The sequence below is a fragment of the Urocitellus parryii genome, chromosome 9, assembly GCF_045843805.1.
Source record: "Urocitellus parryii isolate mUroPar1 chromosome 9, mUroPar1.hap1, whole genome shotgun sequence".
In the NCBI taxonomy this organism is placed as follows: Eukaryota; Metazoa; Chordata; class Mammalia; order Rodentia; family Sciuridae; genus Urocitellus; species Urocitellus parryii.
In genome coordinates, this window is record NC_135539.1 from 109,008,896 (window position 1) to 109,080,984 (window position 72,089).

A 72,089-nucleotide genomic window follows, 5' to 3' on the forward strand; every position below is an offset into this window, starting at 1 on the left:
TTATCAGGTCACAGCAATGAAGATCTGACTAAAATACAGTATGAATTATATAACCACATCAAGAATAGGCAGGATTTGACACCCGACTGGGCAGTGTTTCTCAGTGTGGTCTGTGGAGCATTTGGCATCAGAATCACCCCAGAGCTAATGAGCCAAATCTCAGAGATGTCAACCAGGATTCTGCCCTTTGAGAAAACACATGAGGACAACAGATACTTATGCAATTATATACTAAAGATGGAGACTCACATGAGAAACTTTAACAGATACAGAAGCCTACCAAATTCATGCAAGCAGTAACTATTAGAACAAATAAGTGCCTCAACCCAGATATATCTTTTGTTTCACTGTGTTGAGCTGCTTTTGAAAAACAGGTAACAGGTGGAATTCATACTTGCAGTGCTCAGGCTGGGGTAACTGGAGAAAGACCATTCTGGAAGCAGGCACAGAGTATACAAAATCTCATAGGCTGAGTCAAGACCCAAACCTAAGAGGGAATAGATGGGAATGCTAATTAGTACCTTCACCTTTAAAGACCAGTAAGGAACCAGAAAGAAGGGCAGGGACACAGAAGCTGGCTCAGCAACACAAGATGGCGACCTAGTTCCAGGAACTCAAAAAGAGCCCAGACTTGGGAATCTGTAAAGAAATGCAGAGTGGATCCAGAAAAGAGACAGACCTGGAATTCCTAAAGTTCACTCTGGTTAGGGTCAGCCTTAGTTCAAATTCTAAAAAGTGGTTCTAGCTAAGTAGATATTCAATCTTGGGTTGGAAACTGTGCTACCCTGTATGATTATAGTTGTAGATGTTGCCTGCCCAATATTAGTTTGAGGGATACTGGGAAGGCTCCATGATTTTACTTACAGGCTGCAGGCTCCCACATAGAGTTCTAGATTCTACCACTATTGACCCAGTGATCCTAAAGAGATTGTCTTATTTAAAGGCTGGCTTTGAGTTTGCAGCTTGGTCCCCAACTCCTGGTATTATTCCTGTGACAAATGTTTATTTATTTGGCTGTTGTATTATTCAGTCTTTCATCACCATAATCAAAATACCTGACATAAACACCTTAATGGAAGAAAGATTTATTCTGACTCATTTTCAGAGATTTCAGTCCATGGTCAGCTGGCTCTATTACTTTGGGTTTGAGATGCAACAGAACATCATGGCAGAAGGATGCAGTAGAGGAGAAGTTCAGACAGAGAAGAGAAAGGGAGACAGAGAGAAAGAGGAGATGGAGGAGAGAAAAGGGGAGGTCCCCGGTGATTACGCCCAACCTGCCTGTAGTTTCCATCATCTCCAAGTAGTCCATTCAAATTATGAATCCATCATGTTGATCACTCACTCCACTGATGAGATTAGAACCCTCGTGATCCAATCATTTCCTGATACCTCCACCTCTGGACATGGCTACATTGGGGACCAAGTCTTCAACACATGAGTTTTTGGAGACCATTCCAGATTCAAACCATAACAATTGTCCTGAGTGTGTCTGATCTCCTTTCTGATGTTTGGAGGAGCCTTGACCCTAACATCTTACTAAGAAGTGGATCTTGGCTCTGCAATAAAAATCTGGTTCCCAATGTTCAGTCTTCTGAAATGAAAATGGGAGGAATGACAGAGATGCAGATTGTCAGAGGGAGCCGTCTGAATTTTATTTGGAAGCTGGTTTCTGAGGGATGTGTAGATTCAGTGTTTTGTGATTCTGGTGTTGGCATCATGGTCCTAATATTCAGTGTGTAGCATTTGTTCTTAGGATGTCCTCACAGTCATTTCTAAGGAGTGAGTTTGACTCTGCGTCATACTCCATAGCCCCTTGCATTTCTGTATATAATGCAGCATCCTTCTAATCAATTATTTTTCTACTCAACCCAATCAGACATTCATCAAAATTCAGTTAGGAAAACAAAACTACTTCATGTGGCTCAACTGAGGAAATTTAATACTGTGAATTGGATACACAAATGTCAGGAAAACTGAAAAGACAAACAAGGAATGGCAAGGCGACCCAAAGATCAGGAGCTGTAGAAGTTGTTACTGGCTCTTGCTCTGGGGTCACAGTGAGAGTTGGTGACATTTTCAGATTTCAGAGGTGGGAGCTAACCCATGTGAACTTGGAGCATGAGCCTGTCTGGTAAGAAGTGGAGCTAAGGAGATGTGACTCTAGTCAGGGGCATGGCCTGAACCAAAGTTAAAAAAGAAAAAAATTACGCTGTTTTGGTCAGCTCTGCATGGCTGTGACCAATATACCCCATAAGAAAAATTTAGAAGATGAAAATTTGATTTTGGCTCCTGGCTTCAGAGGTTCAGTCTGTGTTCAGCATACTCCACAGCTCTGGGCCCAAGGTGAGGCAGGACATCACAGTGGAAGGGTGTGGTAGAGGAAAGGAGCTCGGTTTATGACAGCCAGGAAGCAGAAATAGAGAGCTCTATTCATCTGAGATGACCCATAAACCTCAAAGGCCTGTCCACCGTCCCTTACTTACTGCCTGCCTATAGTCACAACCCAGTACAGTAGTAGTCCTTTCAAATTATTAACCCATCAAATGGATTAATCCACTGTTTAGGTTACAGCTCTCATAATCTCATCCTTTCACCTCTGAATGCAGGAGCATTGTCTCACACTTGAGCTTCCATGGGATGCCTCATTTTCAAACTGTAGCATACCCTGACTTCCCTTTGTCTCCTTCTGCAGGCTGCAGAACCTAACCAGAGCTGCTAGCAAAGGGATCTTGTCATTCCCTGCAACACCTGGCTGAGCAGAGGAAAGGCAGAGATGGATGTGAGACACAAACAACAAGCCCTCCGACTCCGAGGCTTACAAGTAAGAGCACTGCCACCGATCAAATGCTGGAAAATGTCACATGCTCGTGGGGGAGAGAACATTCACAGGATGGGTATTTCTTAGGTCAAGCCATATTCTAGCAGGAAAAATACAGACACATAGCATTGTCCCTGGCTGTACTTAGGACCACTTAACACCCATGTCTGCTTTGGCTTGTTTGCTTCATTCTGTTTCACGCTCTTAGGCTGTGTGGCCTTTCTCTTTTAAACCTGGAATCCTGGGGGCGGGGGAGGTCAGTAGCCTTTGTGACAGGGTACCAGAATAACCTTTTCTTTTTTGCAAATTTCAAAACTTTCAGTCTTTTTAGACTTCTCTTTTCTCTTAATGCCTTGATCTTGAGGCACTGTTGTCCTGCCAACTAGTTGAAGTGCCATAGTTCATTTTAAGAATGAACTAAGGGAGTCTCAAGTCAAAGATCATTAGGGGGATGCTGGACAATGGCAGAGGAAAGACCTCAAATTGGAAGAAGACCCAAATACTCCTTTGTGAGTCTACCTACAGCCATCAGCCCCGTGGGAGACTAGAAAGATCTATCCTTGGGTAGAAGAAACTCTAGAAGCCCTCAGTTCTTAGAGTTTCTTTTTCTCCTTTGCTTTTTATATTTGTTGGTTTATTTATTTATGGTACCAGGGATTGAATTCAAGGGCACTTAACCAATGAGCCACATCTCCAGCCCCCCCCCTTTTTTTGTATTTTATTTAAAGGGTCTTATTGATCTGATCTTGCTTAGGGACTTGGCAAGTTGCTGAGGTTGGCTTTGAACCTGCGATTCTCCTACCTCATCATTTTCCTTTTGCCCTGAATTAAAATTAGATAGTGAATTTCTTTCCATCTTCATACTTCCAGTATTTAACAAAGCTATTATTGTTTGGAATTGGAAGGTCCCCCAATGGCTTGGTCCCCAGTACAGCAATGCTCAGAGATGGGGCTATTGGGAAGTGATTGGATCATGAGGGCTCTAACCCTATCAGTGGATTAACCTGTTGATAGAGTCAGAGCTGAATGGACTATTGGGAAGTGGTAGAAACTGTAGGAGGTGGGACCTAGTTGAAGAAAGTGGATCGATCCTTGGAGGTGTATCCTTGGGAATTATATCTTGATCCTGTTGCCCTCTACAATCACCCTACACTTCCTGGCCAACACGAGGGGGAGCAACTTCACCATGAAAACACTCCCCACCATGATGTTCTGCCTCAAGCAAATGCCCAAAGCAACAGGACCAAGTGCCCATGGACTGAAACCTCTGAAACTGGGAGCTGAAATAAATCTTTCCTCTTCCAAGTTGATTTTTCTCAGGTAATTTGTCACAGCAACAAAAAGCTGACACAACAAAAAGCTAACACAATAGCTTGTTATAAGTATGATGAAGAAAAAAATGAATAAATAGGAAGATGAATGGGTTAATAAGAGGTCTATGACAACTAAGACATTTACTCTAATATGTGGCCATGGAAAGTAATTGTCTACTAACTCATTGCTCTTTACATAACTGTTCCTAGAGATGGATATGTGTACCTTACTGTCTTTCCTATTGTGCAAGGGAGGAAAACTGGGGAGTCCAGGAACCCAGAAACTTCAACCATGGGGAGATGTTTCTGTCAGTAGAGGACTCTTCCTCTTTACTACTCTGGAGATGGCCCAGGGGCTAAGCCAGCTTCTGCCTGTCCTTCTACTCTTTCACCTACATTTCCCCAGTCACACTAGGCCAAGTCAGGCTGCATGGAAAATTCTTCTGAAAAGACTTTCAAGCTATGGCTCTTTTCCCTCTCAATGATGTTTAGACAGGGAGAGAGTGGGGACTCTTATTCTAAATTCAAACTCATTAATTTTCAGTATGGCAAAAGAGAATAAAAGCAAGGGAGATCCAGTTCATAAATTCTGCCTGTTCTGTATGACATTCTGTTATGAATGAACAAGTGATTGTCTCAATGATGAAGATGGTTCTAGAACTCTATAACCTAGTAATGGCTGAGTTGATATTTATGGGCTTTCTTTTGCTTACTTCTCCACAAAAGCCTGCACACATGAGTGAGTGTGTGTGTGTGTGTGTGTGTGTGTACACACAGACATGCACCACTCCCCCCCCACACATTGGGGCCCTCTTGCCAGCTCCAAGGCTCCCTCCTGCTGTTAATTTATGACTCCTCTTGCCTGCTGTCTGTTTTAGCTGGTGTTAACGTGAGTCGTCTCCCTTTGGAGATCTTTGGAAAATTCCAGGAAGTTGAAAATATCAGGATATGGAATCTTAAAAATAACAATGGACGACATCTGGTTTGGTGAATAATGGGGGCGAACTGACCCCTTGCAGCTCACCTGAGTCTGGGGACATTTGCTCTTCAGGGGCGAGCTGTCAGCACATTTCCTAGGGGGCCCATTTTCTTCTTCAGAGGAGGTAAATGAACAGAGGACCACCCTGGAACAACCTTTTCAAAGAGGGATTTTTTTTCTTTTAATCATGATCCAGATTCTCAACTTCAAAATTGGAAGCCCCTGGATCCAGAGTCAGAGGAGGAGATGGGAATGTGAGAGTGGCTAGTCTTCCCAGAAGCCTCTGCTTGCTGGTCTTTCTTACTGACCATCTAGTAACCCCCAAGAGAGTATGAAAATCACTTTTGATGGCAAGGTTTAGATCCCAGTAATAGCTCTAGGTTGGCTTTGGGTGTCTAGTCAGAGGGAAGATGCACACATGGGGGAGTTCTTTAAACACCTGGCGTACAGAAGTCAGTGCGTGCATTTCCTGGTGTGATTGACACCTCTCTTCTTCTCTTTCTTGTTCTTTCCCTATCACCTCTCTGTCTCTTATTTCTGCCTTCTCACCATCTCTTCTTGTTTCTGTCTTTGTCTCTGGGTCTGTCTTTCCCTCTCACATGGTCTTTCTCTTCCTCTAGTTTTCTCTGCTTGAGTTTTCCAGTCTTGTTCTTCAGCCTGGCTCTCATTTCCTTTCGGTTGAATTGTGTCCCCTCAAAATTCATGTCCTACCTGGAACCACAGATGGAGATCTTATTTGGAAGTAGTGTGATTGTGGGTAAAATTCGCTAAGATAAAGTCATGCTGGAGAACAGTGGACCTTTAATCCAATAAGGTGGTATCCTGAAGGGGAGAGGGGAAGAGACAGAAACAGACATGTCCAGAGAGACCACCAAGCAATGATGGAGGCAGAAACTAGAGGAAGGTGTCTACAAGCCTAGGAATGCCAAGGACTGATGGTAATAACCAGAAGCCAAACAGAGGCAAGGAAGAATTCTTCCCTGAAGTGTTCAGAGAAAACACCATTATGCTGATATCATGATTTTGGATTTTCCAGAACTATCAGAGAACTTTTTTTTAAAGCCATCTACATGTGGTACTTTCTTGCATCAGCTCTAGGAAATGAACACGTTTGTCCTGAGGTTCCTGCATACTTTTTTCCATAGCCCAGTTTTTGCAGATTCAAACCCTTGACCTCATCATTGCAATTTTGGCATCAGGTATCAGCTGGCTATTTCTCATTGAGGGCAAAGCTCACATCCACTGGACTCAGAACCCAATTGCCATGCAGGCCTCCTCTCTGCTCAGTAGCACGGTTCAATAGCATAGGAATTTGTAATATATCAAGAAAGGTCTACCCTTTTTGAGTTGATCTTCCCAGGCAAGTTTGCCTTCTTCAAGAACTACAGAAAGATTCAAGGGCCAGGGTTTTTAATCTCCATGCAACCCTGGGCAAGTCTTTTAACCTCTGTGTGCTTCCAGGTTTTCATTGATAAAATAAGCAAACCACTTCTGTCTTGCCTGCCTCTGGAAAATGTTGTTAATGTCAAAGCCCCACCAAAAATCTCTCATAGAATGTTGTACACGTTTACAGCCCTTTGCTATCCAGATTAGGGAGCTGGAGTGAAATAAATATTTATTGAACTCTGGAAGATCCCTGGAACTTTTTCAATATTATTACATTGGATTTTCAAAGTAACCTCTCAAGTGGGTAATTCCCATTTTTAAGTGGGGGAAAAATTAACTGATTTGTAAAGAAGTGAAGAAATGCCTCTTGCATAAGAAGTAATGAAAGTTTTACTTAAATCCAGGTTTCCTATTTCCAATCTAGAGATTGTTCTAGTACATTACACTGTGAACCTCTTATTTGTTGATTTATTATTTTTTAATGATGTTCTTCTTTCCCACCTCGAAACTTTTCTCTGATTCCTCTGGAGATGCTACTAACTCGATAGAATCTGGTCCTTTGTGTAAGGAAACGTTCAATTTTCAAGTATGTATATTAACAAAATGTCCAGGAACACTTTGGTGGAATAATTGATGAGATCAGATGGGAGACCATCAAGGGTGAAGGATTTATAAAATTAAAGCTTAAGGCTGACCTTTGGTAGAGAGACAGGTAATTTATACATCATTTATACTGCTATGGTTTGAATGGGTCCCCCTCCAAATTCATGTGTTGGAAACTTAATGCCCAATGCAACAGTGTTGGGTAGTGGGGGCCTAATGAGAGGCAATGAGGGATCTGCCCTTATGAATGGATTAATGTAGTTATCATGGAAATGGGTTAGTTATTTTAAGAGTAGATTTGGTATAAAAGGGAGTATGGCCCTATCTTGCTTCCTTGCTCTCATCCTCTCTTGCCCTTCTTTCTTCTACCATGGGATGAGACAGCAGGAGGACTCTTGCCTGATGTGGATACCTCGATCTTGGACTTGCCAGCCTCCAGAACCATGATCCAAATAAATTTCCCTATAAACTAGCTAGTCTTCAGGTATTATGTTAGAGTAGCACAAAAGAGATGCAGAAACATTGCTCTCAGAAAAGAGGAGGGGCCAAATTCAGAAGCTACAGTAGGCTTAGAGAATGTACAACTAGGGGCCTGAGCTCTGCTGTGTGGGGGCAGTTTGGAGACGTAGAATTTTGTTTGCATAACATGTGTCCATATGTTTGTGATATACATGTGTCAGAGAAAGAAAAGAGAATTTCTTTTAGATTTTGGGCATCTTCTGGAGATGCACATGCTTGAGAAATGGCCACTTTCTATCCTCACTAAATTCTCACTTTCTGCACATCTTCCTTCTTGCTGAGCTTTTCTTCCATTCCAGAACGAGGGAAATGCCAGCCATTTACCTGCCTCCTGCCTCCCTGCAGAGGGACAGACCCTTTCCTTCCTGTCTTTAAGTCCCCATTGTGTCTTTCATCTTCCCACCCTGAGTGTGATTAGGGTGAAGAAAAGCTCATGAAAAAGAAAATCAAACTTCGGGTCATTACGGCCTGTAATTTGTTTATCTTTAAGAAGCCCATATTGGAGGAGCATTACTCACTCCGAGGATCCTGGCAAAGGCAGATGCATCATTTATACTGAAGTATATTATCTGCTGTGATATTTATGATGAAATGAGTTTGCCAGCCATCGTCTATCAGGTCATAAACATCTTACTCAGGCTTGAAAAATGGCTTTTAATACGATCTTGTTGCAAGATTGGGGTGGATATGCAATATGTGCCTTTCTTACCTCTGCTGCTCCCAGGGACAAGACGAGCAGGACTGTGTCCCCCGGTGGGAGCTGGGTTCCTTTGTCTCATTTATGCTCCATTCACCCCCAGGTCCTGTGAGACCACAGGTTCTTTAAGGTCAGAATCCATAGCTTACTCATTTTTTTGTATCCCTGTGTCTGACAGGGTGTGGCTCAGAGTTGCTTGTCAACAAACATACATTGAAAGAAAAAGAACCAAGTCACAAGTGAGAAAGTTTAGCTTTGAGAATCATAACCCTGTAAATCCCAGGAGGAAAATAAAAGAAATACTTATCATCCCCTGAGATAATTTGTTCATCTCCATCTTTAATCCATCAGGCATGTACTCATTTGTTCAACAAATACAAACACAGAACAGTTATGTGCAAGGTAATGAGAGCTGGGGGCCATGTGAGCTAAAACTGCAAGTCTACCTTCAAGGACTTTGGGGTCTGGTATGAAGGTAAGAGAGCAAGAAATGGTACAGAGAGAAGAAAACTAAACTATGAAAATCTGTGGATGTTTTACTGATGAACAGATCCCTTCTGGCTAGAGGCATCCTTAGGAGTGGCATTTGAATAGAATTAGAATAAGCTGTGTATTCGCCTTTTGTTTGCAAGTAAATTAAAATGAAAATCAACTACCTTTAGTAAGAGATGATGTTCATATGAAGTAGATTGTACTGTCTCACAAATCCACAGAAGAACTCAACAAGTGAGTCTATGGCAGGGTGGGAAACAGAGATCCCCAGAACCCTGTTGTGGGGCCCTTCCCTTGAGAGAACTCCCATTAGGGGAACTCAGTGTTCACGAGATTATTCTTTTTCCTGGTCAAATCTTTGATTTCTAGGATACAATATGATTCACGAAGCTGAGTGGCAGGAGTCCAGCCCCCACCACTTAGCTGCTGGCAGAGGACCTATCCCAGAAACCCCCTTGCTAAGTACCCCCTCTGGACAGTGGAAGCAGTTGCCAGAGGACAGGGCTGGGAAGCTTCTCCAGCCAGGGTCCCCTAGAGGGGCCACAATTGAAAGCATGTGGATGTGGCCTGGAAGGACAATTCAGATGTAGAGAAGCACAGGGCCAAAAGTCTCTCCACTAGGACTCTGCCTTGCCTTCCATCTCTTCTACCAGCTTCAGGTATGATCATTAATGTCTGGCTCCCTTCCAGATGGGCACATGTATCAGTGTAGGTGTGTTTGTCCCTGTAAGCATGTGTGTAAATGCAAGTGTGTGATTGTGTTGCATGTGTGATTATGTTGTGTATGAATGTATGTGCAAGTCTGAGCATGTGTGTGTACCTGAGTTCATGTGTTTGCCTGTGTGGGTGAAGGTGTGTGAGCAAGTGTGTCATGTGAGTGTGATTATGTGTGTGCTGTTCTGGATTCTGCTTTGGACAGGGGTGGGGAGAGCACAATAGCTGCATAGTCTGACCTTTGTCACTGCCAAAAGGGACTGCTTCTTAGCATACTATGTGAGATGAGTTTCTTGTCTTCCACCTGAGAAAATTACTAAAATTACTAAATGCGTTATCTTGTTAACCTACCTTCCATGTATGTCAGCCCAGACAGTGGAGCAGAGCAGGGGAGAAAAATATCTGTCCTGCAACACAACAATTTTTTTCATGTGTAAACCTAGTCATTTCTTTCCTGCAGCAGAAGTTCATTTCATCCTCTTGAACTTTCTGTGTTTCTTGTTATGCTAATTTCTCGGTTGAATATGATCATCTCTCTCTTTTTTCAGAGTAAATAATTTTGGTTTCATCCACTTGCTCTGGGCTCCCTTTCCCAGCTCCTAAATGCACGAGCTGCTCTTAGCCTCTGTTGTTCCTGCCTTTCTTTTCTCTCTCCTCTATATGTCCTCTGAAGTCTCACATATTCCCCACGTAGCTTGAGAAAGTAGACTTTGTGTTATTCTTTCTCCCGAGGATCCAATACAGGCACCTGTCTCTCCAGGGAAATCTACCTCTCAGTAGAGAATTTGCTTACCAGGGTTGGTGCAATAAGGTGGCCGATATGTGTAGCTGAATAAAATCCTTGGGTGTCCTTCCTGGCATGAAGAGTGGGCACTACTAAGGTGACACCACGGAGAGAGTCTTGCTTATCTATATCACTGAACTTCTATGGACCTAAGAAATATTAGGGATTCGATCAAACTCTCAAGCTCCCCACAACCCCCATTGCTATATGGGAGAGAACAGGTGTCTTTCCCCGCTGTGATGGCTTTTATAACAAAGCCACCTGGCTCTCTTGCTGCTTTGCTCCCCACTGGAAAGAGCAGCTGCATGCATATCACGCCCTCTCTATCCCAGCAGCAGAGGCCCTGACTTTTTATCAGCAGTAGTTCATTTGTAAATTATTAACCTTCCAAGAGCCAATATTTGCTCATGGGCTTCCAGTCCATCTGGAACATCACTGCTGTGCTTGGGAGATTGTGGGAGAGGAAGGTGCAGAGAGCTGGAGTTGGGGGAGGATGGCACTTGCCATTTTTTTGTGTGTGAGTTGGAATGTTTCCTGTTCAGTAGGAGAAAGAATCTGACCCCACAGAAACACAGCCCAGCCCTTTCTCACCCATGGAAGGGAGACCGGCCATGACAGAGTTTATGTAGGAGCGAGTAGCCTTCAGTGCATGACCACCCTGAAGGTCTGCTCTGCCTGTGTCTACTCCAACACTCCAGGCTGAGGATTTTCTGGCCAATGGATTTTTTTTTCCCCTACCTTTTTTGATTGGTGCACTATAGATGGGATTTGTTGTCAGATATTCATACATGCACACAGCACATAATATAACAATATGGCCAATGGATTTCTGAGGATAAAATGGAGCATGGAGTTCTGGACAGTGCACTAAGAACAATCCCAAGAAGCTGGAACTTCAGGTAGATGGGAACTTTACTTGTCACTCCATATGAAGTGATTTCCTTTGCAATTCTCCTCCACAAGGCTGTGGGCATCTTAGGGGTAGAAACTGTGACTTATATATATGAGTCCTCAGACTCACGCAGGGCCTGGGACTCATCAGGCATATGGTGAATTCTTGATAAAGGAACAACTAAGTCTAGTTCTTCAGAGTTCTCAGGACCAAAGAGTGAGCCCTTGTAAAAGTAAATCCATAATCCAATCTCCACATTTAAGTACAACACAGCACAGGAAGAATGTTACAAGCCAGTTATTGAATGTTACATGTCACCATAGTTTCCAGACAATGATCTGTCAGTAAAAGGGATAGGTGGGTCTTTGTGGAGACAGACTACAAACTATTCTGTCTTGCAGGTCACTGCCAGCAACTCCAGTTGTCTAATTGAGCATCTCAAGGCTGAAAATGATCCTGAGTTTTTTCTGTGCAATGCACTATTTGCTGATTGGGCAACATAAAGTTACCAAAGGGGAGGAGCATTACAAAAAAAAAAAAAAAAAACTTCAAACAAACAAAAACAGAGTCCTTGGTGTAAAATAATTTTATACCCGGCATTTCTTCATAAAATATAACTTGAACAAATTACTTAACAACTTTGAGACTCAGTTTCCTGAGTCTCATATGTAAAATGGGGATATACTATCTGTCCTGTAAGGTTCCTATGAGGGCTAAATGAGTCAATACTTGGAGGGGACTCAGAAAAGTTCTCAGCACATAGTAAGAACTCAGTAAAAACTATCATCATCTTCATCACTATCAGCATCAGCAGCATCACTGGCATTGCTACCACCATGAGGACTAAGGGGATCTTGAGGGTCTTGCATATACAAGACATTTAACAGGCACTTAATAGGTGAAAGCTAATTAGTAGCAGTAATTATAGGTAGACATGATAAATGAAAGCATTTCAAGGTATGTATAAAACAGGAAGATCTTGTGTTTCCGGTAATCAAAGTCAGTCTACTCCAGGGTACTGGGATCTTCTATTTCTCCAGAAAATAAAGAGATAACAAGAGAGAACTAACATTTATAGGTCACTTGTATTATACCAGTTTCTATGCTAGAGACTTTACAAACATTTTTTTTTCTATTTAATCAAATAATCCTAACTTTATAGACAAATATCCTAAAGAGCAAAGAGATTATGTATCTCTTGATGGTCACACCATCTGAGTGGTAGAGCTGAGATTTCAACCCAGATATGCTCAGACTCCAGAGTCGGTGTTCCTTCCACTTTTCAGAAACAAAAACAAAAACAAACAAAAATGAAAGCTCCCTAGAGCTCTCTGAAGCCCTTGGTTGTTTTCCTGACCTTTGCTTTCTGTGTGTGGGCACTGCACTTCTTGGTTTGGGCTAAGCCTTTTTTATTTGCCAAAAGTGTCATCTCTAAGAGTATTTCCTGGAGTGCAGCTCAGCTGACACATGGGTGACTGCAGAGAGCCAAGCACCATGTTATGATCTGGACTTCCATGATGGATAGGGCATGGTGGCGGCTGTCCTTGAGAAGAGCTCAGGTATCCTACAGAGACAGATCACACGTAGTCAGATGATGTCAGAATAACCACAAGAGGTAAAAGGCCGATCTGTGCACAGGAGCCGTAGGAACACAGAGGAATCTGGATCTGGAAGGAAGATTTTTTTTTTTTTTTTTAAAGAAAAGATGACAGAACTGTGAATGTTGAAAGGTTAGCAAGAGTCAGATAAAGGAAGATGGGAAGAGTTTTAGTAAAAAGGGGAGCAAGAGGAAAACCCCAGAGAGAAGGGATAGTATGGAATGTTGGGGGAACCCCCAGGCCATTTGGAGACCCCAAAGTGGTGAATGCAGTACAGAAGTGGGCAGATGTCCAGCAGAAGAGTCAGCAGGGCCAGGGGTCAGAAGTCCTTGTGTGCATATCTTGAGTCTGGACTTTATCTTGCACAGGCTGGCAGAAGAGTGATAGGTGGAGAGACCAGAGTGGAGGAGAGCCAGGCTGTATATAAGGGGATGGATGGGTGGTAATTGTGTAGGGGAAAGATGAGGACTTCAGCGATGGTGGGAGTGAGGAGGAAGCAGAGATTCTGAAAATGTCAGAAGGCTGAGTGTTCAGGACTTGCTGGTTGAGGATGGGAGAGGATCCAAGATGATTTATAAGACAGACAACTAGGAAAATGATGTGCATTGAACAGAATACTTAGAGGAAAAGTAGGCAGGTGTGGAAGAAGGCGAAGGGAGATTGTTGTGCAAGCAGAGTCTGGGATTCATGTGAGAGACCCAGGTGAAGAAGGAAGTGCAGCTGGCCATGTATTCCAAGACTGAGACCAGAGAGGAGGCCAGACCTGGGAGATGTCACTTCCTCTCAGTCATATCCAAGGCCAGAAATTAAAAGTGGTTATCAATATCTCCTCCTAACTCCATCAGTCTCACATCTTACTGGCTTTCTATTTGCACTTTGTCACAGAGTGCCATGACTATGAAGAAAACCAAATGGTGTCTGCTGAATTCTCTTTTCCATCATGACCTTCCCTCTTCCATCTTCCATTCTTGGCTATGAAGTGCCTTCTTTTTGCAAGAATTTTACACTTTCTTCATCCAGTGAATTCTTACTTGACTTTCAAGATATAGCTTACCGTTTGGGGATAAATATTTTGCAAATAGCCCCCAAGATTCCCATAGCCCTGATTTAAAAAAAAAAATCACCAGGAACTACACTAACAGACAGTATGTGCATCAAGTTTTCTTCTTACCTTCCTTTCCCCACTCCTGACCCAGGCTTTTAAAAAAATCTCTCAAGACCTTCAGTCTCATATTCTGCAGCCCCGAAGCTGTGGCTAAAAAAAAAAAATCAAGAATCTTCCTTTGCAATGGGGTTCTGCATGGAGGACCCCAGGCCCGCCCTGCAGTGGGGTTCTCAGTCATCCTACTGCAATTTGCATTGGCTGGTTAAAAAGAATCTTAAGTCAAAATATAAACTCAGATAGGAGAACTTGTGCCCAGCTGCTCTGAAATCTGATGGTAAAGTCTAAAAGTGAAGAAATAAATAAAAAAGAAGGAAGAAAAAGTAGAAAGGAAAGAATGGGAAAGAAGAAAAGAAAGAGAAAAAATGAAGGTAGGTAGGAAGAAAGAAAAGAAAGGAAGGAAGGAAAGAAAGAGGAATTTATTGAGTTCCTGCTACATATCAGACTTTGCACAAAAACTCTTGTGTACTCAACCCCCGCCTATCAAGCACCTACCCTGTTTCAGACATTCTAGGTACTGGGGATAGAGATGAACACTCACCTAACTAAATTTTGCAATGTTTATAATATGGGGGCTGGGGCGGATAGTTATCTACTGAATACACAATGGAATTACAAAAGGCTTATGGAGGCATAGAGTGGAGAACAGTTTTCTCTGCTCTAGGAGACAGGCAGGTGGGGGAACATCCTGGAGGGCTGATGGAGGAGCTTTTAAGCAGAGATGGTATGGAAGAACGTCTTAAACAGAGATTAGGGAGCACACACATGCCTGTATGTTTGGGGATTATTGAGTATGTTGGCACAAAGTGACTCCTATTTTCCAGAGCCCAGTAGACTAGCTCCCTGAATATTTACTTTCTTTATTTGCTTTTAATAATTAAGCGCTAAGAAAGTGGTTTTGATTGTCAGCTTCACTCTGGAGGTTAATTAGATATTTCCAAATAACTTGCCAAATGCTTGCTTTTGTCCCAAGCTCGGTTCCCGCTTTTCTTTTTCTTTCCCCAAACACTGATTTCTCCCAAGAGCTCTTGTGGGAGAATTGACTGGAGCTAATTATTCCAGATAATTAAGATCGCTAAGCAAAGCAATTTAATTCTTTCTATTTCTTTCTTTTTTTCTTTTCTTTTCTTTTCTTTTTTTTTTTAGAAATGTTAATGTCTGCATAACACACCATCAATAAAACTCCTTTTAAAAGGTTAAGGTGGCTGAATTCAATATTGAATTGAGAATGACTGGGATCAAATGAAATCCAGTAAAGATATTCAGCAAAGTAATGAAGTTTATTCAGGAACAAATGGCTTTTCCTTATCAGAGTTTGCTTTTACTTGACGCAGCGCTGAAATGAGGAAGCACAAGTCAGCCCAAGCTAACAGCATTAAAAGAAGTTTGTTTTTGGTGACCTCCCAATCCCTTCCCCACTTACCTTTCACCATCGGCCACCTCTTCCCATCTCCTTCCTAAGCATGTAAATGCTGTAACAGCCTCTTATCCTTTATTCTTCTCCAAGAATGGGTCCTTCCAAGCAAGCAATTCTCTCAAGTGTCTATAAGTGTGACACAAATGTGTGACACAGAGGTCAGAACCCAAGTATTACGGTTTGGATATGAGGTGTCCCCCCAGAGTTCCTGTGCTTGGAGGTGAATTGATTGGATTGTGAGAGTTGAAGCCTATCAGTCCATCCTAGTTTGAATGGACTGGGTGGTGACAGGAGGGAGGTGGGGTGTGGCTGGAGGAGGTCCATCACTGGGGATGTGCCCAGGAAGGGTGCATCTTTCCTGTGGACTTTCCCTCCTCCTCTACTTCCGGGCCACCATGCTGATTTCCTCCACCACACCCTTTGGAGGTGATGTGCTGCCTCATCTCAGGCTCAGAACAATGGACTCGGCCATCTATCGACCGTTACCTCTGAAACTGTGAGCCCTACACAAACTTTCCCTTCCCTAAGTTGTTCTTGTCAGGTGTTTTGGTCAGAGCAGGGCAAAGCTAACTAAAACACAGTCTGACCATTTTCAGGGGAAGTTGGAATACCTGGCGTTGACCTTGCAGACAACATTTGAACATGTGGAGACTTTTCGTAGGTTCAGATTTCAGCTTCTAGAAGCGTGTCCTTTCAGCATAGTACCCCCCGTCCACAGGAGCAGACAAGAACACTCCACTCAGCCTTTTTCCACTCATCGTCTTCCCTGCCTGGTCCTGTGGGATTATAGGTTTGAAAACCCTGATGGAAACTATTCTTTCTACTTTTTCCTTTTCTCATTACCCAAACTAGCATCGTCTCTTTTCTCAAACAGATTTTAATTTTGTGATAAGAAAACAATCTGATTAAACAAATCCATTTACTTAGGGTAATGATTGATAGTCTGCTTAATCCCACTAGGGGTATTGCTTTTTCAGATGATTCCACTTAGATCTCCAACTGTTAACATTTTGGGCCATGTGCCAGAGGAGAATGAAGAATATCAGTGGTCTTGAGGGAGTGTTGTTGGATAGCCATGTTTTCCCAGGCTGTAACTTTCATGGTTACAGTGTCCTTTGGTGGAAAGAACATGGGCTTTGTACTCAAGTAGATGTAACTTCACAGCTGGATCATCATTTATTATCTCTGGTGACCTTCATACTGTTTCTGAGCCTCAGTGTTCATATTTGAAAAATATACTTTGTTTCTAGGATTGTTGAGAGGCCCTGCTGAGTTGGCATGTTTGGAAAATAGTAGCTGCCAAGAAGTGCTACTGTCTCCACTGCCACCTTATTTCCACATGGCATCTGGGGGTGGGTATTCCCATTGCCTGCCTGACTTACAGAATCATTGCCTCACTTTTTTATGTCCAAAGTATTTATTTCAAAATAAATGTGGGGAAACACATTTACTCTTAAAAGAGCATATGCTTACATTAGTTGATTTGCTCATATATACACAGAAGCATAGTCCTGGCTGGGAATTGGACAAAACACAATTCACCCACTCAATTCATTGTTTTGATCAGTACGCCCACTGACCATCAAGCTTTTGTTGAGTGTGGTGTTCACCAGCTTTCACTAGGTTAAGTCCTGGTAAGAAACAACCCCCCAACCCCAGTGCCTTACAGTTGAATGCTTGTTTCTTGTTCATATAATGTGCTGGGTGCAGGTCAGCTATGGTTTCTGCTCCTGTTCCAAGCTGTGCTCTAGCTTCTGGGTTCCAGGATGAAGCAACCCCTGTCTGAGCCATGCTGTTCTCATGGCAGAGCAGGGAAGGTGCTGGTGAAATCATGCAATGCTTCTTGAAGCTTCTTTCTAGAACTGGATGACTGTCACTTCCTTTCAGATTTCATGGATCAACACAAGTCACATAACCATGCTTGATATCAATGTGCAGGGTCCCTATCCCTTAAGACGACACTGCAAAATCACAGCAAAGGGGAGCAAGGCTTAATTCTCTTACGGGCAAGAGGGAGGCCAGGTATGTGGGAACCCAGTGCTAAGTGCTGGATATAAAGAGTGGATGAGAGAAGAACTATACTCTCAAAGAAGTCAGACTTTAGAGAGAAAGATAGACGTGCAGCAGCTACAGTGAAATATAATTAATGGCTATAATAGCTCACAGTGAACATTGTTCTCAGTGATTTACATGCATTAAACAGTTTGATCCTTGTACAACTCTATGAAGCAGGAACTGTTATTATCTCCACCCCATTTCATAAGGGAAGAACAGAGATACCCAGCAGTGGAGAAAGATCAGAGCTTAGATCACAGCAGTAACAAGTAGCAGCGATCAGACTGGAACCTGAGTCAAGGACTCTGTCTTCCTGGTCAGGGGACTGCAATACCCCCTGGAGGGGGACAGTGGAGAGTGTCCCAGAGGGCTCTGGAGCCCAGGGTGGCCCTGGGGAAGTGGTCACAGGAGGTGGTCCTTAAGAACAGAGGAGGGGACTCCCAAAGAGTGGGTTGTGGGCAGTGTCAGGTGGAGGCAGGAGTGCGACTGAGGTGGCCTGAGGAGGCTGCAGAGCAGAGGGAGAGGGGACCAGAATACAGGGGACGGGGCTGGTGGGTGAAGGGGGCAAGGATGGTCTCTAAGTTTCTGCATGCACAACCTGGGAGAGACTAGCATAAAGCTATTGCCTTATGCCCTGCCCTCTTGCCCAAAAGGAGTTTCCATTAGGAAATGAATTTTCCTGTTTGCATGATCTGTTTTCCTAGAAGTCTGCTTCCGTCTTGTGGGTGCGTGGGGGGGCGTGGGGTGCGGTGAAGGCTGCTGAGCATGGGGCGGAGCCTGGGCCCTGAGTTGATCCAAGAGGCAGCAGGTCAGAACAGGTGGCAGGATTGTGTCCAGCTCACGCTGTATTCCACAGGTCTGCGGAAACACTGAGCGGTTTTGTTTTCCCTAAGAAGCAGAATGTCTGCAGCTTTATTTTTCTCAAGGGTATAGCACTGAATGTTATTTATTGTTCCGACTCTGAATTCAGAGGTGTCTTTTTTTTTTTTTTCTGTTTCCTGCTGACAGATGATTTACTCTGGAACAATTAACAGACTGAAGCCTGTGTTGCTTCTCCTCTCAGGCTCCGCCAGGCACCCTTGGGAGCGCAGGAGGAGAGAGGCTTTCTTCTTGATCCTATTACTGCTGGCCACCGTGGAGAAGGATTAATTAACCCACCAGGTTTTGCTTCATTACCAGGAAGAAAGGAAAATCAGCGATGGTGGATTTCAAACATCCAACAGGCAAAGGATCTGGTGCTTGAACACCTTAGCAGGATTTCTAAGACTTTGCCGGGCTGTTCAGGGGCAAGTCAGTGACCTGGTGCCAGTCGTAAACCCTCAGCCCCTGTTCTTTGTCCTCAGAGTTCACCCCTGAATTCCACAAACCAACCACCCATGCTGAGCTAAGCCCTGCAGGGGCCAGCAAGAGACAATCTCATGGGTCCTTTGGAAGCTCCCTGTCTAAGAGGAATTGGGGAGCAAAATCATACTTACTTCCCAGGGTTGCTTTGAGGATTAGTTAACTGTGGTACTTTGCGAAAGTAATATGTAACTAAGCATGTGTCAATGTTGGGTATTATCATTTTAATGTTGAGTATTCAGGCATTCAAATAATTATTGGGCACTTGTTTGGGCAAAGGACTATACTTGGAGCTAATGGTTTTGTGAAAGCGTCTGGATATATGGGGTTTGTTGCTCCGGAAGTTCCAATACGGTCTCCAGTGATGATGAACACATGAAACTGATGACAAAGTCACAGCCCCAAAGGCGTTCTATCTCTCATGCTACCCAGGTCGCTGTGGCCATCTGGAGTATTATGCTTGAAAAGGATACTGAAGCTCTTTCTGGGCTCTGCTTGAAAGGATGCTGTGGTGAATTGGCAATGAAAGCCAGGGTCACGGGCTGACAGTGGTGATACATGTGCTGGGTATCACAATGCTTGATACTCTGGAGCAAACTGAATGATAAAAACAACTAACGGTTACAGTAATTTAGCAAAGGTGGATATCAGTGTGAGCTTGTGTGGTCACCAACCAATGTAGAGGAATGAAAAGTTTGGTCTTAAATAAATGACTGGCAAAACTTCAGTGGGGAGAGAAGACATCGAATTCAGAATGTGGGTATGTGGTAGAAAGTATTGCATCATAAGGAACCCCGAACTTGATTCAAAGCTGAGGCATCCCAGAGGCATGTAGTATGGTGTGGCCCACTCTCTCCCTTAAGTTCTCTTAGTTTTCATACTTAAAATCATGAGCGTGTCTTAATGTTTTAAAATACTCTTTCTAATTTGGCAATACACTACATCTGTGGGCTAGATGAGCATTTACCAAATTGTGTTTCATGGAACAATGATTCTGGGAGCTGTTCTCTGAAAAATAAATTTCATTATCAAATAATTTTGGTAAAAATCTGAATTCGATGTACTTGTTGATTGCTATTCTCCTCCTTCCAGTCTTCCTTGAATGCGCTACCTAGGTCCTGGAAGGTGGTGTTTCTTCCTATTGTAATTGTTGTTGAGATGGTAGTAAAGACAGGAAATGTCAGATGGACTTTTCAAAATGAAAGTCACTATGACTTGGTGACTAATTGCCTGTAGGTAATGAAGGAAAGAGGCAAAGCAAAGATGTTTTCAATTAGAAAATGGAAAGACTAAGCCAGGGTTGTATTGATGGAGAAAGATAGATTGAGCCAGGTTGGGAAACAGGGAGGGAGATAGCCATCCTTCCTGCAAAGCAGGCATCCCATAGATGGCAGGGAGAGGACCATCTAATTACGCACAGCTGTAAAATTTGTTGTAAATATATAAGAAAACGTGAAGGAGGTGAGGTGATCAAAGCAGTAGCAGTGACACAATGTTAGGATCAAGAGAGACCAGCCACCTTGACTTGTCCAGGATTATGAGGTTTCTCAGGAATGAGGCTTTCTGTTTAAAAATGAGGTAATTCCTGGGCGAAAGAGTTGGTTATTCTAATAGTTTGTTTTCCCTTACCCTAGGATGGATAGCTAGATTTAAAATCAAAAGGACAATGTATTTGTTCCCAGAATTTTTTTTTTTTACAAAGTTCCAGTTTACCACCCAATAGATGGCTGGTCTCTCTTATGCCCAGCAAATACAAAGGCATCCTTAGTTTGTACACTGGGCTGCAGCTGGGTGATATTTGTGTCCACCTCTTAATAGAGTATGTTGAGCGCAGAGGAAAACGCAGGTGGGACCACTTTCATCAGGCAGTTTCCATATTCATTTGATGGAATTAGGCTAATGGATTCATCCCTCAGTCTAAGGGATACAGAGGGAAGATGCTTTTCTCAGGTCAACTTTAAGGGAGTTTTGGATGTTTAGGTGGAGGAATGTTTACAAAATTGGGAAGAGAATTTATGTTTGAGCCAACAAATTTCTGGATGTTCCTCCCTCCCCCCTTTTTAAAAAGTCTGGTCAAATTCTAAAGGAAGTTACTGAGGAACGACTCAAGGGAATGATGGAGAGGAAAGGGGAGGGTAAAGGTGATGGAGAAGATGTGGAGAAAGGAGAGAGAGGGATGGGGTGTTTGTCACAATCAGGCTTTTCCACATCTGGAATATTAGAAGCTCCACCCTTGCAACTAGAGGTAAAATGTGTGAACAGCTCAGATATTTACTTTAACACAAATGTCCAGGCTTCCAGAACAGGACTCTCCTAGAAGGTGCAGTAGAGTTAGAAACCTGTCACTTAAGACAACTCTTCACCTTCCAACCAAAGTGCATTTTGCAAAGTGAATGTCATTTCATAGGGAGGCATCTTCATCAGGTCCCTGAAGCCCAGGTCTGCCTGACCCCAGAAGGAGGTGTCAAGGCTGGGAATTGGGAGACCCAAGTCCTAGTGTTCTCGATCTCCACGGTAGAATCACAGGCAAGTGGCTTAACATCTCTGGACTTAGCTATTTCTGCCTTTAAAAGGAGACAATATCCATTCTCTTTTTGTTGGAAGAAGCTGAGGAGAGAAACTGCTGAGCCCAGGGAGAAGGGAGATTCCAGCCTGTCCTCATGGCTACAACTCCATGTGGTCTGGTTGACCACAGAGGCCCTTTCTTTCTTCTTGGTACTCTGAGTTTCCAATCTCCATGGGCTCTCAAAAGCCATCGGGAGTCATTCAGCTAACCTCAGGGGTTGTGAGGTATCATAACCGCTATATAACAAAGGCCACCAAGGCCTTTCCAGACTGGAACCTGGAGCCACAAAGCCAGGCTGCAACCTGGAACCTAAGGTGAAGATGGATGTGGCAGGCTGGCTCCAGGCAAATGAGATCTGTCATCAGTGCCTGATTCTACATCTGGGTAAGTGAGTGATGACAGCTGGAATTGGCAGACTTCAGGACCGTGTGGAAAAGGCGATAAAGAGGCTCTAGGACTTTGTGCTAAAGGTGATAAAGGGTCTCTAGAAAGCATGGGAAGAGCAGCTGGGAGCAGCCAAAGTTAGAGGAACCGGAAGAAGGGCTTTGAGAAAAGCAACAAGCACTGCACACACTCGGTACGGACCAACCACAAGCTGAAGCTGTAAATCTGAGATATACATTTGGAAGATGAAGTCCAAGTTTACATCTTTCACCACTAGTCTTACCCTCTGGATGCATTTACCTGTTGGACTGTAATGAGGTACAACTACCATTAGGTGGCGGTGCGTGAAAGCCCTTTTAAAAATTTTTCTGTCCTAAAAGAAGAGAACCATGGGTTTATCTCCAAACTGAGGCTTACAGGCAACTCATTCTGGCTCCTTGCATCTGTAGAACAGCTTCAGGATAGGAGTGCTAGCGGTGTACAGGGGTAGAGGGTGTGCGGGGGTAGTGTGCGTGTGCATGTGCGTGTGCATGTGTGTGGGTGTGCATGTGTGTGTGCATGTGCATGTGGATGTGCATGCTCTTGTGCCATTGAAGCTGTGCATGCACTCACATATACACATGCTAATGGATGTGTATTTTTATTTCAACATCACTGACCAGCAAATTAAGCATCAGGGACACACTGGCAGCAGCTGACCACTCAGACCACACTGTGAAAATGAATTGCCTCTGTCTTCTCCGCTTGATCTTCACGGGGGTAAAAGAATTGAATTAGATTGCAGGGAGCCCTCTGCAGCCTGCTTCACAACAAGCTCCCATTTCCATAGAAGATGCTGAGTCTCCCATCTGTAAGGGCCTCCTCGTCCCTCCACATTAGATAGATGGACTCCGCCCCCCTCCACTTCTTTACCTCTGTGATGCGGTTCCGTGCCTGGAGAAGCTCTCTCCCTTTTCTGCTCCTTCTCTGGGTGTTGCCCATCCTATTCACTAGTTTGGTGCCCAAGTACAGGACTTGTACCAGCCTCCTATATCCTCTGGGAGCTCGTGCATGCACGTGCACACACACACACACACACACACACACACACACGAACATCCCAGCCTTTCTCTGTTCATCCAGGACTCACTAGGGCTCACCCTGCAGGTAGCCAAAGAGAGGACAAATTTTGGTTTATAAGTAGAAACAAAAACAATGTGTTGTTCTAAAGGAAAGTACCTCCTACTCAAAGAAATACCTAACACTGCTGAAGAATTAATTCTGTCTGTCCCTGGGGGGCCACCTTGTCAGCAACTTCGCTTGATCTTCTTTTGGTTATAGAATCTCAAACTGAGCGCCAAAGGAAGAATTTCACACATATTTCTTGAATTCCTAGCTGAAGAAAGACCCAGACTGCAAAACTCAGCCATTGCTATGAGATAGATTTTTACCTCCTTAGAGATTTCCTAGCCTCCAACCACACACACTGTGACAATGACATTCATGCGTGCAACACTCTCGTGACTGGGCCCAGGTCAGGCCCGCTTCCTGTGTGGGCTGAAACAACATTCAGTTCTTCCCGGTGTGACAAAGGTATAACAGAACATCAGACTGAGTGTCTTCCAGGAATGCTATTGAGTCTGCTCTGTTACATACATTTACAAAATTTGAGGCTATTTAGTATAATAGATAAAAATGGCACACTTAACTAGCCTAGGAAGGAAAGTGAGAAAAGAAACAACACCTGCAGAATAATGGGGCTTTGAGAGAATTCAGGCAATTGTAGCTACTTGGGAGCCGGAAGGTGGACACTAGGAATAGTCCCTCAGTTATAAGCATGGAGGGGTGAGGGTTTTTTTTTTTTTTTTCTCCCCCAAGGTATTCTCTCTTTTTTTTTTTAAAAAAAAACACTTTTATTGAGATACACTTCAAATGTCATGAAATTCATCCATTTAAAGCATATTGTACAAAAGTTCTTAGTATTTTCACAGAGGTGTATGACCCCCCTACTATAATCTAAGTTTAGAACACTTTTGCCAACTCAAAAGTAACCTTGTGCTATAGGGCTGGGCCTTCTGGGAAACTGAGGCAGCACAGAGTCCCTCCCCCACCCTGCCCCAAATCCAGATTCTTGTGATCAAGTCAGAAAGATATCAGACACGTCACTCAGAGTAACAGGAATGAGTTTACTAGAAGAGATAGGAAAGGGGGTAAGGGGACACTCTCAAGGGAGAGTGTGGGTCTTCTCAGAGAGAAGAGGGACCGTGTACTTCTCTTACACTTCACTTTTATTGGATATTTCAGGGTAGTTTCCAGAGAGTTCTGTCCAAGTCCACTTTTGACTGACAGCAGAATGACATCAGACTTTGAAGTCCCCACTGCCATGACAACTCTAGGTCACTTTGGCCCATGCTGACTAGTTCATATTGGATTTTTAATGATAAATTCTTACAGATTTTATGGTTAGGAGGAAAATTATCCTTATCTCCTTGAATTTTGAGATCTGGTCTGTGAGATGGGTTATCAAAATATTCACCTTCAGTGTAACTTGGGCTCTGCTTATTGACATCGTTTCAGGCCTGTGTTTCTCTTGCAAATAACAGGTGATTTGTTGAGGAATGTGACATATCCTGTCCACTGAAGCCAGGCAGGGTTGCAGGTAAATTGCTTCCTGGAAAAGAAAACTTGTCGGGGGGGGGGGTCAGCAAAAACACGGTGGGCCCATTTTATGGAATTGTTCCCTTAACCTTGTGTTCCCACCATCCACATCTGTGTGTCCCCCTATCTCTTGCATTCATGAGCAGTCACTCCCGCTCCCACCCCACTCCCCGGCCCTAAGCAACCACTTATCTACTTTCTATGTACAAAGGTTTGCCTAATCTGGACATATCATATTAATGGAATTATACAATAAGTGGTCTTTTGTGATGGATTTCTTTCACTTAGCATGTTTTTAAGTTTCATCCATATTGTAGAAGGTATCAATATTTCATTTATTTTTATGAACAAAAATATTGTTATGGAGATATTCCACATTTGTTGACCCATTCATCTCTCGATGGACATTAGTGTTGTCATTTTGGGCTATGGAGAGCAATGGTGCAATGAATATTCACGTAGACATATTAGTGAGGACTGGAATTTCATTTCTCTTGGGTACAAACCTAGGTGGAATTGCTGGGTCATGTATTATCTCTCTGTTTAACTTTCTGAGGAACTGTCAAAATATTTTCCAAAGAGGCTGCATCTTCTCCCTCCAGCAATGAATGAAGCCTTCAGTTTTTGTCTATCATCTTTTTTGATGATAGACATCCTTAACCACTAGGCCACATCCCCAGCCCTTTTTATTTTTTATTTTAAACAGGGTTTTACTAAATTGCTTAGGGCCTCACTAAGTTGCTGAGGCTGGCTTTGAACTTGGGATCTTCATGCCTCAGCTTCCAAAGCTGCCGGGATTACAGGTGTGCACCACTATACCCGGCTGTAGGGACTATTTTATCCACATCTGAGTGTTCGTCTCAGAGTCTGCCAGGTGCAGAGTAGAAAAGATTTGAATTCTCCTTTCTTCCTGAGAGTACAGCAGGGACCACTCCCCTCCATCTTTCTTGTACAGTTAAAAACAAAACAAACTAAAAGTCAAAAACAAAGTCAAAATTTCTGGGGATGGTGAGTGTGGTGGGAGTCCAATGCCTGCTCGTAACCAACTGTCTGATCTTGGATGAGCCACTCAATCACGCTAAACCTCAATTTCCTTATCTGTTAAATCTGAATGTTGGACAAAGAGATTTCCTGGCTTAAGTTCTATGACCCTCTGCCTTTCACACTGTGTCTCCTTGCTGCCTGCTCAATTGCTGGGCAGGCTTGACTAAGTTCTGGGGGCTCTTGCTCCCAGGATGGTAATTTATGAAGCCATCATTCATCTGGACGTCATCCATCAGGTGGGGAAGGAGAGCCTGTGGTCCCGTCTGGCTGAGTAAAGGCGACACAGAAGGGCTCTATCAAACAAAATGGGACGGATGGATGGCAGGCTTCCTAGTGTCAGGGAAATATTGATTCAGGCAAATATATGATCTATCACATGAATATCTTGGAGGCTGTTGCAAATCGAGACACTGCAGTGTGGGGAATATTTTCTATATGATGAGGGATGGCTTTTTGGTGCTGCATCATTGCAAGGAGAAGTGGTGCGCGGAGCCCAGGCCCACTCCCTGAGTCATGCATTATGGAAACGCTGATGCTCTTTCATCACCACAGGTAAGCGGAGAAATGTACAATTATGGTCCTAATAAAATCAGAGGAAGAGAGATGATGGCAGCTTCTCCAGGGATCTAGGGTTGCCCAGGACCAGGCGGGGGGCAAGGCTGCTAATTGGGCTTTCTGGAAGCTTCCTGCTGGAGGAGTTTCAGGGTAGCTGTTGACTCCCTGCACTGTCTGTCTTGCCTGAGAATCAGCGAGCACCTGGAAGCCCTTTATCAGGCCTGAGATGTGTGAGTTATTGTGATCATTGATGGAATTATCTTTATCACAGTGTCAACTTTATACACTCTCTATTGGCATTTGAATCAACAATACACTAATTTGTTGACTTGGAAACTGAACTCAGAGAGCATATGTGACTCACTGAGGCTGTTCTGCTATCCTGTAAAAGAGCCAAGATCTGAGTTTGGGCTTCCCAAGTTGTCATGGATGATTCCTTTCAGAGGTCAGGTTTTGAGGCATGCTATAGAGAAGGCTCAACTCATAATTTGTGTACCCTATTTGGAAATCTCAAATGCTGTGCTTCATCTAGAGCCATGTGAAAGAGAGAGAGAGAGAGAGAGAGAGAGAGAGAGAGAGAGAGAGAGAGAGAGAGAGAAACCAAGCTGTTTGCCAGCATTCTTGCTACAGTTAAAGAAGGCTATGCCTGGATTCCAGATCCAGATGTGCTGCTTCCCTTGCCGTATATCCCAAATATGTGGTGTTGTATTTCCAAACCTCAGTTACGACACCTATAGAGTGGAGGTTAATTCATTCAATCTGTGTTAATTGAGCATCTATTATGTGTCAGGTGCCATGATAGATGCTGATAATAGCCGTGCCTGCCTTACAGGCATTTTGGCAAAAATGAAATACAAGGAAGGCAAGTAGAATGCTAAACAAAGGACCCAGTGAATGATCAGCATTCTGCGGGAGTTGGCAATTAACATGAATTACAATTAACATGAAAAGGAAGAGAAGGACTGCCATAGCAGAGAGAATAGAATTTGCAAAAGCTAGAATGTGAAAGAAGCGAGGACAGGTTCTGTCTGGCTGGAGGAAAGAAAGATTGGGTAGGGTGCAACAAGCTGAGCTGGAAAGATGGGCAATGTGCCAAAGACCCTAGAAGACACCAAAGAATGTGCCTTGTAGAACTTGGCTCTGGGGAGCCACTGTGGATTTAGAAGGGCATATTCTGGGATGGGAGACCAGGCTTTGATTACCTGCAGCAGGCTGCTCTCCCTGGGTCCTCCGTTCGCACTATAGAACACACAACTTTGCAAAAATGCCCAGCCAGTAGCTCTGAAACTGTCCCTGCTATTGGGGTGCCAAGCCCCGGACGAGCCATGCTCATCCTGCCTTGTCTTGCTGGGAACTCTGCTGCGCTTCTGAATGCACCTCTAAACACAGAAGAAAGGCCACCTGCCAGCCTCTTTGACTTCTGTTTAGCAGAGCTCAGTTCCTGAAGTGTCTGGGTTCCAGAGACTTCCAGGCTGAGATAGCGTCCCTGTGGTGGACTTGGAAAACTTTGCCATGGTGGATCCTACCAAGCAGGCTCCTGCAAAAACTCCCCCGCAGGCCGACAGAGTTAGAGAAGTCTCAGATCCGTCGCCGATCTTCTTGTTCTTCTTGTTTCTCTTTCATCTCCTTTGTATGTTGGGGCATTTCCCGAGGGCCACCTTTCTGTTCTATCGTAATGACGGACTGCTTGCCTGTTATCCCGTTGAGATTTTTGCACTGCTATTAACTTGTCAACAGGTTTTCCCTCCATTTTAATGACTCTTTTGCTCAGCAGCAGATGGTGGAACATGGGCACAGCTGATTTCTAAATTGGGTCTCCTGCTCGGGAGTGGTTGTTCCATCTTTCCTGGTGACCTCTGTCAGTGAAAGTCACAGAAGAAAGACGACCTGTTGTTGGTGTGGCGTCTATGCCAAGCCCAGTCCTCTGGCTCAGCATACAGAAGGGCCATCTTGTGGGGCAGGGAGTGCCAGTTCTTTGCTGCTTCCAGGAGGGAGTCGAGGTTCTCACCTCAAGGCGAGGGACCATACTTATGAAGCAGAGGATCCAGGCTGGGTCCTCGGCAGGACTTCTTCTTTTCCTCCTCTTGGGAACTAGGCTCTTTGGGGAAACTAAAATGGAGATGAAGTCTGCTCGCCTCAGCCTTCTGATATTCTCCTCAAGGTCCCAGGATTCCCCAGAGCTCCTCACAGTCCCGCCAGAGGCCTCCACAGGAGCAAGGCCTTTGCGGACCTTCCCCTGACCACAGAGAGGTAGATGTTGGTCGATGTGTCCAGCCCTCGGGAAACCCAGGAAGTTAGCTTTGTAAATGATCCTACGGGTCATTCTCACCTACTCAAGCTAGTATTTTTCCACCTTCAACAAAAGTTTTCAGGACACAACACTTGCACCTAGTTTGCCCTCGTGTGTGCAGCTAGAGCCTGCTTGGGCAGACAGGGCTTTGGAACTTTTGGGGGCACTTGCTGGGTAAGTGACTGTCTTGGTCCCTGCTGCTTCTCTCTGCATGTAATTTTTCCCCCGGATTTCTTGAGAAGGGTTACAGGGATAGCAGAGAATGATGTGTCCTAAGGTTATATGGCAGACATGGCTGGAGAGAGAAGTGGCCCCTCAGAGCTCCCAGGGTCCCCCTAGATAGGACCTCGGGTTAAATGTGACACGGGGCATGGTGTGGCCACTTCTTTCTCAGTGTGTGCTGTGCTGACGCCTCAAGGAAGTTCTGTGCTCTTGAAGTCAGGGACATGTGCTCCTGCTTTGTGCAGAAGATATTATAGGGAATCTCTGTACCAGAGAGATTCCAGATCAGAGAGTCATTGTTCTGATCGTCATTATTTTATTTAACAGTTTCAAAACCTGTAAGAATAAATACAATTATTATTTTATAGATGCAGAGGAAGGTTGAAGGGTGTTGGCCAGGGTCCCATGCTAATAAGTGGCCAAATGGGATTCAAACGTGACTTGACAAAGTCAGTGATTTTCCTCCCACGTCACAGCCTACAGCATAAGCACCTGGTCTCCTGACCTCTAGGCTGCATGATTACTAATTTGATTGCATATCACAAGATCTTGCCCCTGAACTTGATAGCTGCATTTGTTTCCTCATCCATCCTGATCCTGGTGAGGGGACAGACTGCTGGTGGCTGCAATTGTGTTTCTGTGTACAGAGTCTGATTTGCAATCTCAGAGTCTCCATTTACCTCCCTTAATTAATTTTGATTTTATTTTGTATCAAAGATACACATGTAGCAATCTTTTCCAAAAGGGATTTCTCCTTTGAACCACAAGATCACAGAAATTTGAGTGATAATTTGCTCAGATCTTCCTAAGGGGGTGGTAGACAACTGGTTTCCTTCCAGATGCATGGGGAGGAATTAATCCATCCTTTACAACAAATGCCTGGGGACAGTGGTTCTCAGAGTGTGGTACCCAGATCCCTGGATGTCCCTAAGACTCTTTCTTTCAAGAGGTCTGTGAGGTCAAAACACTTCATACTAATACTCAGACATTATTTTCCTTTATCACTGGGTTGACATTTGCATTGATGGTGTAAAAGTTGTGGTGTATAAAATCGCTGGTGCCTTAGTGTTAATCAAGCTGCACTGAATTGTTGTAGGAATCATATTTTTCACCACCTGACATTAAGGTTGGTTTCCCTTAAGAATTCCTTCATTAGATTTTAGAAAATACTGTGTGTGACAACATAAGAATTATTCACAAAGCACTTCTTCTGCATACCAAAGAGCCATGAGCATCTTGAGGAAAAGTAGTTACGAGACAGAGTGTGAACTGAACTAGACGCCTTTTCTAGAGAACATCATTTTTACTTAAAAGGATGACTGGAAGGCAAACTACCATTATTCAGACCTGGGTATTTGGCAGGTGTTTTTAAATAAATGCATTAAGTGGTCCAGTCAATTCAAGGGAAACAATTAGCAATATACTCGCCTGTGATAAAAGTAAGCTTTCAATGAAAATTAGAATTTTGGAAAGCTTTCATTTACTACTATGAGCCTGACATTCCCGAATTTTAAAAATGAAATATTTTATGAGATGGGTGGTGATATTAATGATCGTGATTAGTTTTGATGTTGTATGATGAAATGTGTCAATATTTGGAAAATCTATATTATTCCTTGGAATGCTATTTTCCAAATGACCAATGCACACTGTTATAAAATTGTGCATGGATAAAGGAACCATTCAAAATGCATGATAGCCTACTAGGTTTTAGTGTACCTGAAGTTCATTATACCATTTCTGATTCCATATTACAAGGACCTATTGTTTGCTGCATTTTGATAGAGAATCAAAGAATACCCACAATTATTAGAAAGGGCTATTGACATTCTTTTTCCTTTGTGTGGTTAGATTTTCTTTATTTACTTCACCAAAACAACAGACCCCAAAGATTGAATAAAGAAGCAGACAGACAAATCCAAGATGTTTCTAATAAGTCAGACATGTAGAAAATTTGTGAAAGATAAAATAATGCATTATTATGCTTTTTAAAAATGTATTTTTATAAAAATATGTTGTTTTATAACATACACTAGGCTTTTAACTTCTATTTAAAATGTATTTAAATTTTTTTTTGGTTTAATTTTTTACATGATAAATATCAATACATATAATCAATATACACCAAAGCACCTTTGGGAATCTCAATGATTTATAAGAATATAAGAGTCTTTTTGAGTCTTAAATTTCAGTCTTTCAGATTCCAGAATTGTAGATCAAAAATATTCTACAAGAATTGCAAGTAAAAAGGCAGCCAATGTCATCCTGAGAATGGATGAATAGGAAGTAAATTTCTTGAGATCTTGGTGGCTTCAAAGTTCATTATTGTATCCTCATATTTAATTCATATTTTTTATGGGCGTAGCATACGCCCATAAATTCTTCCCTTCAGAATTTTTTGATGGATTTCCCAGTCTTTTAGCTCCGGGTGTTGCCATTATGAAGTCCAGAGGCATTTTGATTAACCACCACTCCTTCATATATAATCTGTACCTTCCCATTCCCCACTATGTCAAAAGGATTCTAGGAGAGTTTCTTTATCTTGAGTGCTCTGAAATTTCATGTTTATAAGACATTAGCCTATTTCTATTTTGATGGGTAGTTAGTGGACTTTTTCAGTCTGGGAATTCATGTCTTTCAGGTCTGGGGAATTCTCTTAATCTGTTTTATGTATGCTTACATGTTGTTTGTTGACACTTGATAGAATTTCTCTTATTTGAAAATGGCATCTTCCAAACTGAGTCATTTTATCCTTTCTTGCAACTGATGGTATTAGGGAGGGGCCTTTTGAGTTGATTAAGTCATGAGGGTGGAAATCTCATGAATGGAATTGCTGATCTCAGAGAGCTCACCCCTGCTGCCAAGGGAGGTCACAGTGAAAATATTGGGGTGTATGAACCAGGAGGTGGGCATACAATCTTTCTGAAAATATTGATCAAAACATTGAAACTTTTTGTTTTCCTTGAATTGTTTCTATTTCCTGTAAGTTGTTATTTTCTCTTTGATTTTGGGTGTTTACCTATTTATTTGTCTTCATGTATTTAGGAATCCTTGGTCATTTGCTCTTATGTATGAATGGAGCCAAAAATCAGACAGAAATCTCTTAGCACATAGGCAAGGTGTGTTGACTATGAACCTTTTTCTGCAAGGTGATCAGGGTGGACTTTTTGTTGAGAAATCTCCTGTGTGAAAATCTTCAGCTTTCTCTTTTTGAGATGGTCAGATTTTCCAAGCAACATCTTTTACATATCTAACTTATAGACCTGGCTGCAAGCTTTGTAGAAATTGATTGGAGGGACAAAGTTGAAGGTCATAAATATTGAATGTGAATATTGATTTTATGTTATTTACGGTATGTCCCCTGTCTTCACCTCTGGTTGGTGTCTATCACTCCAATGATGCTCTGTTTTACTCTCTTTAAATATTAAATCTCTAGTCTTCTTCCTAGATGGGAAAGAAGAAGTTACCCAAGTATTTGCAATGGATGAAGAGGTCTGGTGATCTATTTATGTATGTTTTAATTATGCAATTATATTAATCAGCTTTCTGCTACCATAACAAAAGACTTGAGATAATAAACTTAAAAAGAAGAAAGGTTTATTTTGGCTTAGAGCTTTGCAGATTCACAGATTCATGGCTTCAGTCCATGGTCAGCTGGCTCTGCTGCTTTTAAACCTGGGTAAGACAGCACATCATTGCAGAGAACTCATAGTAGAACAAAGTAACTAACCTCACGGCCAGGATGTAAAAAGGAGAGGAACAGGAAAGGTCAGGGTCCCAATATCCTCCTGGGGGCATGTTTCCAGTGAGCAGACCTCCCATTAGGCCCCACCTCTTAGTTTTCACAGTCTCCCAATAGTGCCAAACTGGGGACTAAACTTTTAACACATAAGACTTTGGGGGATATTTTAGAGAGAAACTATAGCAGTGATAATCATACAAAATTCCATATGCAAATATTATATACAAAAATATATACGTAACAGATGTAAATTATGAAGCATATTAATAAAATGAACATTAATTAAGGACTAGGACATTTCAAATGGTTTTGCACCTATATCTCTTCGTCTCTTTTCCATCTCCTGCCTCCTTTACCATCCTAATTTATATCATCTGTTTTTTTTTTCTTTTCTTTTCTTTTCTTTTGCAAGGGGTACCTGGGATTGAACTCAGGGGCACTCAGCCTCTGAGCCACATCCCCAGCCCTCTTCTATATTTTATTTAGAAACAGGGTCTCTCTGAGTTGCTTAGAGCTTCGCTTTGGCTAAGGCTATCTTTGAACTCGAGATCCTCCTGCCTCAGTCTCCAAAGCTGCTGGGATTTATAGGCATGCGTCATCATGCCTGGTTTATCATGTTTTGTATTTATTATTTTCATGTTTAAAAATTGTTTATGCATTCTGCTGTCATTAATTTTTTAAAAAAATCAATTAAAAAATAAAACTATAAAAATTAATTAATTAATTAATTGAGATTTAAGAATGAATTCAATAAACAAAATATTAAATTTCAAAAAATAAAAATACTTTAATCATATATATATATATATATATATATATATATATATATATCTTGATAAACAATCTATGCTTTTTCTTTGTTTGTTTTGAGCTTTATACGAATGGTGTCCTACAGCATGTGTAGTTCTTTATGATTTGATTCATTCCAGGTATGTTTCTGAGAGTGGCTGCTTCTGGGCAGACATTAGACCATTCCTCCTATTCTTAGACCAGTTTTATCCTCACTTCTAGAATTGCTATGTGCTGCCAATCCTTGAGTGTGGGGACTTTCCTCAGTATACATTGCCATACTAGCTACATTTCTCCACTACCAGCTTATGGTTTAACTTTTTCATTTGTTGAATCACCAACTTACAACTCATATCTGTTTCTCAGCTTAATTTTTTTTTGCTTGTGCTTTTTGGGTTTTTTTAATAGTTTATACTTTAAAAATTTATTCAATAATATTAGTGAAGTTCTGGGAGAGAGCAAATGTAACTTCATGTTCAATCGATCACTTAGAAGTCCTCATTCCTTTCTTTGACTGGATTAAGATCACCCAGGTGGTCTATTCTTACCAGGTTTTGGTTGTCCTATGTACTATCCCCACTTTCAGTGCCTACTCGGTAGATAGGTGTGTGTGTGTGTGTGTGTGTGTGTGTGTGTGTTTGTGTGTGTGTACATATGTGTGCTTTTGTAAAAGAGTGCAATCATGCATTCTACAAGTGTGCAGGTAGATGCCAGTTCTACCACAGGCTCCATGATAATTTATTTGGGCATGTTGAATGTTTATGATATGTCATGCATTGTAATATTTGCACAAGAATATAAAAACTAGCTAAGGCTCTGAGCTCAAACCTATGCAATAGTACAGCATGATGTGTAACTACTTGGAAATTGCAAAGCATTAGGGTTAGGTCGTGTAGGATTGGACAAGAGACCCAAGAGAGGGTTGGAATAGCTCAGAGCTCATAGAGAAGGAAAACTTCAGCTGGACCCTAAGGGTACACATTTGAGGTGAAAAAGGAAGTGGAGAAGAAAGATCAGGAGTGGGGAGTTCATGCATCTCTCCTTGGCGCACTGAGCTCTCTCTACACTAGCCTTCAAGTCTCTGAATGTGCCAGGATCTTTTTCTGATAGCTTTAAATTCCCATTTCCTTGCTGGGATAGTCTTTCTCTCCTAATCACTCCTACTTGGCCTTGAGGACTTGATTTAAAAGTTTTCTTCCAAAAAAATTATGGCATTTGCTGGTAAATGGATGGAGCTGAAGAATATCACGTTAAGCAAAATAAGCCAATCCCAAAGAACTAAAGGCCCCAAATTTTCTCTGATATGTGGATGCTAATTCACAATAAGGCAGGGGGCTAGGGAAGAATAGAGGTACTTTGGATTAGACAGAGGGGAGTGAAGGGAGGGAAGGGGGTTTGGAGGTAGGAAGGATAGTAGAATGAATTGGACATTATCATCCTATGTGCATATATGATTCCACGACTTGTGTAAGTCTACATCATGTACAACCAGAAGAATTGTGCCCCATTTATGTAGGATGTTTCAAAATGCATTCTACTTTCATGTGTAACTAATTAGAACAAATAAAAAATAAAAATTAAAAAAAATTTCTTCTTCAGGAGAACATTTCTTAATTCCCTCAGTCCAAATCACACACCTTCCACCATGTTATATGCTCATATCAACATGATCTCCTTAGTTTCTTCACACCATTTTAATTACTTTCACTTGTGTGACTACCTGACTGACATATATTTCTTACATTACATAGAAAGTTCCAGGATGGTGGATGCTGGTGCTGTGCCCATGGCTGTCTTACCGGTGCTCAGTACAGTGCGTGGCCCATGGAGGAGGCGTTTGGTCCTGTGTGGACCAAGAAGGGAGGCAAAGGCAGGAAAAGGAGTTTAGTTTGCAGTAGTCAGCCTCAAGATGACTCCCATACAACACATGTAGTCCCCTTCCACATTGTTGTCCAACAGACTAGGCATGCCCCTCCTGGAATTAGGTTATAAACAAGTACAGCTTCCATTCTTTTTCTATCATTCATCAGGGGACATCATCTATGTTTTATCTTATGCATATATTTATTTATATTTTTAGTGCCAGGGATTGAACCCAGGGATTCCTGCATGTAAGTGCTCTACCACTGAGCCACATCCTGAGCAAAGCAGGAGGCACCATAATACCTGGTCTGAAATTATACTACAAAGCTCTAGTAACCAAAACAGCATGGTGTTGGCTTCAAAATAGACATGAAGACCAATGGAACAGAACAGAAGACACAGAGACAAATTCACGTAGTTACAGTCATCTGATATTTGTCAAAAGTGCCAAAAATATATTTTAGAGAAAAGACAGCTTTTTAAAACAAATAGTGCTTGGAAAACTGGATAGCTATATGCAAAAAAAAAAAAAAAAAAAAAGAAAGAAAGAATGAAAAAAAAAAAAAAGAAACTAGACCCCTACCTCTCACCCTGAACAAAATTCAAAATGAGGTGGATCAAAGACTTAGGAATTATATGAGAAAACTAGTAGTTGCTAGAAGAAAACAGGACCAACATTCTGTCATATAGATATAGGAACCAGCTTCCTTAATAAGACCCCCAAACTGCAAGAGATAAAACCAAGAATCAACAAGTAGGATGCCGTCAAACTAAAAAATCTTCTGCACAGCAAAAGAAACAGTTAAGAATGTGAAGAGGAGAGCCTATATAAAAGGAGAAAATCTTGGCCAGCTACCCTGATAGGGAATTAATATCCAGAATATACAAAGAACTCAAAAAACTTAACACCAAAAAAAAAACTTCAAATAACCCAATCAATAAATGGTCAAAAGAAGTAAATATAAACTTCTCACAAAAAGAAACACAAATGTCTAAAAAATTTATTTATGTTCAACATCTCTAGCAATCAGGGAAATGCAAATCAAAGCTATACTAAGATTTCATCTGTCTCCAGTCAGAATGGCAATGATCAAGAATACAAATAATAATAAATGCTGGTGAGGTTGTGGAGAAAAAGGGTTCATTTGTACATTGTTGGAGGGACTATAGACTAATAAAACCACTCTGGAAAGCAGTATGGAGGATGGAACCACCACATGACCCAGTTCTCTGACTTGTTGATATTTTCCCAAAAGATCTAAAATTGTCAGACTACAGTGATACAGTCACCTCAATATTTATAGCAGCACAATTCACAAGAGCTAAACTATGGAATCAACTCAGATGCCCATCAATAAATGAACGGATTAAGAAATTGTGATACACATATATAGACATATATTATATACACATAATATACTACAAAGTGGGGCGAATGTCCTCTTGGTGCTTACCGTAGAAAGAGGAGGCAGAGTGAATCTGTATCATATACAACTCAGTATATATATAACAATTAGGGTTCTACTCAGACATTAAAAGGAATATAGTTATGACATTTGCCAGTAAATGGATGGAAATGGAGACTTATCATCCTAAGTGAAATAAGCCAAACTCAGGAACTCAAAGATTGAGTGTTTTCTCTCATATGTGAAAGTTAGAGTAATATAAAGGAAAGGGGGAGGGAAGGATAAAACATCATAATGACAAAGGGAAAGTCAATAATGTAGAAGGATCTTGACAGGCAGGATGGAGGGATGGGTAAGAGGAATCAATTCAGAATGAATTCTTAAAAAATCATGTTAGGTGCATAGATAAATGTGCCATGGGGAATTATACCTTTATGCATAAGGAAACAGAACCAATCAAATATAAATAAATAGATGAGTGAAGTCTAATAGATTAGAGGAAGGTGAACAGGGGAGATGAGGGAGGCCAGGAGAGATAAAGTGAGGGGGATCATGAACTGAAATAGAATTCCATGCATGTATGAGTTTGTTGGGATGAACCCAGCTACTCTGTACAACTATAAAGCTCCAAAAAATTTGCTTAGTCCAATAATGCAAATTCCCAGGTCCACCCAACCCCCACAAAATCAGATTCTGTCTGAGAGTGGAACTCAAAAATCTGTATTTCAGTCGATTCTGCAGATAATTCCTGTTGTACCTGTTTGCTCTGCTACTGTGTGAATTTTAAAAATGGACTTAGGTACCAGTTAGATTGTGAGGAGGCACGTCCACCAGGGCCCGAGGGGTCCTAGGATGAGTGATGAAGTAGCATGTGGGATCTTATTTCACATGAATTTTCCATCAGGTACTTAAGATTTAAGTTCTTCCGTCGCCCACTGCAGGAAATTCAAGAGAACAAATGCACTTCTTTCTGATGCCCACAGGGGGTCAGTGGAACATTAGGCCTATCTTTCTTTAAATTTCAGAACAAAAGGATTTGGGGCAGTGTTGGAGTGGAAGTGGAATGCACGCTCATTACGAAAGATAAGCCTTATTTACCAACAGACATCCCAGCTGAGTGTCTCGCTTTCTATGCAGCAAAAATCCAGCAGTGCCCAGCTCTTTATGGAGGAAGGTACATTAGCTTTCAGGTTCATAAACTTTCAGTCCATCGGTAGGTTTTCTAAAATAACTGTCCTTGGAGCTCTGGGAGTCATTTTAAGACAGAGATAATTCTGCTTTGAATTTCTTTAGGACTCATCTCCAGAAGAGTTCAAAACGTCTGAGGTATATTGTTTCACATGCCCACTGGATGGACCTGGGGTGAAAGAATTATTAATCAAACTTCGAGATGGACCAACGGAGGCTCTGAGAGGTTAGGACACCTGACTGAAGATGTGCAATAGTGGAATAAAGATGAACCCTCAATTCTCAAATTCTCCTGGACTTCAGGAGGGGAATCTCACATCACCTATCATTTCTGTCCTAAATGTCTTTAGTCAGAGTGGAGGTTCTGAGTGAATCCTAAGCACTAATTCACCCTCATCACTTAGGGCCTTCTTTACAAGATAGGATTGATGCCACAAGGTGCTCAAGCCAAGTGTTCTTTTAGACGATTTATGCCACTCTATTTGTCTTTTATTGTGCATGTGTCTGGAGCTCAGTGGTTGGTTTTCTCCCTAGCACAATTTCATTTTCCTTCTTTTAGAGGTACACTAACCAGGTGAGAGTGGAAGGAGCTGGACCATCGGGAAGAGCCTGCTGTAATGAGCATCCCCTCCCCAAGCTTGTGTAGCTGTCCTGACATAAGCCCCTGGGCTTGCCTTTGAGCTGGCCACAGTGATTGCTCCTTCAGATGACTCTCCAAGGCTGCAGGGCTCTGAAGTGTTTTCCTCTTTTCTCTCTCTAACTGCCTGCAGGTGGCTTAATGACGGAGGTGTTACGAATCTAGAAAGTGCTGGGTCATAGGATTCAGCAATTGTTAGACACTTGACTCAGAGTGAAAGATCATGCTGATCAACGTTGATGAACTCATTAATTAATTAATCAACTTACTTGCCAGACACTCCATGAGAAACTCCCACATGCCTGGCATTTTCCTGGGCACTAGGGCTTAAGAGATAAGCCAGGTGTGGGCTCTGCTAGGAAGCAAATCAGTTCCAAGCACAGAAGGTCAAAAATAAGATCAATGTCCCTGATAAACTTGAAAAAGGCTATGATGGGTGTACACCCAGGAGGACATAGGGACAGCAATAGGAAACCTCTTACCTGGTGGGAACAATTGGTAAATGACATTTTCCATGCATCTTTCAGAGCTTTCTATGGGTGATTTGTGGCAGGGTCGGGTGGAAGACTGGAAAGCATCCCTGTAGACAGGGCCTTGGCCTCACTCTCTTGGAGGGCTCCCTGTGAGCCCATGATCTGGATTGATCTAGATTGGTCTAGATCTCTTTTGCAAACATCAGCTGGGGCCTCCTTATAACTTCTCCTACCATGCAAACCTTACTTCTTCTACTTTTCTCTTTTACTGTCATATTGGGTGACCAGTTCATCCTGGTTTTCCCAGGATTGTTTTAAAACTGGAACTTGTGTCCCAGAAAGGCCCTCAGTCCTGGGCCATCCGGGAGGTTTGAACACTCTGGACTCCCTCCCTTTCCTTCCATATTTCCTTTTATACATTTGCTTTTCTTTCTTCTCTCCTGGTCTGCAAGCCTTATAGTTTTGGTCACCATAAGGGTGATGCCTGGCCCCTGCAGCAGGTCTGATTCTCAGTGCCTGTCCACACCCTGACCCTCTGAGGGAATTCCTGCTTATACTGCTCTTCACTTTAAAATCTCTTTTGTATTGGATGCCTCTTCCTTCTGGCCACAGATGTGACTCAGATTGGATTCTGTGAGGCAAACATCATCTTGAGTGAGGCCATGTTTTCTCTCCCTCCCACTCTCCCTTTCTTTCTCTTCCAGCCGTGATTGTGTGGCTCAGAGAGAGGATGCGATTGGCTTGCTTTGCCTCAGCCATGTAGAAATGGCCCAAGTGGACAGAGAGTGCCAGGCTGGCTCAGGGATGCCAGGTCTCTATGCCCAGCTCTCTGTGTCTGTGCACTGGTCCTGCTGATCTGCTGAGTGGCAGGGATGATTTCTCTAGCAAAACCTACTGCTAGTACCATAGCAAATGTATTGGCTTCCTAGGGTTGCCATAACCAAGTACCCCAAAATGGATGACTTCAAACAATAGAAATTTATATTCTTGTGAGGGCTACAAATCTAAGCTCAGGTGTTAGCAGGGCCATGTTCCCTGAGTCTCTGGGACAGATTTTTTCTTGGTGTTCCTCTGCTGGTAGGTGCAGTGCCTCAGTCTCTGCCTCTACAACCACAGGGCCTTCTGCCTGTGCATTTCTGTCTCTGGGACTATTTTCTTTTAAAGACACCAGTGATTTTGGAGTAAGGGTCCACTCTACTCAAAGTAGTTGCATTTGCAGGGATCTTACTTCCAAATAAGGGTTCGCTCTACTCTAACTAGTTGCATGTGCAGGGATCTTACTTCCAAATTAGGTCATGTTCTGAGGTTCCATGAGCAGGACTCTAGCCTGTCTTTTGGTGGGGACACAATTCAACCTACAACATCAAGAACGTGAAAAAAAAAAAAAGATAAATGGGACCACTTTTTTTGTGGAGGGTGGCTGTGTATGCAGCAGGCATTAAGTTTTCCTTCAGGCTGAGAAGAAACGTTTTAGTTTGATTCATCCCATTTATTGATTCTTGATTTTAATTCTTGCACCTCAGGAGTCTTATTAAGGAAGTTGGGGCCTAATCCCACGTGATGGAGTTTAGGGCCTACTTCTCTTTCTGTTCTTGTCTCTGTTTTCCTTTTTGTTCGTGTGTTTGCCTTCTTACATCTGATCCCCTCGTTTCCCCCTTTTTTCATTTCCCGACTCCTTTCAAGTCACTTCTTCCCTGTGCTGCCTGCCTTTAAGGAGGCTCTTCCACAGCCTCAGGACTTGCTGCAGCCTTCGCCTCAGCTTGTGGCACTGCCCAGGTGTCATTCCTTTAGATGCTCCATCCAGGGGATCTGTGGAAGGGCTGGGTGGTGATGACAGGGGCCAGGGGACTCCACATAAAATAAAGTATTACCCGATGATGAAGATTTAACCTGCCCATGAATGGGTTCATTTTTGATCTTCACATTGTTTTTTTTCCTATATGGTTTAATTTAAGAAAGGAATTCCACTAAAACTCAGTATGAAAATTATAGCTCTAGGACCTATCGTGAGGGGGAATCTCTGGCCATTGGGTTGAAAGTCCAAGCTGGGCAGAGGGTAGTTACCCTGAAGTTACTGCTGAAGAACTAGTTCAGCATCCAGTGTCAGCACTGACCTGAGGTCTTAGAAGTCAGGGTACCCCCTTCTGTCATTTTCATACTTCAGGGAAGGAAGATAGCCAGGTTCCATAGCAAGGTCTACAAAGTACACTGACAACCTGCAGATCATCAGGGGAATAGCCATACAGATTTATTATTTTTAATATCACATGAATGGAATCATCTTGAGAGGAAAAAAAAAGTGAATACCTCAAAAAAGTGATATTTGAGAGTTATATATCATCTTAACAGGGGATAGAGAGGAGGATCGGTGAAGTGATTTTTTTTTTAGGAAAGATGAATGAGCCCCTAGAAGAACACAGGGAACCCGTGATCATTTGTGACAAAGTTTGGACGTGGTGTGTTGACTTCTAGTCTCCTGTCTTGGGGTAAGTCCACCTTGCCTGGTTGAAATTTCCAGAGGGATTGATGACAGTTGAGTTCCTTTGGGCATCTATGGGCATTTAAGTAGCGTTTAGAGAAAGCTTCTCCCTGACTTTGCTGTGTTTCAGGTGCCTTTGGTACAAAATCCTCAGTAGGCCAAAGTGGCATCATTTGGGGTGGTATATTCTGGTCTTCAACATAAATATGTGGAATTCTCTCCACTTCCTTTTCCTTTGCCTCCTTTTAGAGGTAAGCAAATTCCCAACACAGAAAATGGATGCACTTGGCAGTGTTCTAATGGCAGGACCCGGAGTGTGGCCTCTTTTAGGGAGGCCAACCTTTAGCAGAAGGCCAATGCTGAAGGTTGAAAGGACTCCATAGTTTGAAAATCTCCCAGTCCTGATCCACATTAGGCTTGCCTAAGGCCCCCGCACTTATTGTTGGCAGAGTGCCCAGTGGAGGAGAGCTTTCCCATGGTGAGGGCAGAGCTCAGGCCTCCAGCCAAGAGCAGAACAGGCCTCTTCTTGCTTTCATGTCCATCATTCGGCTCTTACTGCTCCACCCATCCCGCTCTTACTCATCTTTCAATGTAAGCCCAAGTATTGCTTCCTTTGTGGAGTCGGATTCAACTGCTCACGCTAACTTCACCCTTCCCATGTTCCCACAGTCCTTTGCCATCCATATTAGGACAGTTCCCACGTCCTACTGCATCGACTCACTGTGGGTCAGCCACCACCACCTCTCATCAGCCTATAACCTGCCTCGTTCCAACAAGATTTCAGACATTTCCCCCTGCTATTCTGGGGATTCAAGAGTATCACTTCTGCAGCCAGAACCCTGTGAACACATAGTAATCATTTTTTATATGAAAATAATAAAAGGAAATTATAAAATAATAGAAAATAATAAAATAATAGAAAATAATAAAAGTCACCTTATACTTTAGGCTAGTGTGTCCCGAACTCTAAGCACGCTGGATCATCTGGGAATGGCATTCACATTTAGATTCTGATTCCAGAGGTGAAGGTTAGGACCTATGTTTCTACATTTAATAAGCAACCTGTGGCTGTAGGTGCTGCTGGTTCTCAGACCACGTTTTTGAGTAAAGCAGGAGAGAAGACTACAGGATGCCTTGTAGAACATACTGATAAAGGACAGGAGAGCAAGGATAAGGTAGGGATAATTTTAAGGGGTTCAGGTCACATCCAGGAGTGTGGACAGCTGGAATTTAGAATGGGCTAGTGATTTCTGTCTTCCTGGGACTCAGCCTGAAATGGACTTTCATCCCTATTTACTTTGGTAAAACTCAAAGCCACCTGTAAGTTCTCTTTCCTTTCGTCATGATAGGATCTTCAGAAGGGAAGATAGACTGGGAATCTCTTAGCAATATTTTCTTACATTTGGGCTAGAATATACATTTTTATAAAAATGTTAGCATGAACTATTTCAACAGCTTCTTAGGAATGAGTTGTGATATCCCATTGTAAAGATGAAGAAACTGAAACTGTTTCTCACATACAAGGCTTGCCCAGGGTAATTCAAAACAGAAGACATTGATGAAAGAGAGAGGATGGGCTGGGGATGTGGCTCAAGCGGTAGCACACTCACCTGGCATGCGTGCCGCCCAGGTTCGATCCTCAGCACCACATACCAACAAAGATGTTGTGTCTGCCGAAAACTAAAAAAGATAAATAAATATTAAAAAATTCTCTCTCTCTCTCTCTCTAAAAAAAAATAAAATAAAAAAATATTTTAAAAATTCTCTCTCTTTAAAAAAAAAGAAAAAAGAAAGAGAGAGGACAATTAGATCTTCATTACTTCTGTATACTACTTTCCTTACTTCTATCATTAATTTTAACGATGAAAAGATTGGGACTTTAAATGGTTTGCCATCAAACCCTTAGCATGGTGTCTTATACCTGGAAGGAATACTCCTTGAATATTACTTCACTAAAGGAATACCAAGTCTTTCCATTGGAGGGCCTCCATTTATATATCCTGTTGAGATTATGTGCTACATTCAGCTGATTATAATATAGCACTAAGTCAAGGTTGTGGGTTTCTCTGAGTGGCACAGCTTTCCTCTGCTCCTCACTCCTGCTCAATAAGCTCAACAGCCTTCATAAACATGGGATCTATCCACAATTTAAGAGTTTTGGTGAGAATATGGCAACATGTATGGGAAATGGCACCAGGCAAGGGAAACTAGTCTACAAAGACATTAACTCGTGTCATGGGCATCTTGCTGTATAACCCCTCCCATTATCAGAGATGCTCTAGGGAACATTCTGGAGAATGCTAGAGAATGCCATTCTCTATTATCTGGCTTTCTATAGTAGAGATCTCTCTCATTTGTACAATGATCTGTAGAACACAGGGCCTTGCCCACAGGAGGAGTTAAGGGAGGGAACACAGGGCTTATTTCAATTAAAAGAGAAGTGTTGCACCAATTTGCAGTCCCACCAGCAATGTATGAGTGTGCCTTCCGCCCCCCCCATCTTCCCCAACATTTATTGTTGTCTGTATTCTTGATAACTGCCATTCTGACTGGCATGAGATGAAATCTTAATTTTGATTTGCATTTTTCTAATTACTAGAGATGATTTGATCAACATTTTTTGATCAAATGTGTATCTTCTTTTGAGAAGTGTCTGTTCAGCTCCTTAGCCCATTTATTGATTGGATTGTTTTTTTTTTTTTTTTTTGGTGTTAAGTATTTTGAGTTCTTTATATACTCTGGAGATTAATGATCTCTCTGATGTGCGTGTGGCAAAAGTTTGCTTCCCAAATGTACGTTTTCTCTTCATCTCATTCACCAATCTGGAAAGCAATATGGAGTAGATTCCTTAGAAAACTTGGAATGGAACCACCATTTGACCCACCTATTCCACTCCTTGGTCTATACCCAAAGGACTTAAAATCAGCATACTATAGTAATGCAGCCACATCAATGTTTATAGCAGCTCAATTCACAATTGCTAAACTGTAGAAGCAACCTAGATGCCCTTCAATAGATGAATGGATAAAGAAACTGTGGTATATATACACAATCAGCATTAAAAGAGAATAAAATTATGGCATTCACAGGTAAATGGGTAGAGTTAGAGAATAAATATCATGCCAAGCAAAGTTAGCTAATCCCAAGAAACCAAAGGCTGAATGTTCTCTCTCGTAAGTAGATGCTGATCCATAATTTTGGCGGAGCATGGGAAAATGGAGAAACTTTGATGGGGAAAGGGGGAGGGAGGGTTGGGGACAGGGCATGGTGGTAGGAAAGATGGTGGAATGAGATGGACATCATTATCCTAGGTACATGTAAGATTGTATATGGTGTGACGCTACATGGTATACAACCAGAGAAATGAAAACTTGTGTTGCAATTGTGTACATTAAATCAACATGCATTCTGCTGTCATATATACCTAATTAAAATAAATTAATTAATAAAAAAGAGAGAGAACTGGATTCTCTAATTGCATTGCTCAGCCCTTACACAACTTTTGTTTGCTTCCTTGTGTCTGGGATAGTTTCTTCAGAAAACTTCAAAGTTACTTCATAGAAAGGTCTTACTTCACAAAAGAGTCAATCAAACTGTAAAGGAGATTGAGAAATACAGTCTTCCTGTGTGTCCAGGGAGAGGAAATGGGATGTATGGGCATCTAATTAGTCTCTGCTAAAATTTCCAAGCAATTTTCTCTTGCATATTCACTTTTCCTAGATTATTTCATCTGTACATTAATTTTTAAAAATTGATATTAGTAATAATAATTGACATTTATTGAATATTTAATATGTATCAGGCACTGTGCCCATCACCAACATATATTTGTTCAAATCTTACAAAGTAGATATGCTTTTATGTCCATTTCACATACTGAGGTAAAGGGAGATAAGGAAAAGGAGGCAAAGGCAACTTACTTCATTAAGTTGTCCCAGTTTGCAGGACTAGAAATCAGCCAAGCCAGGCTAGAACCTGGTCGTCTGAGCCCTAAGCTAATGCACGACACTGTGTTAATTGATACCACTTGATAGGACTACCTCCCCCCCCCACCCCCAACAGTCTCCTTGGAAATTACTCATTTTTCTTGCTTCTCTTTCTACCCCTCCCCCAGCTCCAGCCTGGAGACCAGGTGCTCCTTTCTGATTTCCACCATCATTGTTCAGCATCGGTCCTTCACTAGCCCCTGACAACCACAGGTTGCTATGGTCTTCTCAACTGGTAGTCATGTCCACCCTTTCACTAAAATATGCAGTTTCTGGCTTCTTTGGGCAACCTCAGTGCTCATGTGGATGATATGTTCAACTCTATAGCCTCCATAGTCTTTGCTATCCACATGAAAGTCCTGTTCAATGAAAACACCTGGATCCTGCAGTCAACAGGGACTGTTGTGCCTTTCTAGTCTACTTCTCCCACAAACCTCACCATAGAACTTATACAGTATTCTCCACCTTTTTAGGCTATTGCTGCCTCCTGGCTTCATTTCTTTTCCTACATAACCTATTACCCATGAGCAACTATCTTACAGGGTGCTGGAGGAGAAAGGTTGGATGGTGTCACAGGCTGGAATGGAATCTGGAAGTGGAGTCAGAGGCAGGGAAGAGGGAGTCTCCTTTGCATTGTGTTGCTGAGGAACAGCTTTGCTCTGGGAACAGAGAGGTGAGTTATGGGAATCGGTGGGCTCTAAACCTTTCTCTAAGTGTTATGAGGAAGGGAAACTGGGAATCCTGGCTTTAGATCTGGGTCCAGGCAGCCAAGTTTTTCTCAAAACATCATCTTGTAGATCTTGTAGACCCCTTTATTAGAATGCTCTGTGTGTCCTTGTGAGAGGGCAGATCCTCATGCTCTACTCCAAGTTTCCTGAATCAAATCGAAACCTTTGGGGGATGTGCCTAGGAATCTGCATTCTAAACAAAATTCAATGTGATTTTTATCTACTTTAGGATTAGAAGACTTTTGATTTAAGCAGGTCAGACATCTCCAAAAGAAGGAGTTAAAAGTCTTAATCGCCTCCCACTCCATCCACCTCTCAATCCTATGATTCTCCCCAACTTGAATGAAATTCAGACTTGCCAATCAGTTGTGATTTTTCTTTGAAGCCCCTTAAATCTAGTTCCACTCCCTTCCCTGAAGGGCCTGGAGTGGGACAAGCATATTTGGCTCAGGAACAAACAGAAATTCCACCCCCAATCCCCATCTTCTTCCTTCTTGCCGCTCCCCACGCTGAGAAACAGCCCAAGTCCCCTCCATGCCATGTGCTGCTGGAGGGGGAATCAGTGAGATCGGGGAGCTGATTAATCTACGGGGTAGGCATCAAGAGATAAAAATGCAGTATTTTTTATAACTTTTTAAAACCTGCCTCAGGGAGGGCACAATAAACCAGGACTCCTTGTACTGTGAGGTTGGTAGTTCCTTATCCATGTTCAGATAAATCAGATCAATTAAGTTCCCTTAGAACACACTGTTTTCTTTTTCTGCATGGTGCCACCTAAATAGCTTCTTTGCCACCAGGTCTCCAGTCTCCTCTAAGAGCTGCAAAGAGGGGGACTTCTATTCACTTGGGCAAAAACTGATCACTGTCACTTGAAATAGCACAAGGTTGAACTTCGAGGACCTGATTCAAATCCCAGGTCTATGCCTTACTGCAAGGTGACCTCTTAAAAGTCACTAAACCTCTGCCTTTATTTTCTCATCTCCTAAAAGGAGAGGTTCCTAGTTCTCCTTATCTTCTTGGGGACTTTTAAAAAAAATATATTTTTTATTTGTTCCAATTAGTTATACATGACAGTAGATTGCAATTTGACACATCATACATAAATGGGGGAGAACTTCTCATTCGACTGGTTGTACATGATGTGGAGTTGTTGCACAGGTCATGTAATCACATATGCACATAGGGTAATAATGTCTGATTCATTATACTATCTTTCCTATCTCCATGCTCCCTCCCCTCCCTTTACTCCCCTCTGTCTAGTCCAAAATACCTCTATTCTCCACCCTGCCCCATTTATAGTCCAAAATACCTCTATTCTCCACCCTGCCCCACTTATTGTGAATTAGCGTCCGCATATCCGAGAAACATTCAGCCTTTGGTTCTTTAAGATTGGCTAATTTTGCTTAGCATAATATTCTTGGAGGGTTTGGTGGGCTTTTTTTTTTTTTTGACCAAGGATTGAACCCAGGAATGCTTAACCACTGAGCCACATCCCCATACCCCCAGTTCTATTTTTTAGTTTTTATTTTGAGACAGGATCTCTCTAAATTGTTGAGGCTGGCTTTGAACTTGTGATCCTCTTGCCTCAGCCTTCTGAGATGCTGGGATTACAGGCGTTTGCTACTGGGCCTGGCTTTGAGGGCTATTGAAGACAATGATTCTTATTCTTAAAAGGGTAGCACTGTGAACTGTGAGGAGCAGGTGACTTGCACAGTACCTGAAAGCACACTCCTCCAGGGGATCCACTTGCAGCCATAAAGAGACCTGTTGGGCTTCTATAGCCCTTGGATGCTGCTGAGCATCAGGGTGCTCTCCTGCTTGCCAGTGCATACTCTGTCCTATCACACAATCATTGATGCTCCTTGCAGTTTTACTGAGGATGCCCAGTGGTTCAGGTATCACTTCCAAGTAAACCTATAAGGAGAAGAAGGTGGTTGGATGTTCCATGAAACAGAAGGGGAGGTATGCCTTCTATCATCCTCCAGGGCCTGAATTGTGGACTTAGAATTTATGACTGTCAGTTTGTATTAAGAGAAAGGAAGTTACTTCCTCAGCCTCCTAACAGTTTCATGCACACTGGAGTAACAGTTGGCAGTTAGGCAGAGAGGCTGTCCATGCTACTGGATTTTGAGGGATTCTTGGCATAGCACGAGATCCGGGCCTGTCCTCCTTTGGTCCTTTCTCCAGGACATCCCTGACTTGGGACTTATTACCCACATCTATGAGATGGGAATGACTTATCTGGTCAACTGCTTCTGAGGTACCAGGGCCAATACAGGTTTATTGGGTTCTTACCCCTTTATGTTTTTTATTTTTAAAAGATTTAGTATTTTCTTTGCCTGAAGGAAAGCTTGCTAGCAAGAATTTCAAGGGCTCTGACTTAGATAACATCCTAGAGAAGCTGGCCCACTTGGCTATTTGAGGGGATTTCTCTCAAACTATTAACCAGGGAAGCAATCACAGCTCTCACTCCCCCAAGCTGTATGGGCCCGTGGCTCTTTTTCAATCAAATGGCTCATGTCAGTCTCACACTTAAAACCTTCCAGTGCTTTCTAACACTCTTGGAATAGAAGTTAAGCTCTTCACCCAATGGTTGCTTCCTGGCCTGCAATTACTTCAGGCTCCTCCAACCTCCCCCACCCCAGCCTTCTTCCTGTTGCTCAGATGTAGCCAGCCCTGACAGTCCCTGCCTTGGACTCTTTGCAGTGGCTGTTCTCCTTTGCTCTGTGTTTAAAAGGTCTGGCTCTTTCTTGCCCTGAGATGGCTCCTTAAATGCCACCTCTTCAGAGAGACCTTTCCACACTCCTCGGGACCCTATGTCCATTCTCCATGGAGTGGTCACTGTTCTGATATCTTTCTTTTTCTGTTTAATTCTTTATTTCTGTCTCTTCCCTTTAGAATGGAAGAAAGAGATCTCTTGTTCACTTCCTGTTCTTAGCATAACACCTGGCATGTAGCAGGCTCTTAGCAAATAAGTGTTGACCCTACATAAATTGCCTTTCGAGCCCCAAACTCTAATCCCAGGCCTGTTTGCTTCTTACCAGCTGCATGTCTGACCTTCACTTTCTTTGTTAGGTGGAGATAATAACCCTGGCCTTGCAGGTGGTGAGCAATTACTAGGACAGAGTTTGTAAAAATACCTTTAACACAGGAGAAGCTCCCTGAACACATACCTAATGCGTGCATACATACATACATTTCTCTTCCCTCTTTGTGGCCAGGCCTGGCTCTGTTACTTTTGAGCCCCATGTCCTTGGAGAGTCAGTTCATTCTCTGGGCTTCAGGAGATGCAGGGACTGTTACCAGGTGACCCTCCAGAGGGTCTCATTTCAGTCTGCTCTTCAGTAGGTGGAAGGAAATCAGGCCTCTTTTCCCCCAGTTACATGGCCAAAGGGGCTTCCCTGAGCCAGAGCACGAACACTCTGCCCCCACCTAAAAGGACATGGTGGGACACTTTGGAAAGGAAGCCAGTGAAAGGGACCACCTTTTGAATATTAAGCAGGATCTTAATGTCTCCCTGAATTGGCAAGCGTTATATTATGGGCCTGCTGTTGGCAGATAGGGGGGAACTTGATGGTCGCTGAGTTAAATATGGCTGGAATTTACAGTGGAATAAAAGGTGCCAGATTAATAGGGTTTCTTTTCTCTGAACCATAAATTGGAAGTCCTGGTGCCTGATGGGCTACTAAATCTCCAGCCCCTGGGGTTTTCTAGCTGGAGAGCTCTGGGAGCACCCTCTTTCGCAGCTGAAAGTCAATGCAAATAATGATCTCACTAGGGGTTTCGTCCTGTGAGTGGGGCTGGGCTGAAGGGTGAAGGGACCTATCACATTTGCACAGCATCCCAAACTAGTCTCTGAACGCCACTAAGAGGACATGTCAGATTTCCCCACACATCATTTCAGGGATGTCCGGTGCAGAGGGCGGCCGGTGATGGGCAAGCTTATTTGAGCATGCTCTGAAAAGCACTTCCTCTCTGCTTTTCTTCCCTCCTCTTCACAGATGAAAGCTTTAAGAGAGATGGAAAATGTCCCAGGACCTATGACTGCTCAAGACGACCCCTGTGAGTCCCTAGGGACATTGTCATTGGTAAAATATCCTCAGGTATTTTAAGGAGCAGCATTTGGGTACATCACAGAGACTCCAGTCCTCACTAGCTTGAGGACAGGTTGGATAGGAGCGGAGAACAGGATGGAGGTCGGTCCACATGTTCTTCAAGGATCTCTCTAGCTTGAGAACCCAGAGGATTAGACCAAAAGGTGGAGAAACCGTTTTGTTTAATCATCACAGTAATCTTTGAAGTAGCCGGGACTGTAATTGACCTTATGTCTGGAAGGAAGAAACCAAACTCCAAGGAGAACAGGTGACTTGCTTATAGTCCCCCAGTGGAACAGCTAAACCAGAAACAAATTCCCTGTCTCCTTCAATCTCAAGCAGCGCTGTTTGTAGGCAGGGGTAAGGACGGTGGTGGGGAGGATGTGACCATGGTGATGATGTGCTTTGCTCTGATGCTTCCAGCCTTCTTTAAAGGGCAGGAGAAACAGCCTGCAGACTTTGTGGGAATGACTGGAACAGTACAATCTCAGAGTAACTGCTTGCAGGAAGCTGCTAACCGACTGGTACTTTTGTGGGACTTGGAAAAGATCCTCATTTGGGGGTGAATGCAGCCCTGTGGTAGGCTTGGATTTTGGCCTCAACTTACCCATCTAACTGGTACTCTTTGTAGAGAATAATGTACACATTTATGTACAGTTGCCCTACTGGTGGGAATTCAGATTTCAGCTTTAAAAAGAGGAATCTCCATTGCAAAGGCTTTCCCTGGGCCTCTCTTTTCCCAGTGCTGCTTTAAGTAAACTCTTTGAAGAGGGTTCTGCTAGGAGCACCCCAACAGCTTACCCAGCTGCCTGCCTGGGGTTGCAGTAGAATCCCAATAGACCATTCAATCCCAGAAGCCAGAAGAAAGCAGCTGAAGTTGGGGGAAGTGTCCTGAAGTTGACAGTCAAGTGGGTCGTCCCCCCCAGGAGGTGTCTTTTATTATTTCCCTGGTGGCTTCCTTGACTTCCTGGCCAGCCTTGGAGCACTCCCAGCCCTTCCCTGAGCCAGTAAGTCATTCAGCTGCTTTGGCTGGGACCTCCATGAACATGCAGCGGAATATTTATGTCCAACCTGTTTTTTTTTTTTTTTTTTTTTTTTTTTTTTTTAATGACAACAATTCAACTTACTTTTTGGCCTTTTCTTTGCTGCATTAGGAGAAGTCAATTTCTCTTATGGGACAGGAAGGTGACCTTCCCTAGAATGAAATACAAACATTTTTTCCTGCTAGCCATTGTGCTTCTGAAGACCAATCCTTCCTTCCAGTAAAGCAAAAGAAAAATTCCTTCTTTGTGTGTGTATGTGTAGGGGTGTGTGTGGGTGTGCATGCGCGTGCCAGTGCACATACACACTAATTATTTAAAGTAGCATTGAAATTGCATTCAGGGATCTTATGACAAAAAAGAATAAATAAAAATTGAGTGGGAAGGCAATGTAGGTGCTGGAATTGAGGAGAGGCTGGGAAAGAAGGCAAGAGGCAGAGAATCTGGCACCCCATCAGGAATTCTACTGAGGCTAGGGTGTGACTGGAGTGAATAGCCGCCCAGTGTGTGAGGCAATCAGGCAGAGAGGACCACTATGGGACACCATTTGGGTTTCCAGAAAGTGGGCTGGGTCAGGGTCATTGCCAGGAGACACAGTGCTTGATAGTCACATGAGAGGGAGTGCCACCTCATCTCCTCCTAAGGTCTTCATTCACCCCCCTCTACTGCCATCTGGATTCTCCATAGGAGCTCTGTCCTTTCTCTACAAGATCCCCGTCACCTGTAATGGTAGAATGAAATCCTAAGAACACAGCAAAGACATGGGAAAGACTTCCTGTACCTATTTGAAGGAGTTAAGCTGATCAGGAAGTTAAGTATGTGAACCTTGATTTCTCAAATAGGTGACCACTTCAAAATTGACAGAACTTGCCTAGAGTGGAGTACATGCCTGTAATCCTAGCAACCCAGAAGACTGAGGCAGGAATATCACAAGTTTGAGGCCAACCTCAGCAACTTAATGAGACCCTGTCTCAAAAAGTGAGAGAGAGAGAGAGAGAGAGAGAGAGAGAGAGAGAGAGAGAGAGAGAATGCTTGCGCTCTGGGGATATGGGGATGTATAAAAAATTTGATAATTATTATTGTTATTATTATTTGTGTAAGATTAAATCAAGTTGGGAAGGCATAAGGGAGTCTGTAACTTTGAAGAGCCTGGTTTCAGGTGATTTTATGAAACAATGAATTCTTTGGTCATGACCTTAGATGCTCCCATGATTTATACTTAAAGAAAAAGCTCTGGAGGGATTGGGGATATAATTCAGTGGTAGAGATCTTGCCTGGCAAATATGAGGCTCTGGGTTCTATCCCTAGCAACTCAGGGGGAAAAAAACCCCAAACAGTTATACAAACCCAAACCTGTTAGAAAGTGGATTCTCTTACACCTAAGTGAAAATGCAACCATTCTTTATCTCCTCCTATTGAGGAGAAGCAATAAGTCTTCTCAGACAAGGAGGATACAAGTGGGCCCCAGGGAACCCTCCCCTCCCTCTCTTCTCTACCCACATTCAAGCTGTATGCATTTGTGAGGACTGCTGGAGCCAGATACCTCAGGGATAAGACTCACTGGATGCTGTCATTAGACAAGATGTCAGAAGTCATCTGGCCTACCCATCTGTTATGGCCACATCCTACTGCTCATGATGGATGACCTCTTGTAGAAAAGGTCCCCGTGGCCTCCTTTCAGTTAGGTTCCTGATCACCTAGAACCTCATTTGACAAATAGCAGGTGCTCAATAAATGCTGAGTAAAAGAATATTTCTCGGTAGCTACTTGAACACATCTAGGGACAAGTACCCTACCATCTGAGGAGGCAACATATTCCTTTTGTAGATCTCTCTGATGATTAGGAAGCTGTTTAAATTGAATCAAAGTCTGACTTCTTGCAAATTTTCTCCACATGTCTGCTCTGGTGGGAAGCAAAGAGGCTTATTCCTTTATTCTTTCCTTGTAGCTTTTGCTCTTCTTTTCTTCCAGGGGTTCCTTCTTCCTCAGTCAGTGACCTCATGTTTCTCCCAGTTGATTTAGAACATATACAACGAGTGCTCAATTCTCAGATGCCTGGCAAGGTCAGGGCTCTAATTTAGGACTCCCCCTCCCTCCTGGCCCTGTTGATAGGCACATGTCTTTGGCACCATCCCTACTTAGCAAGCTGCTGTTGCAGAAAAGAGGAGATAGCCTCTGGTGGTCATGTTACAGTGGTGTTTATTTTCTTTTCTTGTTATAATGAAAAAAATATTTATTATAAGAATGCATTATTTTAATCATCAGGAAAAACTACAAAGCTACTTCTATTGTAGAAGAAAGATATTAGTGATCTGGTTTATAAGAGAGGGTTGATGAACAGCATAGGCTTAGGGAGACAATCAAATACCGACACAATATCAGGCACTGAACGAGGCAATACCAAAATGAAGAAAAATTCCCTTTCCCTTTGCATGTTTCCCAGTTTATTTGCTCAAACAATTATGACCGATGAAAAGAAAACACCCAGTTTTCTCTATGAGCCTCTGTATGGAGAGGCACTGAAAATGACCTAGGAGCTCTTTAAGTACAGCTTAACAAAGAGGTTAAGTTCAACAAGTGATGAGGAAGACTGGATGTGAAGACACATGGAGAAGTAAAAGTTCAGGGCTCCTCAGGGAGCTTCACAGGTTTGGAGGGTCTGGAAGGCAGGTGTACAGCAGGGAAGGGTGGGAGCTGAGGTAAGAGGGGACGGAGGTCATCCATGGCTGACTGCTAGAAACCTAGGCTTTATTCTGCATGTGTGTATGGGGGGATGGGGTGGGAGCAGCAAGCAAAGAGAAAGCATTTGAACAAGGTGAATTAATAACTTTATCCATGTAAAAATAACAACCTTGCTTTCAGGAAACAAGAAAATCATTTATTCTGAGTCAAATATGAGTGACCATGGCCTGGAACATGAATTCTATTACTCTGAATAACATTTTCCACTGTGGAAGAGGTTAAGTAAAAATTCTTTTTGTACTAGGGATTTATCCCAGGGGTGCTTTACCATTGATCCACACCCCAAGTCTCCCCCTTTTTATGGGTACTGGGGAGTGAACTCAGGGGTTCTTGACCACTGAGCAACATCTCCAATGAGACAGGGTCTCACTAAGTTGCTTAGTGCCTTGCCATGACTGAGGATGACTTTGAACTTGAGATCCTCCTGTCTCAGCCTCCTGAGTTGGAGGTTACATAAATTTTTACAGCACAGAATAAAGAAGGTTTTAAGTCATTACATTTGCCAAATGCATTGGCAGAAGCACCAGGGAGGTGGACTACAGCAAGGTAGGGAAATCTCTTCCATGGGTTGCAGATATTACAGCATTCTTACAAGGCTTTAGGTTGGTGGAGTCTAGAGGTCTGCTGAGCTTGGAGTTACATTCTGAGAGTTTTACTTAATAGTCATGAGGATGTTAAGTCAGATTCTAAGAGGCTGAGAGTGAATGTCTATTAGAAGGACTAAGAAAGCTCAAGCTAAGTTTGACTCTTGACCTGCAACATTCCATCTCTCCCCAGTCATGATGTTCTACTCAGTCAAGGTCAAACAGTCTGCAGGATCTTTGATATGGATGAGAACTTCAGAGAACTTCAGGTTCTCATCTTCAGTGACAGAATGTCTAGCAACACGGTTGTTAGTAGGAAATATTTGTGGGGTGGGGAAGTAGAGGAATATCTTTTTGTCCTTTAAGTAGTATAATACACAAGGCTACTAATTAAGACCCATTCTTTCTCCAACTCTACCATGAGAAATGGGTAAAACAATTGCAGGGCTTAAGAACATGTATTCTAGAGCCAGCCTTCCTAAATTCAAATCACTGCTTTTTTATTACTTAGAAATTTATGGTATTGGCTTCTTTTTCACTCAGTTTCCTTATCCTTACAGTAAGAATAATAATTGTATCTACCTCATTAGGTTGTTGGGAGGATTAAATGAATTAGCATAAGGATAGATCTTTGGGTCATGCTAGACACTTAGGAAGAAATATGGGTTTGTTATATTAGGCGTATTTTGTGTTCTCATTATTGTTCTATCTATGAGCAAAGAAAAGCCTAAAGGGATTTGGAGTTAGAAGCAGCATGCCACCATCACTAATTGATGGTGTGACTTAAGCATTTTAACCTCTCTGAGCCCTAGTTTTCCACTAGAAAATTCAGATGACAATAATTCCCACTGTACAGAGTCTTGTGGAAATCAAAGGAGATAATGGATTCCAAAGCTCTTTGTAAATTGTAAATCGTCCAATACCAGCCACTAGATTGATATTCTCTCCCCGGTCTTCCCATAAGGGCAAAGAGGGATCTCTCTGCAAAGGGATTCAGTGATTTACCACAATTCTCCTGTGAGTCTGCATTGGGTCTGGCCTGGGACGCTGCCTTTGCACTCAGCAATTTCTCTACACTGTCGGGCCAAGGGAGTGTGCCCTGCCTTCTACACCCAGATGGAGAATCACATAAATAAAGCAAAACCCTGGGCTAGGCTCCTCCTGTCACTTTGCTACTAATTGCCTCTTTAGAAATAGGAATAATTAAACCTGGAACTTTATTTTAACAGGCCTCAGGTCAGGCTCAGCTTTCCGCATCCTTGGTCAATTTTCCCACCACTTCTTAGCTAATCTGGGGAAGAGGAAACTGTCCTGGAGTGGTTCATTTGCATCAAAACCACTATAATTTGTAAGTAAATGGCATTGCTTTTAAATGCAAAGGAACATCCTTGAGTTGACAGAGAAACCTGTCTTTGATTCTTCAAATAACTACAACCCCTAATGTTCTGAAAATAATCTTTCCTTCTCTCCATTTACACCCCTCCCAGAAGGAGCACCCTTAACCCCTCTTGGAAAAATAGCCATTAAAGTTTTCTCCTGTCAAGGGCCCTCTCCTTGCCTGCCGGGGGAGGTGTTTGAGGAACGATCCTCACCTGGACAGGCACACTGAGTTGCTACTAAATGTAACGCACAGAGAAACAGAACGAATTTCCCAGCCTTTAGGAGGTTCACATCTCTGAAGGAAGATGATAATGTTACCTATGTGATAGAAGTCCGAATGTGATATTGTAAGAGAGCTGCAAAGTTCTTCATGACCTGGAGTCTGAACCTGCTTGGAAGATGAGTAAAGATCTGGAGAGACACAATGGTTATTCTGTTAGACCTCAAAAGTTGATATGATTCCAGCATGGTGGGTGTGTGCCTATGATCCCAACAAATTTGAAGGCTGAGACAGGAGGATCACAAATTTAAGGCCAACCTCAGCATCTTAGGAGGGCCCTAAACAACTTAGCAAGACTCTGTCTCAAAATTAAAAATAAATAAATAAACAAAGAAAAAGGGGTTGGGGGAATATAGCTCAGTGGTAAAATGTCCTGAGTTCAATTAACAATACTGGAGAGCTGGAAGTGGGGCTGATATGATTTCTCTGTCTGTTCCTCACGACATAGTCTCTTCACAATTGCAGTCCAGCTGCCCTGCTCAGTGCATGGTCAATATCATCAGTATCATCTGAGCATCCATCCTTAGAGCTAAGGCATTGCTCTGAAACATCACCCACCGAAAGTCACCCTCCAAAGTGCATTGGTGCATCCAATTGGCCAGGTCCCTCTCTCTAGCATTTGTTTTGTGCAGTCTGTGCATCCTTTGAGCACTTCCCTGAATGCTAAGAACACATAATTCAATAGAGGATCAGGACTAGGAATGGGTTGGAACCTAGGCTGTGGCCCTCACCAACTCTGTAACTTCAGGAAGGTCACTAAGCCCCTTGAGGCACACAGTCATCATCTGTAAAATGTCACTGCTCTTGTCTGGATGTTTGAGTCAGCTCTTCCCCAAATTCATCTGTTTGAATCTTTACCCTCACGATAATATTAGGAGGTGGGAACTATAGGAGGTGATGAGGTCCTGGGGGCTCTATGCCCATGGAATTCATGCCCTTGTAGAAAAGATAAAAGAGACCTCTTGCTCCTTGCACCCTGTGAAGATACAGTGAAAAGACATTGTAAACTAGAAAGTCAGCCCTCATCACATACCAAATCTGCCTTGAGAAATATGTTTCTATTATTCATGAGCAATCTGGTTTACGGTATTTGGTTACAGCAGCCCAAACTAACTATGACCACAAATGGAAATTTGTGACAAATTTATGACAAATCCTAAAATGTGGAAGTGTCTTTGGAACTTTGTAATAGGTAGGAGTTAGAAGAATTTTGAGTTATATGTTCCAAAAAAAAAAAGAAAAAAGAAAAAAGAAAGCCTACATTTCTGTGAATAGACTATTAAGGATGATGTTGATGAGGACTCAGAAGGAGAGATCTATTTGCACAGAAAACTTTAATATTCTTAGAGGAGATCTTAGGTGACAGAAACAGAAATGTGGATGGTAACATATCTTGTGATATTGCCTCAGATAGAAAGGAAGAGCATGCTATTGAAAACCAGACGAAAGGTGATCCGTGTAATAAAGTGGCAAAAAACTTGGGCTAATTGCTTCCTAGTGTCTCATGGAAGGTAGAATTTGTGTGAGATTAAATTAGATAGTTAACTGAAGTTATTTCTAAGTGAAGTGTTGAAGGTGTAGTCTGATTCCTCTTGACTGCTTACAGTAAAATGTGAGAAGAGAGAAATGCTTTAAAGACAGAATCGTTTATCAAAAGAGAAACAGAACTTCTGGAAAATTCTCAAGCTATCTATGTTGGAAAAAAATGAGAAACCTGTCCAAGAGAGAACACAAAAGATCTGATCAAATTTGATAAAGAAATGAATATGGATTGGCCATCTCAAGAGAAGCTAGGAGCTATTCATCAAGACAACAAGAAGAGCAGGCAGGCAGCCTTCTAAAAAAAGAGCTGGGACCTATTGTTCAAGACATGGAAGCATGACCTCAAAGTCACCTCAGAGATAAGCAGACTGCCCTCCTCCTTGTGAGTTCACAAGTGCAAGGACCTGAGGGGCAGCACACTCCTGAAGGAGAAGCCTCCCTTTGCCTGCACTGCCTCATGTCAGAGACCCTGCTCCAGGCACTCCATTGTGATGCTCTCTGGGTAGGATTGGTGTGGTTTGTGCTTTGCATCCTGCAAAGTTGCAGGGATGAGGTTGTCTCCATCCAGACTTCAAAGGATGGTCTAGAAAGCCTCAGGATTCAGGAATATAACTAATAGGGGTGAGGATACAGCAAAGCCCTGCCTAAGGTAATGCCCAGTGCATCCATGTTGGCATCCATCTTATTCGAAAGAGCTACAAGCACATGACTCCAACCTTAGAGAGGTGCAGTGTGGGCTGTGTCCAGCAAAGCCCTGGGGACAGGGCCACCCAAAGCTATGAGGGCCAGACCACCACCTGGTAGGTCTAGAAGATGGGAACTCCACCTCAGTGGGCATAGAAGGCAGAGCAGTGAGCCAACAAAAATTGTTCTGGAGACTTAAGATTTGCTGTTGTCTACCATGTTGAGTTTTGGACTTGCTGGATACCTGTCATTCCTTTCTTCTTTCTCTTTCTCCCTTTCAGAGTGGGCATGTTTGTTCCTGTGCCTGTCCCACCACTGTATTATGAAAGCACATAACTTACTTGATTTTTCAGGTTCATTGGCTGGGGGGAAATTGCCTCAGAATGAGTTGTACCTTCAGGCAAATTTATATCTGACTTAAATGATATATAAATGAAACTTTGGACTTTAGAGTTTTGAGTTGATTAAAGTCCACGTTAAGACTTTGGAGGCTTTGGGATGGAATGAATGTATTTTTCATGTAAGAAGGAAATGAATTTGGGGAATTAGCTGTGGTAGAATGCTATAGTTTGAATGTTTGTGTCCTTTCAAAATTTATGCATTGAAATCCTAACCCCCAAGGTGATAATGTTAGGCCATGGGACTTTGGGGAGAGATTAGGTGGTGGGGCTGAAGTCTTCATGAATGGGATTAGTGCTCTTACAGAAGAGGCCTGAAAGAGACCCTGAACCCTTTCCATCATGGGAGGACACAGCAAGAAGATGATGTCTAGGGGTCAGAAAGTGGGTGCTCACCTGTTGCCAAATCTTTCAATACCTTGATCTTGGATTTCCCAACCTCCAGAACTGTGAGAAATAAACTTCTGCTGTTTATAAGTCATCTAGTCTGTGATATTTCATTGCTATAAAAGCCTGAATAGACTAAGATAGACACTAATAACAACTACTTCATCAAGTTGATGGCAAGGGATGACTAACAAATGTAGAGTAATTAAAAAATTCTTGATAGAAAAAATTTTTCCCTTATGGCTATAAATCATTAACTGTATTGGGTTTATTAGATCATTAGGAGATCAGAATATAACACCTCAAAATATGACACTTCACCCTAAGGATTATTTTGAACTATAGGCGATTGAGGAAAAGCAGACAAAGGACAAGCTCTCTACTCTTCCCCCATCTGCATGAATGAACAGCATAAATTTCCCTGATGAAGATGACTCCCTGCCCCATCCAACTTCCCATGCCAGGAAGGGGAGAACAATCATCACCAGAGAAGAGGTGGCACTGAAAATAATTCATATAAACAAACCTCACAAGGTGGCTTTTATCTACCATGAGTGTACCCCTCATAATTACCTTCCATCAATTAACACTCCTAGAAAGTACAGAAATACTTTTTCCTTTGTCTTGCTACTTCTGTACAAATTTGCCAACCTCTGTGTTTCAGTTTGGATATGAGGTGTCCCTGCAAAAGCTCACGTTAGGCAATGGAGGAATGTTCAGAGTTGAAACAATTAGATGAGGGTCACTGTGACATAATCAGTGGAATGATCCCTTTGATGGTGGTTAACAATAGGCGGGGAAGGGGGTCATGGCTGCAAAAAGAATGTCACATGCAGGTGGGCCTTTGCACATGATATTTTGTCCCTGGCTCCTTGGATACTCTCTCTGTGTCCCAGCAGCCATGAGCTGAGCAGGTTTCCCCACCGCACTCTTCTGCCATGATGTTCTGCCTTGCCTTAGGCCCAGAGCAATGGAGGTGGCTGACCATGGACTGAGCCTCTGAAACCATGACCTCTGATCAAGTTTTACCTCATCTAAGTTGTTATGATCAGATATTTTGGTCACAGTGATGAAAAGCTCACTAAAACCCTTTGGTATAAAAGCCTCCAAGCCTAAATGTTTCTTTGGGATTTTTCTTTTTTCTTCTTTTTGAAGCCCTCCTGGGCCATGTAAATAATTTTTTAAAAAAGTTTGTATGCTTTTCTTTCTTTGGTTTATTCTGCAGGACCAGCTACTAAATATAAGAGGATACAAAGAAAATTTTGTCCTCCTCTATATCATTTCTTGGTGTTGGGGAAAGATTTTTTTTCCAGTAGTTGGAATTTAGTAGATGATAAATAGGTGCTTATTGACTGGTGTAATGCCCCATTTCATCTATATTTAATTGTGATTTGCCCTCATTTGGAACACTGGCACTTCATTCCCTCTTTTCTCCCCAAATAACCTGTTTAACTATATTTAATTATTTAAAAAGAAACTCCACATCCCACTCCCAGGCCAGATAGCTCCAGGAGCAGAACAGGGAAAGGAGTGGGGTGAGAAAGACATCAAGGCTTATTTTTCTGGTATATTCACAATTAGTAATTGCTTCCTCTTGGGAGAGGCTATACTGCCCTACTCCACTGATGACAATTTTGACCATGTGACTTGCTTTGCCCAGTGAAATATGACCAGCAGGGTCCTGCCATTTCCAAGAAGGAAATTCAAGAGTCAATGTGTTTTAGTACATTTGAAATAAAAGTATCCGACTAGCTGGCTTATGAGTAGCAGAAATTTATTTCTCGCTGGGAAGTTCAAGGTCAAGGTGCAGGCTGAGCTGGTATCTGGGAGAATTCATTTCTCATGGACAGAATCTTTGTGTTGTGTCCTCACATGGTAGAAGGGATGAGGGATCTCTCTGTGGACCCTTTATAAGGGCACTAATCCCATTCATAAGGGCTGCACCCTCATGATCTAATCACCCCCACAAACCCACACCTCCTAGTACCAAGATATTGAGGATTACAGTCAATATTTGAATCTGATAGGAAGAGAACACAAATGTTCAGACCATAACAACCAAGATATATTTCCTTTTGCCCAAGTCAGCTATGTTCCCTACTGGCCTGAATCCTGGAAAGATAACATGAGATGGAGCTATAGGTGACCCACAATACCCACATATAGTGAGAAATAGACCTTTGGTGTTTTAAGCTCCTGAGACTTCAGGGTCCTTTATTACTTTAGCTTATTCTGACGGAGCATATTTGGTGTTTTCTTCCTCTGTGATGCTGCCCAACTCTCTTCTCCCTCCTGGTCATTGTGTCAACTCCATGTCTTAATATTTCCCAAATCCATGTTTTGAGCCACAGTCCTTACCATGTATTTGGCCTGCTGGTACCTCAAACACAGCATGCACAGAACTGAACTCACTGTTTTCCTTCCCCTAAGCCTATTTCTTTTTATATCACCCTTTCTATATCCACAGAACCATCTAGGGAAGTGTGAGATGTTATTGAGGCCATTCTCAAACCCCCTCATCCCCCTGGGACTAAGCCTATAATTTCTACTGATGAAATGTCTCTCACTTCTATTTCTCCTTTTCAAGATCCTAGTAGCTAATCTGGCTTCCAATTTGTCGCCTCAATGCCTACAAATGCTTGTCATCTGGTCTCCCTGTCTTTTGTCTCTTTCCTGATCGGTTTATCAATCCTAACCCAGGCAGGCCTGGGATAAGAATATGAATGGAGATCCAAACACTAAATCTCTAAATATTTATGACTTATAAGTCAGTCTAAAAAAAATCTTTCTAATCAGAATATATTATGGCCTGCTAGCTTGACAAATATAACATCATAACAACCTGGAAGCCCAGATTCAAATTTAAAATGTTTAGATTCTTCTGAGTTATGTAATGGAGCATGTCAGCATGAGAGAGCTGGCTTTGGTCTCCAGCCCACTATCCATAGCTGCTTCTCTTCTCATACCCAGCTCCATCCCATAATGGAAAAGGCCTTGTACACACAGTGAGAATTCTAAGCTAGCATGTGTAAGATTCATTCTCATTCCATACAAACAACCAAGCTTTGGCCACCCCTAAGCTTTGGACAGTATGCCAACAGCACAGTCTACTCTTAGGATAAAGGACCAGGGCAGATAATGATTTGTGCCATGCAAACAGGTTTGTAACCACAAATTCTAGGATCCTGGACACACCAAGCATGCTCTAAAGGGCAGGATACAGGCTTAGGTGCTTATCTCCTTGTAACTCATGGGAGAAAACAGAAGTGATACTCTAGGACTCTAGAATGATACTCTTGCCTATGGGTCAGGGTGTGACTGGAAGTGAGTCACAGTAGGTCTTTTCTAGAGGTGGGTGAGTCCCAGAAAGGGTGTTTTTCTCCTGGATCTAAGAGGGAGTCCATAATTCATAATTGTGATCAACATTTATTGAGGATGCCTGATGTGCTAAACATTGTTCTAAGTTCTTTACTAGTAAAGAAACATAGGCAAGTTCCTTGAATTACCTATATCACATAGCTCATAGGAGGCATAGCCAAGGATTGAACCCAAGTAATTTGATTTCAGAATCAGTACATACAGCATGCGATCTTGCCATTAGAATCATCTTCTATATCTAATTGAGCTCATTTCCTATTCACTGAAATGCAATGTTACCCAGTGAAGGAGCTAAAGTGGAAAGAACACAAGATTTGGAGCCTGTTATGGTTTAGATGTGGTATTCCCCAAAAGCTCACATGTGAGATAATGCAAGAAGGTTCAGAGGAGAAATGATTGGGTTGTGAGAGTCTTAACCCAATCATGAATTAATCCCCTGATAGGGATTAACTGAGTGGTAACTGAAGTGGTGGGGTGTGATTGGAGGAGGTGGGAATTGGAGGTGTGGCTTTGGGGTATATATTTATATCTGGCAAGTGGAGTCTTCTCTCTCTGCTTCCCTTTGCCACATTTTCCCACCATGTTGTTTTGCCTCACCTGGAGCCCCAAGAAATAGAGCCAGTCTTCTATGGACTGAGACCTCTGAAACCATGAGCCCTCAAATAAACTTTTCCTCCTCTGCAGTTGTTCTGGTCAGGTCTTTTAGTCACATCAGCAAAAAAGCTGACTAAAACAGAGCCAGAAGATTTTGATTTTAATGCAAGCTCCACCATCTGTTAGGTCTGTCTCTTAATCAAGGAACTTTGCCTTTCTATAAAATTAGGAGAGTGACAATATGACCCCCACTGGGGACTAAGTGAGTAGTGAATATGAAAATCTTTAAAGCACTGTTATTATTAAGCCTGTTATTATAAAGATGATATTCTAGTTACTATGGATACATAATAAATTATCCTGAAACTTATTGGCACAAAAGAACCATTTACTATGCTCCTGGATTTCATGGATCAGGAATTACAATGGGGCATTTCCTATGCTCCACAATATCTGGGAACTCAGCTGGGAGATTTGATGGCTAGAAACTAGAGTTGTCTGAAGTTTTGCTCACTCACTTGTGTGGGGTTGATGCTAGCTATTGACTGAGAATTTAGGAACTTAACTAGGAATGAGGGTTAGGACATTTGCATGGTGCCTCTGCAGGTGGCTTGTACTCCCTCACATCATGGTGGCAGGAATAGAGAGAGCGAGCGACAGAGACAGAGATAGAGACAGAGACAGACAGAAGGAGGAAGAGAAACTATGCTGGTTTTTTTTTTTTATGATCCAGCCTCAGAAGTCCCAGAGCATCACTTCTGCTGTTTTCTCCCATTCAAGTACTAACCACGCCTGACCCTGCTTAGCCTCTAAGATCAGATTACATATTGCAAGCTCAGGGTGGTATGAGTATGGACTCTGCTGCGCTTTCTACTGGTCAGATCAGTTATAGCCTGACCAGATTCAGGAAGAAGACAAATGGACTCATCTCTGAGTAGAGAGTGTGCAAGATTGAAAAATGTTACCATGGCCAATTTGAAAAAATACTCTTAATCATAGATGATCAAGAGCTTTATAATCATTGGTATGTAGATTAGCTTCAAAGGCCTCAATATGGTATCTAAGGCAATCTTTGATTTGGCCTTCTCTCTCTTCTTACCTTATCATTCTGTGTCCATCTTGCTGAGTCATGGTGTCCCACAGCTACCAGGAATTTTCATGCTAATCTTCTAGGTGTAAATCCTACTCCTTGTGTGGGGGATGTACCTTTTCCCTACTTACCAGTGACTATGGGCACTTGGTCTACCTATTGGTGAAAGACTGTATGCTGAGTATGCAACCTTTAAATATTTGAATCCTCTGTCAGTTTAGAAACTACAAAGATCAAAACTGCAGTTCTTTCATTTTGTTGCATATGGATTTCCAGTTTTCCCAGCACCATTTGTTGAAGATGCTATCCTTCCTCCATTTCATGTTTTTAGCCCCTTTATCAAATATAAGAAAATTGTAGTTTTGTGGATTGGTTTCTGTGTCCTCTATTCTGTACCATTGGTCCACCTGCCTGTTTTGGTACCAGTACCATGCTGTTTTTGTTACTATTGCTCTGTAGTAAAGTTTGAGGTCTGGTATCGCTATACAGCCTGATTCACACTTCCTGCTTAGAGTTGTTTTTGCTATTCTGGTTCTTTTATTTTTCCATATGAATTTCATAATTGCTTTATCTGTTTCTACAAGAAATGCCATGGGGATTTTGATTGGCATTGCATTAAACCTATAGAGAACTTTTGGTAATATCGCCATTTTGATGATGTTAGTTCTGCCTATCCATGAACAGGGTATATTTTTCCATCTTCTAAGATCTTCTCTCGCCATGCACAAAAGTTAACTCAAAATGGATCAAGGAGCTTGATATCAAATCAGAGACACGGCGTCTGATACAAGAAAAAGTTGGCTACAATCTACATACTGTGGGGTCGGGCTCCAAATTCCTCAATAGGACACCCATAGCGCAAGAGTTAACAACTAGAATCAACAAATGGGACTTACTCAAACTAAAAAGTTTTTCTCAGAAAAAGAAACAATAAGAGAGGTAAATAGGGAGCCTACATCCTGGGAACAAATCTTTACTCCTCACACTTCAGATACAGCCCTAATATCCAGAGTATACAAAGAACTCAAAAAATTAAACAATAAGAAAACGAATAACCCAATCAACAAATGGGCCAAGGACCTGAACAGACACTTCTCAGAGGAGGACGTACAATCAATCAATAAGTACATGAAAAAATGCTCACCATCTCTAGCAGTCAGAGAAATGCAAATCAAAACCACCCTAAGATACCATCTCACTCCAGTAAGATTGGCAGCCATTAGGAAGTCAAACAACAACAAGTGCTGGAGAGGATGCGGGGAAAAGGGTACACTTGTTCATTGTTGGTGGGACTGCAAATTGGTGCAGCCAATTTGGAAAGCAGTATGGAGATTTCTTGGAAAGCTGGGAATGGAACCACCATTTGACCCAGCTATTCCCCTTCTTGGTCTATTCCCTAAAGACCTAAAAAGAGCATGCTACAGGGACACTGCTACATCGATGTTCATAGCAGCATAATTCACAATAGCAAGACTGTGGAACCAACCTAGATGCCCTTCAATAGACGAATGGATAAAAAAAATGTGGCATTTATACACAATGGAGTATTACTCTGCATTAAAAAATGACAAAATCATAGAATTTGCAGGGAAATGGATGGCATTAGAACAGATTATGCTAAGTGAAGCTAGCCAATCCCTAAAAAACAAACGCCAAATGTTTTCTTTGATATAAGGAGAGTAACTAAGAACAGAGTTGGGAGGAAGAGCATGAGAAGAAGATTAACATTAAACAGGGGTGAGAGGTGGGAGGGAAAAGGAAAGAGAAGGGAAATTGCATGGAAATGGAAGGAGACCCTCATGGTTATACAAAATTATATACAAGAGGAAGTGAGGGGAAAGGGGAAAAAATATGAGGGGGAGAAATGAATTACAGTAGAGGGGGTAGAGAGAGAAGAGGGCAGGGGAGGGGATGGGGGATAGTAGAGGATAGGAAAGGCAGCAGAATACAACAGACACTAGTATAGCAATATGTGAAACAGTGGATTTGTAACTGATGTGATGCTGCAATCTGTATACGGGGTAAAAATGGGAGTTCATAACCCACTTGAATCAAAGTGTGAAATATGATATGCCAAGAACTATGTAATGTTTTGAACAACCAACAATAAAAATTAAAGGAAAAAAACAAAACAAACAAACAAACAAACAAACAAAAAACTGCAGTTCTTACCAAAGTATCGAAGGTGGTCGGTTATGTCATGATTGTCTCCTTTCACTAAACAGAAGTAGAGTAGCAGAATATTCTGTCCCCAATTATGGCACTTTGGCAAAAGGATTATTTTGAACTGAAGATAATTGTGAAGAAACAGATACAAGAAAATATTTCTGCTCTCCCCTCAATGGCCTAAAATTAGAACATGACTTTATAAAGGTGTCCTCCATCCTCCTCTACCAGGAAGGGCAAAGTTAATTACCAGAGGCAACTTTAGACCCTTGTCATCCAGAGACAGCATCAGAAGAGTCTCCATAACAAACTTTACTAGCCATAATCTTGTATTTGTTCTCCTATATATTTTCCTTACTATAATTTGCCACATTAGAAGTTCTTTTATTTTTTTCTTGCAATTTCCAGAAAAATGTATTGCTTTTGTTTACTTTTTTCTTCTTCTTCTTCTTTTTTTTTTTTTTTTTTTTGTCACTGGGGATTGAGCCCATGGGTGCTTGACTGTAAAGAATCTCAAATAAAAGAGACACAGAGACAAGGTGCAGAGGCAGGGAAGGTGGCAGAGCAGAGTGGTTCCTTGTCCAAGTGGCCACGTTTATTTATACCAATAGGTTACATCAGGTCATTAGTACCATAACCACATTATTGTTCAGATTATTAGTAAGGTTGCTTATTCTGCAGTTCCATTTCATAGTTATAATATGCAATGTTAGGAGCTTTGTGCAGTTCTCAATAAGGTCCATTGTCTGAAGTTACTGTTAGGTGGGCAGCTCCAGGAGCTCGGAGCTTGGTGAAACACTGTAGTTATCAAGCATAACTAAATATTAAGGTCAAATATTAAGGTCGAAGCTGATAAGACTCTAGCAAGGAGACATTTTGATAGCAACTGGACATTCTATGCCTTTGCACAGAAACTTTCCCAGGCACCAAGCATGCCACAGCCATGAAGTCATCAGGGACCCCAATTCCAAACACAGAACCCCTACACTTAACCACTGAGCCACATCCCCAGCCCTTTTTAAAAACAATATTTTATGTAAAGACAGGGTCTTGCTGAGTTACTTAGGGCCTTGCTCATTTGCTGAGTCTGGCTTTGAACTTGTAATCCTCCTGCCTCAGCCTCCTGAGCCACTGGGATTACATGCCTGTTTCACTGTGCTCAGCTGAATTGCTTCTTTTTTTTTTTTTAAGATGGCATATAAATCCAAATTCTCATCACTCCTTTGAGTTATTCATCTTTGGGTGTTCCCATGTTTATGCACAATGCATATGCTAATAAAATTCTGTTTGATTTTGTAGGAGACCAGAATGATACCGCATGATATGCCTCTTTGGCATAAGAATTATTTTCAGCTGACTCTCATGAGAAACCACAGGCATAGCAGAAGCTCTGAAATAGAGGAGAAGTTATCATTTTGTACAAGAAATTTTAATCTAAAAAGGGAATCTCCATTTTAGGAGTCTCCTTTCTACAGAAAGAGAGGGATGAGTCTAAATTACTGTGGTCTCTTAGAAAGCACCAACTTTAATCTACATAATAAAATGTTACCCGTGTTTACCTGTTTTTTCCTGGGCATCTCCCCATAACCAGTCTTCCCCCGACTCCTCTCATTTTTTTTTTTCAGCAGACTGTGGTATTTAAGGCTGAATTCAAAGCCAATCTTTGAGATATATTTATTTATCTGGAAATTTCCTATGTATATATATATGAGTTATGCATATATTATTAAACTTCCGCTTGTTTTTCTCTTATTAATCTGTCATTTGTTACTGGACTCTGTCCCAACCAAGAGGCATGAAGAGTAGAGAGAAAATCAAGCCAGTTCCCAATTTATGATGGTTTGATTTATAATCTTTTGACTTTGCAATTGTGTGAAAGGGCATACCATTTTGTTTTTCAGCCCAGTATTCAATAAACTTCATGAGATATTCAACACTTTATTATAACATAGGCTTTGTGTTAGATGATTTTGACCAACAGTATGCTAATGTAAGTGTTCTGAGCATGGTGAAGGTGGGCTAGGATAACCTTTGGTAAACTAAATTTGATTTTTGATTTATTGGTATTTTCAGTTTGTGATGAGTTTATTGGGAAATAACCCCATTGTAAGTTGAGGAATATTTGCATTTTTCATCCCCTTTTTTATATTTTACCTTGTCAATCTGTCTTTTGTTAGTCCAGCCTCTGCTGGAGAACCTGAGATGGGTAGAAGAAGAAGATTTTTTTCCTCTCCTACAGAGCTTTCTCTTAACTTGTCAATCCCTACTTTTATCTTTCCCCCTTCCCAGTTCAAGTCAAAAACAAGGAACTCAGTAAAATATTTATTGTTGGGCTGAAGTATAGCTCAGGGGTGCAGCACTTGCCCAGTATGTGTGAGGCCCTGTTTGAGTTTGGTCCCTGGAATTGGCTGAGGGTGTAGCTCAGAGATAAAGCATTTGTCTATAATGTATAAGGCCATTGGTTCCATCCCTAGCACAACACAACAAAACAAAACAACATCAAAAATCACACACACACACACACAAAGAAACCCCATATTTTTTGTTGTTCAAACTTCTCTGTCCTTAACAACCCATGTAGGATTTTATACTTACTGAATAGATTTTTCTGGGGAATTCGTAAAGCAAAAATCATACCGGGCAGTTGCAAATTCCCAATTTTCAGATGTTTAAGCATTCATTTTTTTAGTTGTAGATGTACACACTATCTTTGTTTAATTTATTTATTTTTATGTGGTACTGAGGATTGAACCCAACGTCTTACACATGCCGTGCAAGTGTTCTACAACTGAGCTACAGCCCCAGCCCCAGACATTTATTCCTGCTTATTCTTATTCCTGCTTATTGGAAGAGCTTTTTTATACACAGCTACTGAATTACTTGGTTTGACATTTTTTAAAAACTTTTCTAATTTAAACAGCTCATTGTTTGAGCTCTCCAAATGCACTGGTTCTCTTTATATCCTGGAATGTGGCCTTCACAGTTTTTGCAATTTGGGCTAATCACAATTTTTATAATATCGAAAATTGTGTAATTTAATTACCTGTGAGTCGACTTGTTTATTTTAAAAACATTTGTTTTTGCATTTGTTTGCATGCAATTTGTAAAATATGAGAACTAAATCTACAGTCAAGTTCAGGAAATTTTTAAGTGGAAATTTGATTATTGCCCTTCAGAAAAGAGATTTTTTTTTTAAAAAAATTGAATTTTACTCCTCTCTGATTTTTCTTAATTCTTGAGCCCCTTTTCTTTTCCTGATTTCCTCCATTCCCTTCATTACCCCAGAGGTACAGAGAAGAAAGCTTTGAAGAAGCTTTGGAAGGTGTTAAATTGCCAGAGTGCTTGGTGATTATTGGAGAAGAGTGTCCTTGGAGTTTATGACACTGAGAATTAGACTAAATTGTGCAAATGGGTGGGTCCAGGAGGTATGGGTAAGGAATTGTCTCCAAGAGAAACATCAGCATGAAGAAGAGAGGTGGTGGGGGACAGTGAGCAAGTAATGTTGAAAATCTCTGACCCTCCTGGTTTGCATCTTTGCAACCAGAGTGATATTATCTCCCTGTCCCAACTGACATTGACTGGGGAACCAATTGCAAGGTCTCCTTGCTATGGCTTAAGCACCACTAATTGGAATGGATCTCTGCTTCTCTGAAATGATCTCTTATCTTTTTGGCTCACATTGGATGAGATTTTTGTTAAGAGCAGGTAATTGGCTATGAAGCCTTGCTTTGGATGGAGGAATATGTGGAGTATTGTTACTGCCCAGGCCCCTGTTCCTACAAGGAAAGGTGTTCCCAAATTGGTTTGTCCCAATTACCTAAGAGTCCAAAGAATCATCTGTTGACAAAATACCTTTTGTGCACAACATCTCATTTACACTTAAATACCACTCACTTTCTTGTGGGATAAGCATTGTCACCACCCACATATTAAAAATGCATCTGGATTACTTTCTCTGGAGCCCTTTACTTCACAAACTCAAATCCTCTGCTTGAAATACTCTGGTGTTTTTTTTTTTTTTTTGTATCATTTGAGGCCACTGCATTTCATATAGGCATGTCATATTTATTCAGCTTCAATATATATTAGCTAATGACCTACACAATCTCCTAGCATCCAAATGGAGATTGCAATGCGGCATAAAATACTAGTCTTCATTACACGGAAATTTGTTCTTACAGATCTGCATCCTAAGGAAGTGCCTGAAAGCCAATAGATATGAAATTAGCATTAAGAAAAAAACAAAGCTGTTCTCTCTTGACAATTATGTTTATAAATCTATGTAGAATTAATGTTCAAAAGATCAAGGTGTATATTGCTTTTCATTTGAAGAGTCGGCTTGGAGCAGTGTTTGAATTACTAACCCCAAAGCAAGTCTCTAGATAACCCAACCTGAAAAGCTCTTCTGAGATCAGATCCTAACAGTGCAGGCTTGCTCTCTCAGCTGTGTGGGAAGGACATTGCAGTCCCTATGAATTTGGGCAAATTGAACAATTTCCAAGAGTCCCAGATAGACAGACATAGATCCAGAAATAGAAACCGGGAGATATGGGATGCTTGAAGATTTAATAAGTTGCCTGAGAAAGAGGTAAATTCCCTTTCTCAGAGGAATTTGGCTGGTCAAGCATTTGGCGAAATGATATTAGTATGACCAGAAGGATTGTAAGGGGGCAACATAATAATAGTAGCAACTTTTATTTCTTGAAATGTTAGTCAGGACCCAGGATGGTGCTAAGCACTTTACAAAGAGTAACTTACCTACTTCTCATGACATCTTCCTGAAGCAGGTATTATCCACATTTGGAAGATGAAGACTGATGTGCAGAGTTAAATAGCATGTTTAAGCTCACACATTCCAGAAATGAATTTCAATCCAGGTCTCTTTTAGTCTAAAAACACTAATTCTTAATACTTAGTCTCTTCTAGTGCTGGAAGTCAATGACATCTAAGTCCTGCTCTGGCCCCTGCTAACCTCTTGACTTAATATGCATGAAATAAGTTCCCCCTCCTCAGGGAAAAATTTCCCATATCTCCACATCAGGGGGTTATAGCAAGCCAAAATATCAATTCTCTGAGTTGGTAGGTCAGGAAGACCGGTGATGGCCAGGACCTGGATTCAAAGAACCAAATTATCTCTGGCTACAAATAACCCCTTTTAATTATTCCAGTGTTGTTGCAAAAACACAATAATTATTATGTGCCTTGATGTTAAAAAAAAAAGAGTGCAAAAACTCTTCTGAGAGCATCTTGTATGGTGACACTTTAGTAAGAAGTGAATCACTGTCCAGCATCACTCTCAGGTAAAGCTGGGACATAAGACCAGATAGGAAACCTGTTGGAAGGAAAGATGACTTTTGAATTCCTTACTGAAAGTTTATTAACTGGGACATCACTTTCTGATTCATAAACTTCTAGAATGTCAAAGATAGAGGGGGCTATTAGAACAATCCAGTTCAGCTCCCTAAGCTTATGGATGATGTCTTAATCCGTTGGGGCTGCTGCAAAAAGTGCCATAGACTGGTGGCTTACGAACAACAGACATTTATTTCTCACAGTTCTGGAGGCTGGAAGTCCATTATCAAGGTGCCAACATACTCAGTGTCTGATAAGGATCTGCTTTCTGGTTCATAGTTGGCCCCTTTTTGCTGTGTCCCTGTAGAGTGAAAGGGATTATCTAATTCTCTGGGCCCTCTTTTATGAGGGCACTAATACCAGTCATGAGGGTGGAGCCTAATCACCTCTCAAAGATGCCACCTCCTAATACCATCACCTTGGGTGTTTGGTTTCAATATATGAATTTGTGGGGAGGGAACACAAACATTAGACCATAGCAGATGGGGAAACTGAGGCTCAGAGGGTTTTTTTTTTTCTGGAGACAATTCACAATAGATTCTTTTCAGGTACCTTCTGAATGACAGGAAGGACCAGAAAAGAAAATCAACCAAACAAAAATAAAAACAGCACACAT